General features: G+C 45.3%; 1 protein-coding gene, 1 long non-coding RNA gene and 1 other non-coding gene across 3 annotated transcripts; 1 reads left to right on the top strand and 2 right to left on the bottom strand.

Moving 5' to 3' along the window:
* The first annotated feature begins 282 nt into the window (after positions 1-282).
* Positions 283-19,548, top strand: LOC123651208. The gene is made up of 3 exons (XR_006739757.1): positions 283-293; positions 8,943-8,949; positions 19,386-19,548. It is a non-coding gene; the product is annotated as an uncharacterized LOC123651208 (long non-coding RNA).
* A 1,058-nt stretch (positions 19,549-20,606) lies between these two features.
* On the bottom strand, positions 20,607-20,718 carry LOC118703986. The gene has a single exon (XR_004983225.1). It is a non-coding gene; the product is annotated as a U6 spliceosomal RNA (small nuclear RNA).
* Positions 20,719-41,366: 20,648 nt separating this feature from the next.
* Positions 41,367-42,167, bottom strand: LOC118703081 (enhancer of rudimentary homolog). Its single transcript, XM_036409705.2, has one exon. It carries the CDS (start codon positions 42,067-42,069, stop codon positions 41,755-41,757), a length of 315 nt encoding a protein of 104 aa, XP_036265598.1. The 5' UTR covers positions 42,070-42,167; the 3' UTR covers positions 41,367-41,754.
* Between the last annotated feature and the right edge of the window lie 29,922 nt (positions 42,168-72,089).

Raw genomic sequence — 72,089 nt, forward strand, 5'->3', positions numbered from 1 at the left:
GCGTTTTTACTGACTCCACTCCCCGAGGAGTCTCAGGCACGCTAGGGTTTCAGGGCCACTGGGCTTGTGCAGCCATATGGCCCTCACAGAGCCATATGCCAGTGTTGTCACTTGGCTTCCAATGGGGGTGATCTCTTCTTCCCAGTGCAATTCTAAAGGCAAGGGATACATTTGACATTTATTTTTTATTTCTTGTGGCACCATTAGTGTCTAGTTCACTGCCCTGTTCATTGTGTTTAACAAAATATTTATTGAATGAGGGACCTGACATAATTTCCCTTTGTTTAGAACTTGTTCAAAGAAGTGTTTCTCCCAGAAGATTGGATCAGGAATTTGTCATTTTGATGCTTAATACAGATAGATTTCTGTGTGGACCGCTCTCCTGAACAAATATGTTTATCAAAGCTCCCCTCCTTGGCCAGAGAAGGACAGAAAAAGGACATACTGCTGGGCAAAACTGTCTAACTCAAAAGGTAGAGACTGTCTTTGCTCTTTCCTGAAACCACTGTCTAAAGAGATTCATGAAGATTTCTGAATTTCATCCCTCCTCTGCACAGTGGAGAGTTTTGAAGGAGAGCCAGTACCTCGCCATTACCTGGAGAAGGCAGTTGGTGCTCGGAATAAAAAGGGGCAGGTACAGCTGGGTCTAGGAAGGCCCTACATGAATAGGTGGACATGTGCACGGTGTGGTTGAGAGGGTGCTAGAAGGCCTACCTAACCAGTTGTACCAGGTGGCACCTAACCTGGTGAGGAGGCAGCAGTGGGCGAGATAAGGTCCCCAGGAGGTAGTGCTGGAGAGCACCTAGGGCAAACCTTACCTGTTCCCAAGTCTTGCTCAGAGTTATTTCTAAGGCAAACCCATGGTGAGGCTGCATCACCAATGTGAAGTTGTGAATGGTGGGAATGAGAGGGAGGGAGATGGGGGTTGGAACACAGAACTCTAGACTCTCAGAGCTGGATCTAACCTCACTTAGTTCAACCTGCCATTGGAATTAGGAATTTGATCTACAGCCTCCTGGACATCCTGTGTGAGCCATCCCAGGGAGAAGCTGTTCCTTCCCTGGAAGTCAATGCAGGGATTAGAGGGTATTTTCATGGACGGAGCCACAGTCCGTCTCCTTGAGATTTTCTGCCCTTTACTTATAATCCTTCCTTTTCTAGATGACTCCCTTTTTTAGACTCTATTTCCTGACAGGTATTTATATATAAACATAAATACCTTATGTCCTCCCCCAGTTTTCTATCCTGCAGGCCAAACTTCTGGAGTTACTTCCACTTCTCTCCTAAGACTTGGTTCTCTGCCTCCTGTTTCTTTGGCTCATTGGCTCTCTGATGTCAAACAGCCTCTATTCCCCTCTCTGTTTCTGTAGACCACACCTTCATCTTCTCAGGCACCAGGCTTAAACAATGGAGTCAGCCTGGCCTCCTCCCTCTTTTTGCCCTGAAGCTGTTGGTAGTTAGGGTGGTGGCGCTGCATGCTGCACATTTCCACATCTTGTATCAGTTTTGTTGTTGAGAAGTCCCCGAGGCAGGAGGTGAGAATGTAAGGGCTGGCATAAGCTAGAGGAAGGTGACGCTGAAGGCTTGACTCTCTCAGGGAGAGCCTATGGGCACCAAACTGCCCAGCACAACTGAGGCGAGGTGACCTGGGGCAACAAGTGACTGCTATACAAAACCCTTCACCTGCTCAGAACTTTGCAAGAAATCTCCCCCTTGCTCCTGGGATGAGGTTACATTTATTTTGGCATAAAAGGCCCTTCCTGATTTGTTTCAGTGCATCTCTCCAGCTCATCTTTAGCCCCTCCCTGAAGGACACTTTGTGCTCCAGCCATTCTGAGTAATATCCCAGCTATTTTGAATACTCCATGTTTTTTTGCTAACAGAACCTTTTACATTAAAATGTTATTGGTTTGGCCTATTGGTAAAGGGGGAGAAAGGGTCCATTAGAGCTTCTGGAAGCTGTGAAAATGAGGGTAAGCTTATATTTTAAACTTATATTGAACTAAGTTTATATTTTAAAAAGATCAAACTAGTCTAAGTCTGGAAGATGAATGAGAAGGAAGTGAAGCAATAAGAGAATTTCACTGTGGCTGAACTTGATCCTGAGGACAATGAGGGAGCCATGAGTGTGATTTCAGCAGAATAGTGAAGTAATCACGTTCACATGTTAGATGACTCTGGCTGCAGGATAGAGCATGGATTTGAGGCTGACTCATTTGGTGTGGGAATGTAGGAAGTCAAGAATAATGTCACAGTGTCAAACCTTGATAAATGGGTAGAACATGGTGCCAGGCAGGGCGGGAGATAGTGAACTAAGTTAGTCTGAGTTTGAGATACCTTTGGGACATCCAGATGGAGTTATCTAGAAGTGTGTTCAAGATGGAGAACTGGGTTGGAGATATAGATTTAGGAGTCATTAAAGGATATAATTGGCCTACCCCAGAGAAAGTGTTTATTGAGAGTAAAGAAGACCTTGAGCTGAACTCTAAAGAACACCAGCATTTAAGAGATGAGAAACCCATAGCAAAGGCTGAGAAGGAGAGGCCTGGGAGGTGGGGGATATGAACACAGTGGAGTGTGTCATGAAAATCAAAGGAAGAGGCTGTGTCAAACGCTACTGAAAGTGCAAATGCGATAAAGACAGAGAAGAGTTTGGTGTTAGTAAACAAGCAGATAGTTGGTGATACTGGTAAGAAGGGCATCTGTGGGTGGTGAGGTCAGAAGCTGGTTGCAGTAACTCAAAGAGTAAGTAGGAGTTGAGAAGGTGGGGAGAAAGAGTTCAGGCACATTTTGTTTTTAAAGAAGTTTGGTTGCAAAGGAGAGGAGAGGCCAGTAGATGGTTGAAAAATAGTACTGAGAGACACTAAAACATGCTTAAAGATTAATGTGAAGGTTCCAGTAGAGAGGGAGATATTGAGTGTACTGGAGATGGTGGGAATGATCGATGTAGTGGAAATGTCTGAGAATGGGGGAAAGCGGGGATGAGATGCTAAGTGGCCCTGCCCCAGTAACAGCAGGAGAGAAGGAGATGTGGACCAGTTAGAATGCAGAGAGAAATGATGGTAATTTGGTCATTTATTTTACTTTGATAAAAAGGAAGATCAACTGATGAGGTTTGGGGATGAGGCAGAGATAGCCACACAGATTTGAGGGGAGTATAGAAAGTTAAAATAGCTGTATCAGGGAACAGAGAGCTACTGAGAGAAACCATGGATTCCTGGGCAGTATAGAGACTCAGCTGACTTTTGATGACCTCTCAATATTTTTTTCTATGTCGAAGTGATCTCTGTCCCTCTCACACTCCCATCATGTGTAGAACTATCTGTACCTCTCTCAGTTAGCTTATCACTTTCTAACTCTTTGTATAGTTACATGTGGGCTTCTGAGCTCTCCTGCCGGACAAGCTCCACAAAGGTGGGCTTTGTCATTCTATTACTCACAGGCCTGTGACATTGCGTAGCACAAAGAAGAGGATCAAAAAAACATTTGTAGAATAGATGAGTGAGGCCTGACCCTGTAGCAGACAGCAGGACACTTAACTCTGTGATCTGGCGAATGTACATGTGGAAAGCAGAGCTATACACCTAGTGGGCTCTGACATTAAGACAGGTAGCTGGAAATATAGATATAGGATTCATTCGCCTTATAAATGGCCAAGTTCAGAGAAATTTGACTCTGACACCTTACTCTCATTTAGGTCCTCCAAAGTCTGTGATACCCAATTATTGAATTCTTAGGACCTTGGAGCAGCCTTTTCAACTCTATTAGACACACAGCCCTTTTCATTAAAACTTATCTGATCACTCCCATTTTATACTTTCTTGAGGTGAAATTCATTGATAGCATAACCTATCTTTTACATACAATTAAAAAATTAATATAAGGTACTAATGTAATAAAAAAAGGGAATAAAATAAAAGTCATCCTATATAATAAAAGTGTAGTATGCATATTGCCCCCTCAACTGGGAGGTCATCTGGGAGTTTGACTAGGGGGCAGGGCCAGCCTGGGGAAGGGAGGGAGGCCATGTGGTGGTAGATGGCTGGAGGAAGGGAGAGAGTCCTCAGCCGGCAGCCCGTAGGGACCCTACCGGTGCCAGAATTTTGTGCACTGGGCCTCTAGTTTATAATAAAGGAACAGTATTTTTTTTTTTTCATGCTCTGATTGACCTAATCAAACTTTTATGTTTGAGAAACATCTGGAAGTTTTATTAAAATGTAGATCCAGATTCAATAGATCCAAAGTGGGGCCCAAGATGCTTCTTCTAACAAGAATGCTAGTGGATACAGATGCTGCTGGTCTGTGGACCACCCTTGAGTAGCAAGGAACTAGGGCTCAGAAGGAAGAACTCAGATGCTTTCCTGCCTTATAACAAATGTATTTGGATTTAAGACAAGTAAAACAACACTTAACTGCGTATTGACATTTTCTCTAGAGTGGTATTTTGAAATAAGATATACATACATAATGATTCTGCAATAAAATCTCTATATAAAGCCATTGTAAATGTGCAATTGCCTAGGCGGATTTATACAGGTGTGTCCTATGGATGATTCAAATACCACGATATGATTTTTGGAAACGGCGACCAACTCTGGGAAACATTTTGGCAAAAAACAAAGTCAGTCTTTCCACAATTTTCAGTTTTCTTATTGGATAGTTCAGTGCACATTGAAACTGTACAGGAAGTATTTTGTGTTTATACATAAAACATAGGTAGGCTCCAGTCTCAGAAAACTGTAAGTAGAATTTTCCACTGCACCCATACCTGGAGGGACTCCATAGTCCTGTGGGACATTGGACAGTTCTTTGTTGTGACCATGTGCCTCAGATGTTGCAGAATGTCTACATCTCTGCCCCTGAGGGGGTTTCCCAGTTATTGACACAACCATAAATGTCCCTCAAGCTTCTACACCCCTCTGAGAACCAATGACCGAGGGACTGAGGAAGAAGAGCAACTGTGGGTGGAAGCTTCCAGAAGCACATTGTATCAGAGCCCACTGCCCTGAGCAGAAGGTGTACATCCCTGGGAAGTAGCCACCACTACCAGATTGCATCCATTGAGTGGAGTTTGAGTGACAGTGCTGAGTGGACACAAATGGCAAAGGAGACAGGAGCTGCACGCTTTCCTGAGATAAGACATTTTCAAGATGCTGCCTGAGATATAATCATACATCTTTCTAGGCATAAATTGATGATGTTTCTGCGAAGCCAGTCAAATGAGACAAGGTTGCAGCCTTGCTCTTGCTCCTCCTGGAGGAGAGCGAGGAGTAGATGAGATGGGCCCTGCTCTTCCTGTCTGCCCAAAACTTCCCAGCTTCCTCTGCACAATTCAGTGTTTGAGTGGCTGTTACTGTTATTAGATTCTAAGCAGGTTTCTCTGCACTGTCCGAGATGCGCCTAGAAACACTGGCAAACACACTGCAGCACTCATCAGGTATAGTGAGCACCTGCTACATACACCTTCTGGGCCTGAGAATGTACGATGAACAAAGCCAAGCAGGTGGTGGGAGGTGCTAGCGAGCAAACGGAAGCTGGACCAGGGGTTACAGGAGGATGGAGGTGGGGAATGTGCTATTTCAGCTTGGCTGTCAGGGAGCGGTGACCATGGAGTAGCTATCCGACAAAGTGAGCAAATGCACCACGCAGGTGTTATCAGGACATGTGTGAGGTTGTTAGTTAATTTAATCCTTTCAGTAACCCTGAAGGGCAGGTATTTTTATGAAGAGGAAACAGGAGCACAGGAATGAAGCTGTGTGCTGCGGCTAATACAGGGAGGGCCTAGTTGGGGCCACGTCCTCCCAATGCTACTCTCCATCCCGGTCTTGGCCCTCTTCCTGTCATCCTCAACTGTCATCCTGTCCCCCTCTCCTTGCCATCACGGTCACATGATCCTTTCTTCCACCTTCTCTGTGTTTCCCTTAAGTAATGGATAAAGAGGAGAGGGAGTGAAGAGACCTGGTGATGTGATGTGCACATATTCTCTCTGAGGATGTCAATTTTCAATTCTGAATGCGCCCATTTCTCTTCGTCTCCCTGCCACCTCCCTGACCCAGGTCACCACATCTCTTGTTAGCAGAATCTCCCAAATACTCTCCCTGCTTCCAATTCATTCCCTGAGTAGCAGCCAGGATGCTCTTTAAACATGCAGATTGGATCATGTCATTCTGTGCTTAAAACCCTCCAGTGGCTTTCCACGTGCACTCAGAATAAAATTCAAACTTCTCACCCTGCCTCAGACCTGGCAGGATCCCACCCCTTCCTGCCTCTCCAACCTCATCCTGGCCTGCCTTTCCCCCTCGTGCACTCAGGTCTTAGCTGAGTTCCTGCAACATGTCATGTTCTTCCCTGACTCTGCACCTACCTAACTTTTCTTCATTATTGAGTTTTCCAGTGAACTGTCACTGAGCAGAGGAGCTGCCCCTAGTCACCAGCCTAGATCAGGTCTCGCCTGTTTTCCCTTTCAGCCCCTAGAGCCCGATAGACTAAGAGGACACGGGGATACAGGCTGGCAATGGAGGCCGGCTTTCCTGTGGCCCCAATCATCCCACCTCCCGGTTAACAGGCTCCTGAGTCATTCCCTCCTCTGCAGTGTCATCTGAACTCTGTGGCTTGATTTGAATCGATAGAATACATATGGTGAAGGTGACGGGATGTCACGTCCGCAATTAAGTTACAAAAGACTGGGCCCTTTGCCTTGCTGGCAGACGCTATTGCATTCTTGGCTCACACACGGATGAAGCAAGTTTCCATACTGGAGAGACCCATGCAGCCAGGAACTGGGGGCGGCCTCCAGTCAGCATCCATCCAGGAACTTGGGCCCTCGGTCCTTGCCCTCAGGAAACCAAGTGCAGGAGCCGGGCCTTCCCCCGATGGGCGTTCCAGGGAAACCACAGATTCCTGTGATGCCTGGACTGCAGCCCTGCGCGAGGTTGTGAGGCAGGAGGAGCCCCAGCTGAGCCACACTTGCTTTCCGACCCACAGAAACGGTGCGATCATAAATGTGTGCGGTTTAGGCTGCTAAGTTTTGGGAGAATTTGTTGCACAACAATAGATAACCAGTATGCTGACTGGGCGGTCAGTGAAGGATGATGGCCGTGGCTGTGCCGTGGACAACCTGAGCGGGGCCGAGGAAGGCCGTGTCCGCAGGTACCAGGATCAATCCCTGAACCCCTCCTCTTACACAGGGGTTCTCCTAATCCCCGTGAGCCTTGGCTCTCACAGGGGTTCTCCCCGGGCCGCAACACAAGCTCTGAAGAGGCCGTTGGCTCCCTGAAAAGCAACTTTTAAGCCAATGAACTTAGCTGTGACCTTTGAACTTTCACCCTTCTAAGATCCAGGGGTCTCCTACTAAGATGAATTTCAGGACCCAACATGCATCGTTTCTGACAATGAGAGAGTTCTCCACCTGCACAAACAACCCCACCCTCCCCCTGGTCACCGGGGTGCCACACTCACGGGATAATGAGTACAGGTCATGAATATACAGGATGCCATACACAATGCCATAAATGCTTCCTAATAGAATTAATACACTTTCCAAGCAGTTCAGCTTGAGGCAATTATTGCACTTCCTGGGAGATACAAATTACTTTGCCCTCAGCCTCATGCCAAATAAGCCCCCTAAGACACACACTAATTACCCAGAAATGCACTGCCTGCCATAGCTCATTGACTAATTGACAATCAGTTTAAAACTTCAGCAAAGAATCTTGAAACTTAGGCGTCACATTTAGCCGGGAAGCCCATTTTGTTTATCTCCTCATTTTGGTCTGCCTCCCTGGCAAAGTTGCAGCGGAGTTTGGAAGTAATGACCGAGCAGGCTTATTACAGTGATCCACGGTGAAAGAACCGCATTCCATCATTCTATCCAGCATTCCCATCTCTCATTTCTGTGGTCCTGTTAAGAACAATTACGATATGATACCTGTTAATGGGATACAAAACCAGAATGCAACCTTGTGTGCAATAGTTACTGCTAGTGTGGTCTGTGGAGCTCGGCGGGGGGGGGGGGGGGGGGGAGGTGCGGGGGGGGGGTGTGGGGGGGGGGGGGGGAGCAGAACTCAGCAGCTCCTTTCTCTTCCTTGTCCGAGACGTGGCCTTCCTGTGCTCTGTGCCCCTGACATTCTGACCCAAGCACATGCACCCACTGAGTTCCTGCTCTCCTCATACACGATTCTCCTGCCTCACGAGAAAGTTGTGGGCAAAACCCAAATCCTTGGGGCCTATTCCTCACTATATGCTTTCTAACAGTGATTTAGAAATCACTGTTAGAGACCTCACTTCTTCAGGAAGCTACCTAAGCCCAACTCTGCCTTAATGTAGTTACTAATCACCTCGATTTTTCCAGGAGTAAACATACTACTACAGACTTCCTAAGAAAGTCCAAGCTTATAGGGAAGTGGGTACAAATTTCAAACAACTGATCTGTAATTGAATATTTGGGACAGGAGTCTTTTACGCTGTGGAGATTGCTAGTATGGGCGGGGCAGAACAAATCTGCAGGAATATAGAGTTATAGGAGGGCCAGTGGCTATGAGATTGCGGGCCTGGCATTTCATCTGGCTGCAACCACAGATTATCCACTAGGGAATTACTTCTCTCACAGAACAAGACATTCAAAAGCAAGAAGTCAGGGGCGGGTGCTGTGGCTCAGTGAGGGCCTCTCCCCTTCTGTCCTTTGCCGGCGGCTGGCTGCCTTGTGCCCCCGGGAAGGATGGCTGTGGAAGAAGTGGGGAGGGGTGTGTACCCACTGTGCCTAACATTCCTATCAGGAAAGCACAAGCTCTGTCCCAAACCTCATTGGACTTTGCTCACTAGGCCTCATTAGCTACAACTGTGTGACTCTGGCCACACCTGGCTACTGGGTCGGCCTGGAAACCACTGGGCACGATGTTTTGGTAGCAAGGGGTACAGGGGGTAATGGGCTCCGGAGGGGGAAGTGACTGAGTCTGGCATAGCTGGGGAAGGTCTGAGAGAACAGGGGCTGGAATGTGAGCGCTGGGTAACACTTCTGAGGGAGGCCGGAGAAAAGAAGGGACATGGGAGTAACTTATGGAAACAGTGGCCTGTCTGGGAGGCTGTGAGAACTCCGCTCCAGGAAATTTTTGTTCTGGGAAGTTGGAAAAAAGTCAGCCCACTGATGTGTGTCCAGTTCCCGGAGGAACCTCCCGCCCTCCCTCATCCTCAGCACGTCCCCCGCCCCCTGCTCCCTTCCCAGCGCCTCCCTGGTCTGATTTTAGTGGGCTTTCTGATCAAAGAGAACAAAATCTTAAGGGGATTCTGCTCCTTGCACGTTGATCTTTTCCTCTAAAGCCAGCGATTTCCAACATTGGCTGCACATGGCAAACACTTGGGGGAAGTTTTAAAAATCCCAGGACTCAGGCTGCTTCCCAGACCAATTAAGTCACACCCTGGAGGGGGGGAGGAGAGGATGAGTTGGTGAGCTGGGGAAAGTGCTAAACTGGCTCTTTAGGAAAATAAAAACATGCATGTATGTACAGAAATTTATTCTAAATTTTACCGAAGTAAAGGATGTGTAGCCTACACCTTTCAAAAGATATGATAAAATATATAGTATTCTTTATTACAGGACACTCGCCCATTGATTCTAAATGATGCTTTCCTGTTTTTTGTTTTGACTTTTGCTTTTGTTTTTTTTTGCAGAACTCTGGTGTTTGTAGTTAACATATGGCTGCAATTCAACTGTGATTTCACAAAATCAGACTGTAAATAAATGCTGGTTACTGTCCGGATTCAGTCACTGACTCATGAGTGTAGTTTCACATGAGCGCTGGGCGCTATTTTTGATGACCGATGCTGGAACTTTGCTTGCTCATCAGTGAGGCGAGAGACTGCTTTGCCGGTGGGGTCGCAGGTGTCAAACACTGTAAGAGCATTTCCCTAAACTTTCCGTGCCATTCACATTATAACGGTTTCAGACACGATGCCCTTTTAAGTTTAATTTACATTATTAACATCTTATCCATCATTTTCTTAAGTCTAGATAAGGGGTTGGGTTGGCAATATTTTTTAGTGAAGAGCCAGAGAGTAAATATTTTATACTTTGTGGACCACAAATGGTCTCTTCCTTCCCCTCTTCCTCATTTATTTATTTTTTTAACAGCCCTTTAAAAATGGGAAAACTTGTGGGTTATACAAAAGCAGGCTGCAGGCCAGATCTGGCCTGTGTGTTGTAGTTTGCCGACCCCTGATCTGCACACTCAACACAATAAATCGAGCCCTGACTTATAGCGTTGGCTAATTTCTGTGGTGTAAATAGTCTGCAAGCCGTTAGTGTGACAGCCCTGAACATGGGGCTGGGAAGCCTGGAACAGCAGCACCCCGTGTTTCTCCTCCGAAGGCAACCTCGGGAGCACGGAGAGCAGTAAGATAATTAGAAAGTGACACATGTTGAGTAGTTATTACTTTTATTTTTAATAAGACAATTAATTGTAAGCTTATATAATCTAATTTCAAATAATCCTGCCTTCAACATCTGGCTCTGAAAATTTAAGAACTGGCTTGGGCACACTCCTCCCTAGATGGGACCCAGGCCTCTTCCTATTTTATTCTAATTTTTATTATTTTTAAATAGATGTTTCTTTTAAATTTATTAATTTAGAGAGGGGAAGGAGGAAGGAGAGAGAGAGAGAGAGAGAGAGAGAGAGAGAGAGAGAGAGAGAGAGAGAGAGAGAGAGGGGCATTTGTTGTTCCACTTAATTATGTATTCATTGATTGATTCTTGTATGTGCCCTGATGGGGACTCAAACCTGCAATCTTGTTGTATTGGGATGATGCTCTAAGTCTAACTAAATGAGCTACTCAGCCAGGGCTAAATAGACTATTTTTCAGAGCTGTTTTAGTTTCACAGTAATGATGAGCAGAAGAACAGGGGGGAAAGATTTCTCATTTCCCAGTCCCCACACCTGCACAGCATACCCCAATTATCAACATCCCTCAACAGAATGGTACGTTTGTTCCAACCGATGAACCTTCATTATTATCCACTGGGGTCCATAGTTTACATAAGGTTTCACTCTTGGTGTTGTGCATTCTGTGAGTTTGGATAAATTAACAGAAACATGTGTCTATCATTCTAGTATCATGCAGAGTAGTTTCACTGACTGCCCTAAAAATCCTGTGACCTCCCTATTCACCCCTCCTTCCTTCAACCCCCTGACAACCACTGATTTTATTTTCTCCATAGTTTTGCCTTTTCCAGAATGGGATCATTTTCCAGAATGTCATATACTTTTCAGATTGGATTCCTTCAATAGATAATATGCATTTAAGTTTCCTCCATGTCTTTTCATGGCTTGGTGACTCATTTCTTTTTAGCGCTGAGTAATACTCCACTGTCTGGATGTACCACAGCCTGTATGTTTTTTAAAGCTCCACAGGAGATTCCAACAAATGGCCGCCATTCTCAGTGCATCTGGCCCCTTTAAACTTGGAGTCGAGGGCCAGGGGTGTGGTTTCTCCCAAGCCTCTCAGTGGCAGTGTTCAAAGTCTTCAGTTTGTCCTTGGAGGTTTTTCTCAGAGCCTACCCCAGTAACAAACCCATGCCCTGTCCCCCCCTGAGTTCCTGCTGCCCCGCCCCCTGCCCAGCTCTGTGGTAGCCTGCTGCGTTGAACCACCTGGCTGCTTTTCTGCCTGAGCAAGTCATCAGCCTCAATCTTGAACTTGTATTTGCAACTCTCGGGCCGCTTCTCCCCGCTTTCCTCCCGGCACCAGTGTCGGGCACACAGTCGGTGTGCCGTAGCTATTAGAAGACGGAGCCTTCCTAGGACACCCCGGGTTCCACCAGGGCTCCATGGCAGGAGAGGCCAGATTCTGGGGGGCTTTCATGGACCTGAGCCTGTTTGATCTTAGGCCCATCACCCATCTTCTCCCACTCTGAACCCCGAGACACGGAGCCCCTGCAGGCTTCCATGTCAGCAGGCCCCTTGGTAGTGTGGTCTGTGGAAGCTTGGAGAGCAGTGGAGAAAGCAGCCAGGATATTCTCGCCCTCTCCTCCTGCTTTGGGCTCCAGCCCCTGCCTGGCAGCACTCGCTATGATTGTGGCCCTCCAAGAAGCCTGGCTCCCGGATTCTCCCTCTGTCCCTCCCACCCAGGTATGGCTTCCTGCTGGTGTGCACCTTTGGGCTGCCTTACCATTCCCTCCGCCCTTTCACCCATTCCAGCACCTTCATAACAGCTCTCTTCTAGTACATTCCTTCCCTTGAGCTCTTTTTCTAACAGGGTCAGATTCAGTCTGAAATGCTTTACTGAGGATTCTGAGCTTCATGCTTTATGGCAGTTGTCGGACACAACTAGAGGTTTTTGAGGAGAAGATGCATATGATCAAACGGAAGAAATGGGTGTTTGAGGAAGATTAAGTTAGTAAAGGTGGAGAGAATGAACCGGAGGCTCAGGGGGTCCCTAGAAGATTTGTGGATTGCATTTAGAAGCCTGTTAATACTCCACAACTATATGCAAATTTTTGTGTAAATGTGTGTAGGTGGCTTTCTCTTCCCCTCCCGCCTCCCCCTCCCCCCATCTTCCCAAACCCCCCTGGGGAGAGAGCCCATACCTTTCATTAGATTCTCTATGGGATTCTGAAATATGTTAAAAACTACTGAGCTAGAAGTAGGAAGACCGTTAGGAAGCTAAGCAATTCAATGTGTCAGTCAGGGTCTCAACAGGAAGTAGAATTCATTGAGATGGTTCCAATGGCAACTTTAAAGAAGGCACTACAAACAGAAGAATGGGCAGGGTTAAGTGAACAAACAAGACATGTGCAGGCACCCAGAGATCAGCCACAGTGGGAAGCTGCTGGCCCCTGAGGACTAAGGGGCAAAAGGGAGGAAAATGGAATGACGTGACCCAAGACAGCAGGCACCTGGGCAGGGTTTGGTGGAAAAGAAGTGATGGCGGGATTAGCCTCTTCAGTGATGAGGAGTCGAAGCAGGGAGTGAGGAAGGAAGTCTTACTCCGCCTCTGGCCTCCTACCCTCTGATCAGCCACCAATCATTGTCATGCCTCCCCCGGTCACCTGTTAAGAGAGCCTGGGCAACATGGTCTGCAGGGCTGCAGCAGGGCAGCAAATGTGGGTAAATGAATGGACTGGGACAGCAGTATAAACAGAAAATCACCAACACCCAGAAAACACATTACTTAGACCTTCCAGAATTGTCCAAGAAAGGATTCCATATCAGTCACGTTTGGTAGCTCCGGGCACTTGCTCTCTGCTTTCCGAGTTCCGCTTGTGATCAGACTCTCCCACACTAACGTGGGCCTTCCCAATAAGGCCAGAGAAAGGGAAGCAAAATACAGAGGAGTCTTGTTGTTTTCGTTAACTTTGTTCTTCTACGCTGCTTACAAGTTCTTTGGCCTTGGAAGTCACACATGTCTCTGAGCCTCCCTCATCCATAAAGCCCAGAGGTTGCATTGGATGTTCTTTGGGATGCCTTCTGGCTTGAAAGTCTTGGGATTCTTTAAGGGACGTCTTTGGCTTCTTCCCTATGAAGCCAGTTAGTGTTCTGGCTCCTTCCAAGAGGTGAGCAGCCCACCCTTGCCTGCCATCCCCTGCAGTGGTCTGAAAGCTAGACAAGAGCAAGGGCACAGACCCCTGTACCCCAAGGAGCAGGCTGCAGCCTATTGGCATTGCACCGGCTCTGGCTCTGCTGTTGGTTGTTAGGATTGGCAGTGCTATGATTTCATACACATTTGAGTCGAAGTGTTGCCCAGGATCCCTAATGCTGAAGGCAGGTTTGCACTCTCACCTGTGTTCAAGGGAGAGACCGAGCATGGAGCATGAAGGAAACACACCCGGCTGCCGTGCTTGCTTCCCCCGGGGGAGGGAGTTGGGAGTATTGCCGAAGGAGGAGCTCTCTTTTGTACGCGTTTCAGAGATTTAATTTTATTAGCCGATGCAAATGATCTGTTCCACACATGTAAAACAAAAGGACAAGAAAATGATCCCCGTGTCAACATCAGGATGTCTGGCTTAAAACCCCATTCAAATCGCTCCCTAAAAATGATCCGGCCCTGAATACATTATTTTTTCTGACTTTGACAAAACCAGTCTGCAACAAAGAAGCAGCCCCATGAGGTTTCGGATAAACCAACCGCGTTAAAACTTCGGCGTTTTCATGTCAGTCACAGGTTTTCTTAAGGGCCAAGTCACTGTTTAAGGACTAATGTGTTTGGAGAGGGGGGAAAAAACCGCAGTGTGTTATTAGGCAGAATCCCCTTTATATGCAGGGATTGGTTCAGTTTGACCCTGATTGTGTTGCCTGCTTTATTGTCCTACTTCAAACACGGGGCCCTGGGCATCATCTCAAGGAAGGGCTGATTGAACTGTCGGCCTGACACTTGTCAGCTGTGGATAATACGGGTTTCAGTCCGTCATGCTCACACATAAATGAACCATGACAGAGATAGACTGTTGAATAGAAAAAGCGGTTTTACTGTGGATAACCTTTCCTGAATAAATGCAACAAATAATAAAGTCTGAAAAAGAGGACCATGTACCTCGGAAAGCAGTGACGTTCGGAACCAATTGGTTATTATCTTTCGGGGCCATCAAAAGCAGCCCCTTTATCAAAGCATGCCATTGAGAGAAAAGGGGAGAGGGCTGTGATGACAATAAACACGATGGCAGTGGAGCCCGTGCAGCCTTCAATATAATATCACATAACAAAACCCACCACAGCTCTCCGGGAGGGAAAAAGGAGGCATTGTTTGTGCACCAAATGGAATTCACAATTGTTCTTAGAAAATGGTGGCACACATCTTAATTAAAACAGCAGAAAAAAAAGCATCTGAAACTCTTTATTTCTTGAAAACATTTCTCTCCTTTTATATATATTAAAAAACACACACACACACACACAAAAACCAAAACCAACAACTCCCAGTAGAAATTGTGGAAACTCTACATTTCAATCAGGATAGTCAAAAGAACGATTTGAATTTACAGGCCTGTAATTGGAACAAATTGGAAACAAAAGAAGAGCTCGTTTAAGCCACGTGATGTGGCTGCAGTGCCGCTGTGTACAGTATGCTAGGGGTGGAGGGGGGGGCGAGGGGGGAAATCATGTTTCTTTAAAGCAAAGCTAACTCCACGGCAGGCTTCCCGCGATTTGCATAAATGTCTCCACAATGATTTTTTTAAATTTATGGGCCCTAAGTTTCTAATTAAATACTAATTAATACTATCACCAGAATTGTCTCCCATCCCCAGCTCTTCATAGCTTTGTCACTTTGATTAATGCACAGTCATTTATTAACTTATTTAACAAGCCGGGGTGCCTCATGACAAACTAGATTAAATTATCCTCATAACAGTCTCATTACTGAAAAAAAAAAGGGGGAGTTTTAAACTTAATAAAAATTATCCTCAATAATGTTAAAGCTTTTGCACTGCACCCTTAAAAAGATAGAAATAGGTTTCTTGTTTGATTTATAATATGTGGAGTAGGGTAAAGCATTCATTAATAAAATTTATAAGTTCATTTAAGCTTGCACATTACAGTAGTGCTGTAGCCTTGGGTGCTTATTATTTAACTTTTTGCTGTAGTTATGAAGATAATTAATGTCCTGACCAGACAGGGACTAAAATACCCACTAGAATGAGATAATTAGAGACATAAATAATGTTTAGGTTCTCGTGTGCTGCTTTTTAAATTAATTGTTCTGTTTTCCACCCAAACTTGATAAAGAAGAAAATAAGAGTTTACTAGGGAACTGTCCGATGACAGGTGAGATGTGTGTTTCTGAGGATGGGCAAATGTTATGAAGCCTCCTGGGCTGGAGGAGGTAGTGGGTGTGCCAGGGCTTTCAATGCTTCCAAGGAAAAGTTGGGCCCTCGTTGCTCTCTGGCTCCCTCTAGTGCTAGGTCCTGGAGGCAAGCACACCTTGCAGCAAGGCCTGCTCAATAGCTCACACAGAAAGCAGAAGGGGGCGAGTCAGAAAGGAGACCTGGAGGAAGTCTCTTCTTAAGTGCTGGGGTAAGTTTCTGGTCTTAGTCAGACTCCGAGGAGAAGGAGAGCCCCAGAGGAAGCCGGGTGAGCCTATGGAAGCAAATCTTGCACACCCATGAGGCAGAACACAGGAATATATATATAAATAAAAACGTGTGTAGAGTGCAGACCCTCTGTGGGGCTGTGTGCTACAATAGGTATCCAGCATGTTCTTAGTAGGCGTATTCTCTTCTCGTTTTTTTTTTTTCTTTTTTTTTTCTCCCAGTTTCTTGCTAAAATAGCACCCTCATTAAAGTCCCTAGGCACTCTGGCAAGAGGACAGAGGAAATGCAGCTACTGATGGAAACGTGTTTGCTGGCTAAGCTTCCTTCTGGTCGGTGGTGTCCTGAGTCTTTCGGTAGGGCTGCTAGAAGGAGCAGTTGCTCCTTAGTCACAAATAGGGTAGGAGCTGACACCCTGTATGGGCAACACTTGACCACTAACCAAGCTTTTTGACACACAGCACCCCCAGTCCCTCCAGAACCCAAATGAGCCCAGAGGGGCGATTGTCACTATGGTTTCTAGGAGTCACCTGATGCTGTGGGTTCACAAAACGTCTAGTTGGGTACTTTGCTCCTGGGAAGGGCACCTGGCTCTTTTTCTTTCTGTTTCCAATGTCTTTCTGCATCTCACCTCCATTTCTTATCTCTCATGCCCTCTTTCCCTTTTCTCACCTTTCCCTTTTATCCTTGATTCACAGTAGAGATAGCAACAACTTGACTCATTCACTTACAAAAATAGCTCAGCTGTCAGAGCTGCAGGGGACTGGTGCCACCGAGATCTGTGAGGAGAGGAATGGCTCAGAGAATTTTCTCTAGGTTCAGAGTGCTTCATGGTCATAGTCATCTCCTACTCATTCCCCATCCCCGGGAGTGAAGTAGGTGGCAAACATGTCTACTTTTTATAACCCTGGTTTGGCACTGATTAAGATTTCCATCTTTGCAAGTCTATTAGTGGAAACGCATGGGTAGATGATGGCTTTGGCCAAAACCAGATCAACCTTAGGTCTCTGGAACTTTGATTTCAGCTTATTAAGTCCCCGTTTGCCAGGTATTCTTTTTGGGCAAGTAGGCCACATTAAAGTAAGTGGGGCCTCTAGGAACCCTGTGAGGAGACATCATAGATGAAGGCACAATAGGTTGCAAGGAGGGGGAGGTCAGCACAGGGAGTTAGAAGCCCAGTAGGCCTTACTCTTGCTCTTGTCCCTCCACATGGGTCCCTGCTGGCTTCACTGTGATGCTGAGGAGTGGAGGGGCAGAGGGAGAGGGAGAGGGGGCGGAGGACTAAGGATACATGGAAGAGCAGAAAAGAAGTAACTGGTTTTCAGTGGTTCTCAGATTCTAACAGAGAAAACAATGTTTAAGTGCAGATCCTGGCTCTAGTTCCAGAATTTCTTATTTAATATGCCCGTGGCCCATGAATTTGCATTTTTAAGAAACCTGGGAGGAGTCTGATGTTGGGGGTTAGCCAGGGAGCGCTGGTTATGAAATACTTTACCAGGAAAGAGAGAAAGAGAAGATGAAAGAACTGATAGGAGGCAAGGGAATTGTGCCCAAATCATCTTTTTCCCTGAGAAAGTGCTGTAGCTGCCATGTGTCCTATAGACTCTGCTTACCGTGGGATGCATCTCCAGGTGGTGAGCAGGGGGCAAGGCAGGTGCAGAGCACAAAATATTCCTTCAGCTGTCAAAATATTCCTTCCTGGCCTGAGAAAAAAATTGGGCCATCCTCCTACGTGCTTACCCAGGCAACAGTGCCTAACCCCAGGCTGCTCACTCTCCTGCTTGTCTCTTCCCTCTGGTCACTAAGGATGAAGGCATCTGTGAGGGGTTTTGGAGGTGCCCTGACCTAGGGCTGCTTCCAGTAGTTGGGTAAAGAGTAGATTGTCTGGAGTGGCCCTGTTTCTTGACTCCATAGCAACCCCCTAGAACAGTCAAGGTAGAGAAATGGGAAGAATGGGGGATGAAAAGACTCAGGGTGATTACAAGTCGGGTTTAGTGTATTTATGAGAACAAGGTCTTAGGAGAGGAGGTAGTAGTCAGAGAGAAGGGCGAATATTTCAGGTGAGACAATGCTAGGTGATTCCAAAGTCAAACTTGTGACCGGAGACTGGAGGGGATGGAGGAGAGTGAAGGCCAGTGCACTGGATGTATTGTCCACATGGATATGAAAGTGTGTGAGTTGATGACAAGATCTAGGATAGAAAAGATGGTAAGATACCAAGATGTCAGTGGGAAGTCCTTGGGTGGTGGTGGTAACCAGGTGGCATAGGAAGAGAAAGAGGCACTTACATGAAAGTAGAAGAGTATGGTATCTTTGAAAGGTAAGGAGGACACAGATCTTCTCTCTTCAGACCCTGGGGGTGTGCAGTGAATGGGAAGAATGGGCATTGCCTGGATGAGGCTGCAGAGAGGCTCCAAAGGAAACAGGGAGAGAAGGGACCCCTCCCCACCCCCAGGCTAATGTTGAGGTGAGATTACTCGGTGTTGAACAGAGGCTCCAGAGGGCACCTAAATGGCTCTGGAATGAAAATACAGTGAGAGTGAGCTTCAGAGGAGAAGATGAGAGCAGGCTGCAGGCGGGCATTTGGGAGGAGAGGAAATACGTACAGCCTGTGCTCAAGACTTGCTCTTTTGCACTTGGGCTGTTATCCAACTTGGTATTTGCTGGGTAGTGGAATAAACTTTGTAAGCATAGCTGGAAATCTTTTAAAGGAACATACAGATATTTTTACTCAAAAACACAAAACATGTTATCTGTGGGCCTATGCAGTGACAGCCATAAACCATTGTGCATCTTGTCACTTAACCTTTTCTTTAGTCTTTTTTTCCAAGTGCTTTCTAAGGTTATTGGTGAGAAACACAGCGTTGAGCTTCCTGTAATATAGTTCATTAACAGTGATACTGCACTATTTTAGGAGTTAAAAATGCCACCTCCGCCCTCTTTGCCAGCATCCTCCTCCTCTTCAGGATCTTTGTGACAACTTCTGCCCCGTTTCACCCGGTGGCAGCAGCAATGAAGTAGCCTCCTTTTCTCATTCCTGGTGCCAGTGAGGCCCTTTCCACTCTCACCACAAACCTCAACCAACTTCTGAATGGCTTTGCCTGATATTCTCTGCGGTCAAGGATCCTTCTCACTGTCATTCTTGGCAAGGTCATTGCAGACATTTTGAGTATGTTCAAAAATAATTTCTGTGTCATTTATTTTCACTTTTATTAGTTGAATTTTGTGAGTTCAAAGCTAGAACACACTGAACCCAATCCCAACACTAGAAAGATGCCTTCTTCAAAAGAAATTGGAGCACTGTTGAGTGTATCTTGGACTCCTTTTCATTCTCTCTGCATCAGTTGTCCCACCAGCCTTCTCATGGCTCTTGCAGGTTGTAGAGGGCCAAATGGGAAGACACCTGGACATTCTTTAAATTGTTGTTGACTGGGCCCAGAATATTGACAGAATCATTTCAGTTGCACTCCCGTCCTGGGAAGGCGGAGATGTTCTTAGTTCCTGGCTTGTGTTTGACCAGGAGGAAGGAGTGGGTGGAACCTGGGTTCTCCCAGGCTCCTTTTTTTCCTGTGAAACCCCTTGTTGGATTGGAGTATAAATAGATGTGCTGCGTGGCTCAGGAGGTCGTCAGTCTGTCTCGCCAGCAGAGGAGGTCAGCGGCCCTCCCAGCTCCCAGCTTGACATCTATTTCTATGTCTTCTCTCTTTATTTCTAATATTTCTCAATCCCTGGGCACCTCCACTTAGAACCGGTTCGTTCATCTCTCTTTCTGAGCGGTACACGGAAAAGGGAGATCCCTGCAGCTTCAGGCCCCCGCACAGGTGAATGATTAACCATGTTCATTCAATTCTTCCTCCTCATCCTCACTAATAGCAGCCTTTTCTTAAATAGGTTTGTTCAATTTGTCACTCATAACCTTTTTCTTTCAAGAGCACAGAGTCATCTTTGGTCTCAAGGACTTCTACTTTTGAGGCTAAACATCTTCAAGATTTAGGGTCAGCCCCTCCTCTGCAAACACCTGCAAAAACAGTTAAAAATGAGTCAGTTCCAGGATAGTTTTCCTTTATTATACCAAATTTATTCATAATACATTATGCAGGTGTTTTGATGAGAATCCAGAAACATCTTGAGACACCATATTTCTCTGAAATGTGAGAATTTAAGACCATTGCTGTTCTAGGACAAGTCTTGTGTATAGAGCTTTTTATTGCATTCATTTGCATCATTTCGTTCAATTCTCAGAACTCTGTCAATTAGCCACAGCTTGATCTTGCACATGATATAACAGAATCCAGAGAAAACTCACCCAAAGCTACACTCTTCGAAGATTGCAGAGCCAGAGTTAGACCCAGTATTCTCTCTATCAAGTCATTCTGCATTTCAGAATTAAAGACATATCAGACATTAAGATCATTCCTGATTAGGCACATGGCAGGTTAGAGCTGGAAGGGACTCTCCCCATCCCCTTATCTAATTCAACTCCTACATTCATAGACATTCAGTTGATGTATCTAATTAGAAAAAATGCAAATTATTTGACTGCATACCTATAAATATTTTCCCTGGAAAGAAAAGGAACATTTGGTAAATATACAAAAAAAAAAAAAAATATGGGGAAAATGTGCATGTTATCCCTGTGTAGATGCCATGTTAATTTTCACTGTATTGTTCCAATTTTAGTGCACATGCTGGCAAGAAATCTCAAGAATATTTTTAAATGAATATACTGCAATATAAAATATCAGAGGGTATATCACATACTGTAAAGACAAGTATTGTATTGTGAGACTTTCATGCTAGTTGCATATATGTGTAGACATTGTGGGTCAAGGTATAACATTTCTTTCATGCTATGGATTGTGCTAACAAATGTTGAAAAACCACTGATATAGAGGAAAGAGCATTGGAAAGTGGGCTTAATTACTTGATTCCAGTCATTGCTCTCTCAGCAGCCACTTGGTGAGCTTGGCCAAAAAGCTTACCCCCCTCAGGGCTTTCATTTCCTCATCTTTCAAAGGAGCTAGGTGTTTTGAGATCTCTTCTTTTAAGATTGAATTAATCTGGGGATTCTTTTTGTGGCATCAATGAAACACAAAAGCCTTTCAAGGGAGGAAAATGGGTGGAGAGAGGGAGTAGGAGCAGAAAGACAAACTCGAGGCAGGTGCAGTCACCTGACTTTACCTCACAGCAGCTGCTGCCCTGGTGCTCATCCTTACCTTGTTGCTTCTCATCATGCTGGTAGCCCCTCAAGATGCCGCTACCATGAGGGCATGAATGATGACCATGGTTAAATCCAAGTTGGAGCCTGCGGACAGCAGTGGAGGTGATGTCTGCCAACACACACACACACACACCTGGTACCATACTTGGCACTGCCAGGTGCTTAGAGGCAGTTCTTGATGAAAGCACTATAAGTAGTCCAAGAAAAGGCAATCTAAATAGAACAAGTTGAAATTTAGGAACCATATTCCCTCTACAATCTAAGTGGCCCTGAGGTAATAAAGACCTTCCTTAGGAAAAAAATAAAGGAAGGGGAGCAATTTTAGGAAATATATAATGTGAAATGCTTAATATGACTCCTTTTCTGGTGTAGACTAGTGCTTCATTTTCTGTAAAGAACAGGTACCTTTCCTCTCATTTGACGGATAAGATGCAAAGTTAATTTCATGGTGGAGAATCATCCAAGAGGTTGCTTGCTTTCCATTAATATAGAAGGCATCTTTGACTTGGGGTGGTGAACACAATACAATATAAGATGATGTATTACGGAATTGTACACCTAAAACTTCTACTAGTATAATGTTATTCACCAGTCACTCCAATAAATTCAATAAAAAGGAAAGAAAGACATTTTGACACTAGCACATACGATGTGTAGATGTACATAAACACAAACACAAGAGCTGACAAAGGCTTTAAGTGCATAAATTATTTATTGGTCCTGGGACAGCATACAATATGACAAGAAACGAGATGTGTCTGTGTGATAGGCATGTACATGTAGAAATTGAGAGAGTATTTTTTTTTCTCTAGATACATAATGCCAGAAAACATTCTGCCTTGGAAGAACAAAGGTACAAAGGTGTTCCAACAATTGAAGGTTATAGTTTTGCACTATTGCTTATTATTCATTGCATTTGAAAATAGGGCATGGAGAAGACAATCACCTCTCCCAGTCTGGATCTCTTTAGCATGCTTCAGTTTAACATCACATGCTAGTTAAGATTTAACAAGATGTGTCTATTGGCCAGCAGAAAAACCTGGTTGACATGAGCCTTGTGTGTCAGGAAGTAGATAAAAAAAATGGGCTTGGTTGTTATTGAACACTGTACTTAAAAAAAAAGAAAATGAATAATTTAAGTCATTTTAGTACTTGTGGAGGGCTCTGAACTGACAGCTCTGTGTCCCAGGGTCTGTCTGCTGCCCAGATGCATCATGGGTATAAACATGGAAGCGATCCCACCCATCCGCACAGATGAGCTTCTAGTTACTCCATCCACTGCAGCCGGCCTGAGGAGAAAATGCAGCCCGGTGTGGGCCTCAGTGTGACCATGGCTGTGCACGAGGCATTGCTGGAGAGAGTGGGGATGAGACACACTTGCTAGACTCCCCCTTTGTGTAGGAGACTAGAGAGAATTAAGAGATGAATACTTTTCTAGTCATGATCCCCAAGCTGGAGCTAAATCCATGAGCTTGATGTGGAATGTTGATATAGCGACTTCTTCAGTTACTGTTTACTTCCAAATGACAAAACCAAAACAAAAATAACTCCAAACAAAGTCCCAACAAAGAAAAAAAACAAAACAAAAACAAACCTCTCCAGCCTATACTAACCCAGTTATTTTTGGCTTTGGGTTGGGCTGGGCTGGTGAGATGCTCTTTGGCCAACTATCACTGCGCACAGCGTCTGTCTGGAATTTTTGTGAGTTGGGAAAGGGACGGTTATATTTGGACTCTGGAAGGGAAGTTGCTGAGGTAGAGTGGCAGCTTTAGGTCATAGGGTTTGAGCCCATGCCAGCAGGAGGGGAAGCAACTCACCCATTGTCAGCGAGGAAGCGGGTGGGACGACCCAGCTAAACCCTTTGGCCGGGTCATAGGGGAGGTCTGCAGGGGCACCTGCCACACCACTGCCAAGGCCAGTGAGGCTCACTGCCTCTGGCTGAGCCAGCCAGGAGGACCGGTGTGGGCTCAGCGACATTGCCTGCTTTCCTTCATCTAGCCCACTGCACTCAGTCTGGGCTACCAGGTATTGCATTCCTGAAAGTTTCTAAACGTTGTTTACAGTTATTATTCACATGCCCTGGGTTCACTACTAGATCTTGAGGGCTGCATTTTACCTTTACGATCTACATAGCTTCCACACACCAAGACCTTTTATAAATCAAACACTAGCTTGCCCACCCCCTTTAAGCTCTGGGTGATGTATATATAAAATAAACTATTAAATCTTCAGTTGTGTTATAAAAAGAATGACACTCGAGTCATGATAGAAAAAACCCCCCACAAGATTATTGTTTATGAATGTACCGCTAAAATATGCATTTTGTAAGGCTCATTGATTTATTTCCAATTCGAGGGACCATATAGACATACAAAATGGTTCATTAGATATTCATTATACCTCCTTAGCTGTTTTTATTAGACGTGCCCATGGTGCCAATGGCAAGGTTGATGTTTTCAGGGGTTGAGTCAATGCTTGAATCTCATCAATTTCTTATAGGCAGTTTTGGTTTAAGGTATTTTGATGATTTTATAGAAATGTTTTACACCATTAAAAAGCTATAACTTAAACTGTGGAGCAGGGCAGGCACACATTAGATGATAAATGGCTTTGTGTAAGAGATTTCGAATTTGTCAAATCTGCATTAAAGAACTATATTTGAAATTGGTTAGAAGGTTGGGTGAATTCTCCAGGTGAAAATGACATTTGTTTTATGGATCCCTCTGAAACAATTCCCCCAGAGTTTTCATTTCAATAAATCACATCCAAGTTCAGCACTCCAAAAGCAGCCGTGAAGCAAGCATGGTAGAGTTGCAGTAACTGCTTTTCTGTTTCCTCTTTTTTAGGGAAAAGGGCCCCATTTCATCATCTGTAAAGGAAGTGAGACTAGATGACCTGGAGGTGTGAATCTTTATACCCTCTCATTCATTCGTTCATTCATTCATTCATTTCACACTTAGGTATTGAGTAGGTGTGGGCATGTTCTGGCACTAAAGGAACAGCAATATATAAAACCTAGACCTGGTTCTCATGGCGGTGACACCTTAGAAGGAGATAGATAATTTCATGAACTGATAAGCACCCTAAAGTCAGTAGAGGAAAGTATTGTGACGGTAAGCTATTGGGCAGGTGGCCTCAAGCTTCTTTAAGAAAGGGTCATTTCAGCCTAGGAAAGGCCATTGAGCAAACATCTGGAAGAGGGGCATTCCAGGAAGAGACCAGCCAAGGTCGTGGAGGGCAATGCAATAGTGTGGATGAGGCCGAAGTGTCTTCTTTGTGGGTCTTTTCCCGCCTTTAGAGCTGTAATACTCTGCTGCACAAAAATGGAAGAGGCCAAGGGAATAGTGGGAAGTGGGCAGAAGAAAGGAGAACAAGAGGGCAGGGAATGTGGGTTGGGGTGAGGATAGCCTTGCCAAGATAGGTCGACTAGGCTGCCTGCAGTAATGAACAAGCGACATCTCAGTGACTTACCTAAGCTCATGTTTCTTCCCTGCCTGTGCCATGGTCTGGTGCAGGTCTGGTGGCTCCTCTCTGAGGAGGGAAGCAGATTCTTGCCATCATGTGCTTCCACCAGTTAAAGTCCTTTACTTCCAGCCTCATAAATTGGGAGGGGAGAATGAGTAGATGGCTAGACTGCATGTTTTAGGGGCCAGGGCTGTCCTGGCTGTTTGACCACAATCTTGTTCATGATTATAACTGTGAGGAAGGCTGGGGAACACCATCTTCCTTTGTGCTGAGGGAGGAGTAGCTGAATTAATGAGCATTGAGCCAGTTTTGGCCACAAGAGAGGAAGGAGCGGAAGAGTGAATTCTCCCATTTTCCCTGTATCCTCGAAGACATGTTGCATTTTGGCCAGGAGTGCTGGCAAATGGGCCAGGAGGTAGAGAAACTATCCTCACAATGATGACTTCTTATCATCCCAACACACAATACACAGAGAAGAAATGGAGGAGGGAGCCCCCTCCCCACCTCCCACACACACACTTTAGACTGAAACAAAGTCATTTTACTGCTTATTAGGAGTCTGGAGGAGAATCCAGGTTTGATGCTAGAGGCTCCTACCTCCTATTGGCTGACCTTCAAGGCTCTTTTCTATATGAGTTTACCCCATGTTAAACCAACCTGACTGCACACACATCAAACAGTCTGCTCTAGGCAGGCCTGACTTCTTGAAACTTCCCATCCAACAGAGAACAGACTTCATCTCCTTTGTTCTTCCCATTCTTCTGCAATACCCAGATCCTCCTCTGGTAGACCAAATCCTACCAGTGAGGAACCTTCTTATTTTAACCCAACTAGTGGAGAACTGGCTGGCATGCAGTTGTGAGCTGTGCCATATGGATATTCCTGGATTTCAACAGCAGACTTTCTCTGTTATCTTTGCTGAGCCAGGCCTCTCAATGGCTGACTTCAGACTCCTTAGTCGGGGAGGAGCATGACTGTAGGAAGAATAATGTGACTATAGAGCCAAACGATGATAGTTTCTAATAACTTGTCCTTCTGTTCCCTTTAGTACACGTGGACCTCTGCCAGCCCAACCAGGCCAGTTCTTGGTTCCCCAAACAGAGTCACCATGTGCGTCTTCAATCTAACTTGCATGAAGACTAGTTTTATTAGTCACAATTAGCTGCAGGTGCAAAGACTGAGGGCACAACTAACTGTATCTGGAATCACGTCCTCACATATGAAATTAAACACTTGCACACTCAGAATTAGGTGCAAGTGGCTAATTGCACCCGGAAGTAGGTAATTGCAGGTGCAATTAGCTGCAAGTGCCATTTTTCACCCAAGACTAATTGCTCCCAAAGTAAGGAGATAGGGATTGGAAATTAGGCACCGAGTGGATGTGTGGTTATTACAACCACCTGTGATTTTCATGGTCCTCTCCTCTCCTCTTAGTGTGTGGTGGTCTCCCTTTGGTCTTTATGAACAGTGAGGTTCCTTAACTCCTGCTGTGTATTTGTTCTGTAGCATTATCTTCTCCAGTTCAGTCTTCTTTCCTTGCCAGTCCTCAGGAGTTCTGGAATCCCCAGCTCTTTTAAAAGACATATGTTCCTCCACTGATCATTTACATCTAAAACGCCTCAGAATATAAGAAATGGTCAACATACCAAAACCGGTTTGGTTCAGTGGATAGAGCATCGGTCTGCAGAATGAAAGGTCCCAGGTTTGATTCCGGTCAAGGGCATGTACATTGGTTGCGGGCACATCCCTGGTAGGAGGAGGCAGCTGGTTGATGTTTCTCTCTCATCAACGTTTCTAGCTCTCTATCCCTCTCCCTTCCTCTCTGAGGAAAACCAATAAAATATATTTAAAAAAAGAAAGAAAGAAATGGTCAATAAGTTGGACAGCTCAGTGGGTGGTAACTTCCAATTAGGTCTTGACCAGTTTTTTGATGACCGTCATTCGAATGTGATGGATGAAAAACTCTTCTCCCCACACAGGTGAGGAGGTCATGGACCACTCCATCAAACTTGTCTTCACTGGCAGGTTCACACCTCTTTTCTCCTCTATCAGTATAGGAGTCCAACCAGAAAAACAGAAACCACTGTAGTGTATTTTTAATATTACAAAGTTCAAGCACAGTTGGAAAACATACACTGAATTTAAATTCAATAAAACTAGTCAGGGAAACTAAAACTGCTGATACCACCCCAGAAAGTCTTTGCATCATTTAAACATTTAGGCAAGGCGTTGATCACCATTGTTATTTTAACAGAAATAATTTAATAAAGGAAATTAATTAATCAGGTGTTAACAGACTGAACTGGCAAGGAAGGAACCCTTAGAGACATTCACTGCAGGAAGCAGATACCACCTTAGGAGCCTGGGAAACAGAGGCAAGAGACCCGGGTGATTAGCACATAGAAGCTTGGAGGAGGGGCCTGTGGAGCTGGAAGGCAGTCCTCTGGTGGAGGGCTGCTGCCTGGCTGACTCCGCACTTGGCTTGGCAGTTTGGAGGAGGAGCCCACTCAGCTGAGACCCAGAACTCTAAGGAGGGGGACATGTCCAGCTGCTTCTGGTGCCTCAGGACCTTGAAGGAGTGGCCCTGCAGAGTGGGGCCCACAGTTTGAGCAGGGCTGCTGCCCAGCTGCACTGTGGACAACTGGCTGTTGGCGAGGAGGAAAAGAATGCCTGCAGGGTGTGCCCCGGAGCCCGGGTCTTATGGCCTTGGGTTGGATCACCCCAGGATGGAGCTGCCTTTGCAGAAGCAGGGGAAGTGGCAGCTGCAGAGAAGCTGTGAAGGAGGCATGAAAAAGGCAAACTTGAGCCCTTGCAGAGTGTGTGTGTTCAAGTGCGTCTTTTCTCTGGAGTCCAGCATTTTCCTCCCGTGGCTTTATTCATGTTGTCATGAAGAACGTGTGTGTATGTGTGTGTGTGTGTGTGTGTGTGTGTGTGTGTGTGTGTGTGAGAGAGAGAGAGAGAGAGAGAGAGAAAGAGAAAAGAAAGAGAAGGAGAATCAGAGACAGAGACAGAGAAAAGGAGAGAGGTCTTGACTGTCACAGCGAGTGAAGCCAGGGTGGTCTTCAAGAAGGCAGTCTTGCCACGTGTCCACAGCCTGCCAGGCCTTGTGATCTGTAGCAGATTCCATTCCTCACAGCTCACCTGCGGGTGGGGTGGGTGGGAGTTCACATCCTCTTTTCTTCCTGCTGCAGAGTTCAGGGTCAGCTATTTCACTTCCCTGCTTAGTCATTCTGAGGTGGGACGGGATCCCACTTGCTCAGCTGGTGGCGGCCTCAGCTGAATGCCAATCAGATGGGGTGGTGACTCCTTTGACCTCCCTGTTGAATCTGCTGTTGCTTAGTTCTTACAGTGTGACCACCCCCTGGTGAGGAAGTGGGAGAGACGACGCTGAAGGGAGTGAAAGAGGGGGAGGCCTCTGGCTTGGCTGGGGCACCTGGCCCTGAACGACTCCTGCTGCGAGGCTGAGGGCCCTGAGGTTTGGCGCTGCTCTCGCGGGAAGGTAGCGTTTACTGCCGAAGGGCCAGCTGCCAATGGCTGCTTTGGCCAGCATTGCCCCTTGGCAAAGGGAGCCACCATTCCTTTGCCCTTATCACCACCCTACTTGGTGGCAACTTGGACTTCTTGAGAGGGGACATAAATATTAGAAGTTGGGTCACCTACTGGCGGTTTGGGCTAAGAAAACACTCTTCCTTCCCCACCCCCCTCAGGAAAATGAGTACTAGTAAAACCCCCGAAGAAAAATGCTGTCGATGGAAAAAAGAAAACAGCAGCTTTAAAAAAAATCTGACTAACCTATAACAGTCACTAATGGCATTTGAAGGTACTTTCCCCCACCACTCCCCTATGCAAATTGTTTGCTGGTTCATATATTCCTTCATTCCATAAGTATTACTTGGGTGCCTACTATTGCAGGGATGCTGAACGGGATATGCTAACCAGCCCCTAAGGAAGCTTGTATTCTGAGGGGGGCGGGGGGGGGGGGAAGCTGGTCCAGTATCTTGTCTATACGATTTCTTACCCTGTTTGCACAAGCCCATCTGTCTCATGAGCCCTTCCCTGGCCATTGTGTCGTGTTTGTGCCCGTTATTCTGATGACTGCTCATCTTTCCCACGGACTAGGTCAGAGTTTATGTAACTGTTTCACCACAGTCAGGTATGAAGTCTCTTTTCCGCTTTTCACAGTTTTACATAACTCTGTGATAATTACATTTGCGCAGGCAGATTTTAAAAATCCTCCCCTGAGGATATGTATTCTATTGATTTTAGAGTGGAAGGGGGAGAGAAAAAGAGGGACATCACTGTGAGAGAGAAACATCAATTGGTGCTGCCTGTATGCGCCTTGACCTGGGATCAAACTCGCAACTTCGGTATGTGACCAGGAATCGAACCTGTAACGGGACAATGTGTGTAAACGGGACAATGCTTCAACCAACTGAGCTACTTGGCCTGGGCCAGATTTTTTTTTTTTTTAAGTTATATTTTGGGTAACTTCCTCCCTGGTTGTATGTTTCACGGTATCAGGCAGGACTCTTGGTTACAAACGACAGACCCCAAAACTGGTTAAGCTGAGAAGGAATGTACTGGAAGGCTATCCATCCATCCACTAGCTTACAGGACTGACAGAGGCGGGGCCGAGCTCAGAAAAGCAGCAGGACCTCGGGGTGGGGCAGCAGAAGCACGGCCCAGGCCCACCCCCAGGCGAGGGACTAGAACCCCACGGAGTCCCTTCCTCCTGGCTCCAGTGTCTCATTTCTTGACTCCACAAACATTGTGAGGAATCTTGGTCCTCCTGGAACCTTTGTCTCACACTTCCGATTCCCTTGAGATTCCAAGATTGTGGCCTGGCGGTCGATAACCGTCCTGCGTCTCTGACTCTAGGGAGTGGAGATCCTCACTCACCAGTGGGAGGTGGGTTTTTCCACTGCTCCTATAGACAGGGAGAGTGCTGGATCCTGGATAGGAAAAAGGAAAACACCCAGTACAAACACATCCTTTTACTCATGTGTGAGGAGATGGAAGGTGACCTAGGTAAAAGCACTGTTTGATTTTGCCTGCCTGGGGAGGGCACCAGTATCGTTCGGCAGCGTTGGAACACCACCCAGGGGTGCTGGGCACCTCCACAAGCCCGGGGCCGCTCAGCACTGGGACCTGGAGAATGTGGGTGGAATTCACACCGGTGAGCTGCATCTTATGCACAAGGAAAGGAGGGCTGGGGAGGGGCTGTGACTTATCCCAGGTCACACAGCTGGGAAGCCTGAGCTACACAGAGGTCTTCTGAAAGCAAGGTCACTTGAGCTTGTACTGCTTCCCAGCTTGGGCTGGTGGCTGGTGGCTGGTAGGAGGGGTGCCTGTAGCAATCCAGGCGAAGGTCCTTACCACAAAGGAGCCTTTGAGACAAGCCTTTCTTTGTTTGGCCACCAGACTTCTCCCGGGAGTAATTAAGGCCTGTAGTCCCTTAGATATAAGGCTGGCTGACCCTCCTTGACAGGAATATAGCCATCCGAGTGAAGGTGCCAATGCCATGTTTGAATGCATGAGCCAGGGCAGCCTTGCTCCCGAACACCTGGGCAGGAGCCATGAGATGGGCTCCTAGTGGTGCTCTCCTGGGCAGAGCCAGGCACAAAGGCTGGCATGCAACTCCTCCTGCTGTGGCTGCATCTTCCGGACCCTCGGGTGGATGTCTGGCCGATGCTGCCCCGAGGAGAAAGGGCACAGCCTTTTGAGGTTTTGGGTACCAGGCACTGCACCCCTGCACCCATGTACCAGTGCCCAGGGCCCCCCACTGTGGTGAGTAACTGCTGTCCTGCTTGTATAGAGAGGTACTCTCTCTTCCGTCCCCACAGGGTCTCAGGAGCCAGGTTAAAATCGCTGGTGATGGCAGCCATCCTTTGCAAGTCCATACCTTTCTGTTAAGAGTCTCTCCTAGAGAAGAAAAGACAAACAGAACTAGGAAATTAGCCTTTCATCAGATGGTGCCACTGGGGACCGTGGGGGTCACTGAACAGAAACTCAGTCTCTGCCCTCAACGCACTTTTGATGTCTCTCGGGGCATCTGCCACTTGGAGGGGAGAGAGAGATGCTTTCTTTAAAAGCAGCGCCTGCCCGGTCCTGAGCACACTGCCTGCTCCTCTGCCTGGCCCATCCGGGCGCTTCAGGGTTGAGATGGCAGTGGGAGGTTGGCACTGACGGAGTTAACATTTATGGATTCAAGTATTGGCGTGAGCCCTCGAGGACTGGGGACATGAAGGGATTTTTAATTGTGCTGAGGCACACATTTCCACACATGCGGTGGGTGAGTCACTCCGCTACTGAGAACCGGGCCCCAGTGTTTCAACAGAGCTCTGGGCTCTCAGTTCCTTTTCACCGAAGGCAACCTCTGAGTGCATTTTCGTGCTTCAGTGACAGGGGGGTTTGGGGGAGTGAGGGTTGTCCCTGGTGGAGGCCTCTGGTGTATGCGGTGAAGGCCCTGGTGTCTCAGGCTCCCCCTCAGGCACTTCCCCGGGTGCTCCTGTCCCTGGTGGGGTCCCCAGCCTGGGATCAGGCTTCTTCAGGCTCAGCCGACCTGAAAGCAGGTGCCTCCGGAGGAGCAGTCCTCCGGCTGGTGCACGCTGTGCGGGGCTGCAGGGTCTGCCAAGAATTTAAAACCAATAATAAAATCGACTGTAAGTCAGTCTGCTTTTTTATGATCCCCAGGCTGGCAATTCTAAACAATGTCAGTGATAAAATACTTCTTCCACCAAATCTTTTGTTGGTCCACATTCTAAACCATTGCTGAGGAGACTTTTTCATTTTAATTGCATATGTTCATGTGTGTGTGTGTGTGCGCGCGTGCACTTAAATTAGCATATCTTACTACTTATCCTTTAATAAATATTATATCCCACATGCAAGTTAATTAGGAGAACTCCCAGTAAGAAGAGTGCTAGATGGTTCCATCTGGCTCCCAGCACACGTGGAGCCTCCAGCCCCCTGGTGCCAGGTATTCCTGCATGAAGACAATAGGTAAATGGTGGCAGAAAGGTGATTGCAAAGCCCAGAAACAAAACCTGGGCTCATTCAATTCTTGCTTCTATGTGATGACTTGGCATTTTAATTTCTATTTAAAATTTTGTAAATGCAAGTTTCAGTTCACACGTGAAGTATTTGACTGAATTCAAATAATATTTTCCAAATAGAAATTTATTCTTTTTAAATGACTGTTTTAAAATGAACTAATGAGAATAATAAAAATAATTACCGAGTCTTATATGATTATCACTGAAAATGATTTTGTCACATAGTGGAGGGTGTTAAAAAAAAAAAAAAAAGATCCCCTTTGGGCATCAAATATGCTGGGTCCTTCACTGCCTGTGCTGACTCAGACGACAGGACTCACTCTGCCAGCTGACACAGGAGGGGATTAATCATGGGGCATGCAGTGACCTACAAATACTCAGAAGCAGGCTCTCACCAGAAGCCCCAGAAGGAGTCCAGCTTTCGGAATTACTCCAGCTCTGTGAGACACCCCCGGGCAAGCTGTGCTCCCACCTGCCCCTGCAGAGCTCACTGCCTCTGCCACGATCAGGACCAGCCATGTAAAGACTGGGTGCCTGGCCTCTCATCCCACCCAACTGGGCTTTTAATGCAAGTCTTGCTCCGGGGCACCTGATGAGTGGGAACTAATCTCATCTGGATGCCTACTTACAAGTAGGACGGGAACCTTGATTTTCACATGGTGTCTGCAGTATAGGATTGTCCCCTGGAGAAGCGTAGACGGGAGGCTGAGCAAGCCAGTGGCCAGCATCCTCCACATGTACCCAGCCAGGTCTCTCCATGTCACCTGCATTTGGTCACTGAGGGATGAGGACCTGCCTTTTCTGACTGACAGGTTCTGACCCATGCTGATTTCTGGATTAAATGGTGGGCTCTGGAGTCAGACATTTCCAGCTGACCCATTTTTGTGCTGCGCCCCTTCTCCTCCCTCCACGGGGATCTTCTCTGCCTGGACACTTTGGCGCGGCTCTCCTGGCTGGCACACTGTGAATATTCTCTCCAAATCTCTGCGTCAACTCACGAACATCCTCTGGGTAAGAATGGCTCCCAAACACCCACGGCTCTCCATGATGCCTCCCCTAGACCCCACCCCATTTAACTACATGTGTTTTCAATCACCATTAGAATTCTTTTATGATAACTTCCTTCAAGGATTCTTTTCAATACACATTTACATATTAAATGCAACTCTTGTCCTCAAGGAGTTTTCGCTATCATTTGTATAACATTAAAAATATTCTAATTTGCACCTATACTTTTCCCCGGAAACCTCAGCTCTCCTAATGGGGGCAGTGGATGGTTGTAGGTGATGAGGAGTAGGTCCCATGATGACTGCCTGGAGGGTGACACTGCAGAGAACAGCAGGATGGGGCCTTGAACCCAGCATCCATCCTGTACCCAGAAGGCAGGACCTGCCCGGCAGTCATAGGTGCTGAGTGGTGCTCTGCTCACAAGGCCTGGAGGAAAGAGCCGTGGCATTCTGCAGCCAAAGACGGAATTTCTTTGTTGCTGAATGGTAGTAGCTGTGAGACCACAGACCACACCTCTCAGGGATCTTGCTGATGACGATGGTACTTCTTACTTCTGGGAGGTGGGACTGGAAAGGGGCGTCCCCGAGGGAAACAGGATTTGTGGCATTTGGGATACTTCTTCCTGGACTGCCTCTGGGGGAGAGCTCTGAGAGCACAGACAGTCAGCACGGCAGGCTGATTCTGTGCCCTCTCCCTCCGGCCCCCAGCCTCCCCAGAACACTCAGCAGTGTGTCCACAGTCTTGAGAACATGGAGCGGAGCTGAGGTTTCCTTACCCTAGCCTGTGACTCACACACGTTCACCGGGTCTGCAGATTCCTGGGGGCCTGCACTTCATTTTACTTCCAGTAGTGGGGACAGAAAGCTTGACCCAATACCATTAGCTTCATAAATACAGGAAGTCTCAGTTTCTCATTTCTGATATTTTAAAATAAATATTGTATACATTTAGGTGTACAACATGATTATTTGATATACATACGTACTGAAACAATTATTACAGTCTTTACAGAGCATGTTTTTTATTTTTTTATTTTTCAGAATCTTGTCAAAACATAGTTTCCCAGTGTCCTGAGGACATGCCAATTTTATATAGATGAAATACATATATTTAATTCATGTATATATTTATTTGCATGTATTCACATATTTGCATGTACACACACACACACACACACACACACTTATTATTTATTCCAGGTCTCACTTATGGACCAACTAGGAAGTCTCTCCAGAGGAGGACATGGTCAAGATCAGGCTCTTCTCCAAAGATACAGTGATTTTCAACCAGCACATTAACATTCTCAAGTTAAGAGCACATTGTGAAACGTGAATTGATGTGACACAGTCAAACAAAATGACCTGTGGGCCTCGGAGGTTGGCGCTTGTAGGAAGAGGCCAAAGTGTGCATCTTAATCTTGATTTCCTTTGGGAATTTTTCCTCCATTGTGTTCCCGACTCTGATTATGTTTTTGTGCAATGAAAATAGTCTGGTCTCCTGGGCTGGGCAGTTTTTTGTCTCTCTTTCTTTCTAAATGTTGTTTAATAAACACAAACAAATTGTTATTTTGTTTTATTTTTTGATCAGCTACTGTTTTGTTTTTGAGTTGTAAACTTGCATGTGTGCACAAAATCCCATCCCAATAGGAGAAAAAGGATTGGATTTAAAGTCTGGCTTATTGTGTAGATTATTTAAGGTATGGGGACCTCAAATGTTCGATTAGAAAACCAAAGTTTAGCATTCAGAGTTCGACCTTAAAATGGCACGAACAATCCAATAGGTAAGCACAGAGTTCTTCCTTTATATCCATAATCTCGGGATATTATGAAGCCTTTAGCCTTAAGAAAATTTCAGTCAGGATTTGTGTTTAACATCAAGCTTATCTTTTTCTTGGTTTTAAACATATAGTAAGGACTGGGTAAGCTGGGTAATAACAAAGGTTATGAATTCTAATATAGGGCTTGTCTCTCTATCTCTTTTCCCTATCAACACATGATTTGGAAGCATGTATGCTGCATATTGTCATAGCTGTTTTGGGCGATCTTGGAACAAAGAATAGTGTTTAGGGTATCCATCCATCTCCACATCTGGACTTCATTCAGGCCCTCCCTAAGCTCTTTCAATTTCTTTGGCTATGTACTTCAGTGAACTGCAAACAAACAGATCATTTTCCTGATGGTGATAAGGCAGTAATAGACTTTACTTCATTGCCTAGTGCCCTTCAGATATGCTTCCTACAAACCTCAGCAGAACAAATATAGTTACTGAATTTGGTTACTGGTACACAATGAAATAATAGCTAAATAACATAGTTACTTGGTCATAATATAGTTAAATCATGCAGCAAGTTGCACACAATAGAAAATGCAGTTAGGCAGAGAGAATGAAATTAAGGGTTAGAGGTAAAAGAGAGGATGTATCTTTAGATGTGATTTAAAATGAAAAGCAGACACCCTCCAAGGACATAGAAAGATGTCACCAAATGATGCCTGAGGAAGTGACTTCTCTTATCACTAAAGCAAGACTGGGTAAGGGCAGTGGGAAGGGCATCTTCAATTGGCTACATTTTATGTATGCCTTCCTTTCTACTTCCATGGCAGTCACCCAGATTGAGTCCTTACTACCTCTTTTCTGGTCCTCACAAGTGTTAAATGGGTGATCTGATTGATCTCACAATTGTCAAAAGTATTGTCCTTTCATACCATTCTCTGATTATATCATGGCCTGTCCCACATCCTAGAGCTTCTTCTTATTTGTTGAAGTAGAGTAGGGAGCAGTTTCTTAGATCGGTCTTCAAGGCTTTGACATAGTCTTTGTTCTAGCCCTACAATGCAAAGCATGTACCAACACATCAGCATCACCCGGGATCTTGTAAGAAATGCACCACCTCAGGCTCATTGAATAAGAATCTGCATTTTAACAAGCTTGTTGGGTGATTCACATGCACAGGAAGTTTGAGAAGCACTGCTCTGGCCAAAACAAAACACAAATATACTCTCTATTTTTGGCTTTTGCTTGTAGTTAACTCTCCGTGTACTTCCTCTGCCTACACACAGGACCTTTTTGTCTCAAATGTAACCTCCTCCAGGGAACCTTTCTAGTTGTCCCATTGACTAGGCAGATGGACCTTCAGAATGCCTGTCAAACCCTATATAAATGAACTGACCCTGCTGAAAGAACAGCTTTATTCATATCCCATAACTTGGTCCTCTTGGCCATAGAGAATTGGTCCACGGTTAGGTAATTGGCACTTGAGTAGTCTATCCATGGCTGGCCAGTAACCCAGAATGTGGCCACATGAAATATGAGCAGGAACAATTGAATTCTCTCCTTTTTAGAAATTCAAACAAGGCCATTAGTGATGATTACTAAAACTACACACGAGGAGATAGAGTCAAGATGAGTGGTCATGCGCAAACCACGGTTATGAGGAAAGAGAAACTTTCACTAATAAAAGTCAGTAGAGACAGGAGGATGGAACATAACTGGCAATGTGGTGGGGATGTCATAGAGAGATGGAGTGAATAATGTGTCCCCATACCTGCCCAAGTTCCTGATACTTTCCTATGCCAGGTCCTGGGTTCACATAGTAACCCTTATGATGTAAGTCTCTTGCAACCAAAATAGCCACTTTGGAGCCCCCAAATGGAGCTGTTGGCTTCATCTTTAGACTTCTCTTTGAGACTGTGTTCCTGTTTCCCAGCCTTGCATTATAACACCAGTGATGCTATAAACACCAGCTATTAGCAACTTGTGATAAGATGTGTCCTCGTTTTTTAGCATCTAACAAGGTGCATGCTAAAAGTAGTAATAGATCAACTCAGCTGAATTCCAGGAAAGCAAAAGCATTACAGTGAAGAGATCTGGGAAGGAAGGTGATAGGGTCTATCATTCAAAGGGGCAACTGAACTGAGAATGGCCAGCATTTAGTTGAAGTCTTTGGTATACTGTACCAACCAGGCCAGAGAGCCACAAGCTGTTCAGTGTCATAGCAGCAAAGTTGGTAATTCTATCTCTCAGGAGCCTGATCTCAGCTGATGCTATTTTATCAGTAAAATAATTTCTTGTAGTGGGTTGAATGTACCAAACACATGTTTCCAGCTGGTCAGCAATCTTCCTTCTTAACCTTTAATCAGCTCCAGGCTGTTCCTACAGATCACGGGACAAATGATGTTTGGAGAATGATGAGTCTCTGCAAATAGAAGGAGGCCGCTTCATCGCTTATATTTGGAGTGTTGCCTCCCACTGAGGGTCATTGTAGGTCTGTTATGTGTGTGCACAAAGAGAAATGGCTCTCCTTCTCTCTCTCTCTCTCTCTCTCTCTCTCTCTCTCTCTCTCTCTCTCTCGCTGCTTCTTTTAGTGTGGGAGATCAAGCTGAATCTGAAAAGTGTCATTCTGGCTGTTTGGAAAGAGGGCAGGGAGGGGGTCCTAATTTTACAAGTGGATGAGGATTTCTTTCCCCTCTCAACTCCCTCTTGGAGAATATCACGCTCCAAATCTGGAGGTTTCATCTGTTTTTCAGCTGGAAGCTTCTTCTTTAATGGCTTTGTGACTCACAGGGCCTGGGTGATGGTTGCTTTTTCTGTGGATAGAACTATAATCCTTCTCAATTATCAAAGACATAAATTACTATTATTTCCTTACCAGATCGAACATCTCGCTTAAATATGTGAAAGAAAAATTGTTGGTTGTCTGGTGAATTTTCCTCTTGGAGAAACTGCCTATTCTTAATCTACAAGTTCAATGAAAGTTCAAAAGTTTATCAGTGCAAACTCTATATTCTAATAATTCATCAACCAGCTTCCACATCCACATTAGGAGGCTCTGAGTTGAGATGTTTTTTGTCTTCTCTCCCATGTGAAAGTAATCAAACAGCACATTTCCTGGGCATATCACAGATACCTATTGATCATAATCAGAGCACAGATGGTATAAGAGCTTGGCTGACATGCAGACCCTCATGTCAATCACAGGAACAAATTGATTTTGATGGCCCAGCCACGATTCTCCTACCCCAGCAGAATTCCATTCACTGCTGCTGCTGGGAGAATTTTGAGCAGACAGCATTTCTGAAGGAGTGTCATAGTCCAAAGTTATTGTAGAGGTAAACTTGATTACTGAGAAAATAGTGATTTTAATGTACTTCATACTTACCTTTACCACAGAAGGTCAATATCTTTCTCCAATGTTGAAAGAGCTCTCATCAATTTAAAATTTATCCTGATTTATGTCTGCTAATTAGGGGAAAGGGAAAGCCTAATTTGCATTTTTCTATGACAGTATAAAGTGCCATTAATACTTTTCTCCAACTGGGATTTGTTTTCTTACTCACTTTTTTAATTAATAATTTTCATTCACAAAAAAATTAAAGAGCTTACATTGTGCTATCAATCTTTCCCTTATGATGGGTATAGATATGCATGCTGGAGAATAATAGAGGAAGAGAGGGCTCATACCCCAAAATATTCTTATAAGCATTAACATCCTCTGTGAGAGCTAGATAAGAAAGGACCTTCTTTGATACTACCCATTACTATCTATTATTTTACTGCTTCATACATCAAGTCTGTGAAGACAAGTTCAATAGGAAACTGGTCTGATTACATGAGAGGAGAGTTCAGGATGTAAATAAGGAATGACTTAGACACCAGGCTGTTGTTTTTATTCCAGATCCCAACTCTTGGCTAGCATTTTTTCTATGTGGTCCTTCTTTCTTGTCATTTAGCCATCCTACACCTTTTTCTTGAATTGTTTCCCACTTATGCTCTCTCACTCATGAGGGAGTAATAGGGAGGACTGGGTGACTATGCTTTTGCTTTTTATTAAACATCTAAGCCTATTCTATAGCCATACTTGATTGTACTAAAAATAGATATTTGACTCAAGAGGAACCAATCCATAGACTGATCCTATTCAACCGGATACCTTCTCTCCAAAATTCAAGTTAGATACAGAATCTGTACTCAGATAATGTTGGGTACTTGGAAACAAAGGCATAAAGGCCATGCAGGGATAAAAGGCTGGGCAAGCCTGGGGCAGCCATTTTTGACCATGTGTATTCTGACAAGTCTACAGAGAAAAGCTCATTTCTAAAGACAAGCGAGAGATCAAAGCTGTCACAGAGATGAGTGACTTCAGGCCCCTGTCAGCAACAGAGAGGATAACCCTGGCTTTGGGCTTTGCATGTCAGATTAGTCAAGCTCCCTGTGGCCCAGCTCCCCTATTCTCTTGTCCCAGGATGCTCTTATGCTTTCCTGTTGTGCTTCTGAGTAGAGCCTTGCTTTTCTTAAACTGGCTTGAATGAATTTCTGTTCTTCACAACTGAATATTCATTGACCAGAATGTATCCTGTTAGATTCAGATGGGGGATTCTACCTCATCCAATGCCTAGGAACTCTAGAAAGTCCCAGTGTTCTCTTTTGTCTAGCTGAATGGAGTTCCACAAGAGAGGATATGCCATAAGAAAAAGTATCTATTCTAATAAAAGCTTATGTAGTCCTCACGCCCTCATGCAGTGACGACCTGATGCCGCAAGGAGCCATCAGCAGGAGGTTATGTGAGCAGTGGGCATGCGTGGGTAGGTGGGGTGTGACGCTGTATGTGCAACACAGAGGAAGGGCCCATGGCTTCAGCCTACCTCTTTGGGGTAATCCAAAGAGAAGCCCCGGATGGATGGGTGGGGCCTACCTCTTTGGAGTGATCAATCACAGGACTCCCGCACTGTGAGAAGGCACAGGCAAGGCTGGGGGAAATCCTTCCAAGTGAATGGATTTCATACACCAGGCCTCTAGTTATTCTATAAATGTTAAAACCTTTAACCTCACTTTCAAAGCTTTCTATACTCAACACTGCATCTCACTCTGATGATTGCTCTTGCTTTTAGGCATTTATCATCTACTTAAACCATTCTGCTTTATTCATTGCTCCCTATGGTAGATTAAAGTCATTGAGATTTTTTTTCCATTGAGACATGGCATTTAATTCCCATTCCCTGATTATGGCCTGGTTTTTGTTACCTGCTTTACGAACAGAATGTGGTGGAAGTAATGTCTAGATCTTCCAAAGTCAGGTCATAAGAAGCCTTGAAACTTCAGGCTGTGCTCCTGGAAACACTTTCTTGGCTTGAAGAAATCCTACTACTCTGAGGCTGCCATGCTGAGGAGCCCATGTCAAGGTGAGGAGATGGTAGGGAGAGAGACAGGCAGGCCGAAACTCCAAGCATCAGTTATGAGTGAAGAAGCCATTTTGGAAATGGATCCTCCAGCCTCAGTTGACACTATATATATCAGAGATAAACTATCCAGCTGAGCTTTTCCTGAATTGTGAGCAAAATGAAATATTAGTTTTAAACCACTAAGTTTTTAGGGTAGTTTGTTACACACCAGTGGGTAGTCAGAATATTTTGAGCCATCACAGGGCTCCACCAGCCTCCTTGCCTTTCCTGATGGTACCCCCTGGCCAAAGGACACCCTCTTCCTTTCCCTCCACCCTCTATATTCTTTGGTTATCAGGACAAACTTTTGCTTTTCCCAAAAGGCTTCTCTGATTATTCATCTATTCTGTGGCATGTTTGGCCAAAGCCATTCTTAGAACACTTTGCTTAGTCTTATGTGCGTATGTTTTTTTTTTTTTCTTCTTCACTGTCATGTCCTAACTTTCTAAGGGCAGAGGCTATTCCTTGCTCCTTTTTATTTATTTATTTATTTTATCCCTCTGCCCATCAACAGAGTCCTATATAGAAGGGATTAAATATATATGGAGGCTCTTAAATGTTCTTATCTTGAGACTAAATAGCCCTAATTACCTTAACCAAATTTATACTGGTACTAATTGGAAAATATCTTCAACTATACATTTCTGATTAGGAATTTAAATTTAGAAGGTTTCCCTACTTTCATTTCTCAGATTATGTGTAGACTTTAAACTTTGGGGTGATTGGGAGAAAATTCCAAGGCACACAGAAAGAAATCTCATGCAGCATAAATAATGGGCAGAATCAAGCAACATACTCCGAGTTTGCTTGTCAGCATATGCCTGTAACATTTATGGGAGGTCAGGGCCAAACTCTGTTTATAGTTCTGCCCCTGCCAGGGTGAGTGAGTGTCCTTTAACCGCATCACCTCTTTCTAAAACCTGTTTTGTTTGGACTTCCACCAGCCCACCAAAATGAACTTTCCCATGTTCCCAGGACTTTTTTTATTTTATTTCCATGTACCCTTTTATTTTTCCCTTTTGCATGCACCATTCTTCTTTGCAGTGTTCAGAAAACTCATTAGCAGAGTAAACGTGCATTGCTCCCACTCATCCCTCGCTGGGGTAGATATAGACAGAATTCAAGCAGAATGTTGGCCTACCACCCAAGAATTTGACCACCAAAGTTTGCTTCTCTTCAATCAAATTCAGGTCACATCTTCCTGTAGTTTTCTATTAAAGTAATTAATTAAGCCCTTATCTTCAAATTTCAAAGGATCACTGTTTCCTTTTCTGCAAATATCCATTTCCCCTTTAATTCCTGGTGTGTGCTTGTCTATTCTTGTATGTGTACCATTCACTTGTGGAATCATCTGCTGTTAGACTTTCCCAGTTATTTTATTTTATTTTTATTAAATATAACTAAAAAACATTTATTTGTTTTTCACTAAGACTTTATCTTAGCACATAATTAAATTGTGTCACTACCCCCACCCCAACTTGAAGAAGGGTTAGTACAGTGAATGTTATAAAGCAGATATGAAGGATTGGAGTCAACATTAACTGACAAAGAAAAACTTCCTTCTAGATCATCATAACAATGTTTAAGTAAAAAAAGAGAGAAAGGGGGGGTGTGATGGGAGTTCAGATTGAACAAGATTCTCACATACCATCTAACACATTCAATCCTGGCTAGAGTGTACCAAAATGGAAACAGGATTACTATAATACAAAACTTCACTACAGATTGCTGTACACACCTGTATTCCAAGCCCACCCCTAACCCCCAAATGCTTCCAACACAACTATTTCCCAGCCTGTTGGGCCTGTTGACAAAGGAGCACGTAGATCTTCTCTTTAATCCAATCTTTGTTATAAGGCTGGTATGTCTGGGTATCAGCTCGGTAAACAAGACAGCTGAGGTTCGCCAGATCTTCAATAAAATCAAACAACTGGCTGATATCATATGTGATAGAGGGGCTGTTGGGATTCATTCTCTTCAGATGTTCTTCATAGATTTTACAAACACCTTCCATGCACTCATTCACTAATTCATAATCAGCATAAGTTCTGCCTTCTGGTCTCTTGGTAGGCTGTACCAGCAAAATGGTGTGAGACATCGCGCCAAACTCTTTCACTGCAGCAGCCGCCACTGCCACACAGCCACACACGAGCTGAACCACAACGCCGCCAACCCAGTTTTCTTAATCTAACAATCACAAAATCAGCAACGTGATAGCAGGCGAACCAAATTGAGAGGCCGAGATATTTTTTCGTGCTGCAAAAGAAAAAGAAAGAGCACATTTACAATGTTCTGCTCCTTAAATAATTCTGTTTTAAAGAAAATTGTGAAGTTATTGCCCTTCCCCCTATCAATGGCAACTGCATGAATTCTAACTTTTCCCAGAGCTCAGGCACACGGGATATGAAGGAACATTAGCCACATTCTAGTCATGTGCACAGGTCGTGACTAAGATAAATAGATTTTTTGAGAGACATTGATGTGGGAGTGTTCTGAGTGGGAGGAATTTCATATTCCTGACAAACACCTAGAATACAGAGGCTCTGGGAAGTTTGTGCTCGACTCCCTTTAAAGGAGAATATGACTGAGGTCACCGTGTGGTACATCTCTGACATGACTCAACTGCGAAGGCACAGGGATCTGAACAGAGGAGAGCAAAACAAGCCGAAGTGAAAAGTTCAAATGCATGAGTGGTATTCTTACAAGTAAGAGGCAATTATTGGGAGTTATTAAAGAGTAGTTTTCACAGAGGAGGTGGCTAATCACCCACACTTCAAACAGGAATGTGCCTTGGCTGGCTCCTTCCTATTGTCAGTTATGACACTGGGAACAGTTATAGCAGAGGGAATGCTGCATGGTGATGGAGAAAAACCCTTATTTTAATCACATCGTATAAGAACTGGAAAGACGATATGAAAAGGCTGGTCAAGGAAGCTGTGTGTGAACAAGTGTTTTTGATTAAGGTTTGTGTCAGCCCAGAAGTCCCCTTTAAGTTCTTTTTTATTGAATAATTTCCCTTTGATCCTTGAGTCACTAAAAGAAAACCCAGTACTTGGCATTAACCTGGGACTTAGAGCCCTGTCTGAAATCTCATCTTCTCTCCTTGTTCTCTATCTGTTGGGAATGATGCAAAAAATAATTTTTAAATCATTGAACAATTAAATCATTGAAGAAGATGGAACAAGATGGAACAAAATAAAAAGGAAAAGAGAAAGCCAAATTCTTGAGAGAGAGAGAGAGAGAGAGAGAGAGAGAGAGAGAGAGAGACCCAAGAAAGCAAAGATGATTTAAACAACTCTGAGAGTGTTTTTAAAAACCGTATCAGTACAATTTCCCTGAATTCCCAGTTTGCGTATTTAAATGTCTGATCAGTCATTCAATGCCAATGCAGACGTGATGTTTGAAGGCCACTTTGTAATGGTTTTACCCTGGTTCAGATTATTTGCAATCCAAGGGGGAAAATGTGCATTTTGTACAAAAGCAAATAGAAAACATATCTGAGCACAAATCAAAAGAATGATTACCAGACTCTGTGCTCTGTACCCATTACTGGGTCCCCAAGGCTCTCGTTCTGTTTGTCTTGGCACTTTTTCTTTAGCTGCATTTGGTGGGTCTGGGTGGGAAAAACACCACCACCCCCCACAAAACCCTCAGCAGAGAGTGAGGGCAGGGGAAAGGGATAACCTATAAGGGGGCAACGTCCTTCAAGAGCACGGTGCTCCAAAACTCGACTGTGGGGAAAGCTGTCTGGGGAGGCCTCCCCTGGTTCCCACGGAGGTCTTTGCTGAGTGTGTGTTAGGAAGTGCCTGACCATCTGTGGGAAGGGCAACCCGGTACTCATTTCAATCTCTAGCGAGCTCCAAACTCAGTGGGTAATGAAAAATGGCATTTGCACAAAGTGGCGAGAATAAAGCATTGTTTCTATAACTCATTATGCTTTGCTCTGCTCAGGAGACAACATTTCATATCCTATAAAAAGAATTATCTTTACAGCTTACTGTGCATGGTAGAAATGTTGCAATGTGTCTTTAAAAGAGCTGTCTCCGGAAACAGTCTCTCCCACTCCCCACTGACAGAATAGCCTGTGTTTATAAGCAAATCCACTCAACCCCTTAATGATGACCTAGAATAAACATCTGACATACCCTGGCTTTCAAGCTCTCCTGTGTTTAGGCATGAATTGTTCATTTCTGTGCCTTTTGTATCCAGTCTGAAGGAAAGATAAATGATACAAGGGATGATTTACATTATCAATGGAGGCAGAGGTTATGCCTGTGTTTATCTGATCCTCCTTTATTGTATAACAAATGGCAAGATAACCAGCCTGGTGCACAATGACCATTCAGTGTGAGCCACCCACCCACTTCATTTCCATGTTGACTTTAATTTTAAAATATATTAAAGAGACAGGCCCCTGAATTGCTAGACTCCTTTGGTTCAGGCAAGTATGTGTGGAAAAGGATGGGTTCCTCATTTAGGGTCAGGCTTCCTTTCCATTAAGCTACAAGAGTATCGCTACTAGGCCATTTCTCTCTAACTGCAGTAGAAGAATCGCTACTCAACTTTATAAGACTATGTGGGTGCCCAGCTCAAGTGGACTCTGCATTCTCAGCAGAGCTTTGGAAATTTGTAACAAGTCCACCTAGCATCAGAAAAAACAAACAAACAAACAAACAAACCCCTGGGACCGTGCATGGGCCAGGAGGATAGATAAGCTTGCTTTTCCTTTCAGTAAGTTTAAAAGAAAAATCAAGTCATCTCATGAATTATCAGTGTGGCCTGGAGGAGAACTTCATGAAACCAACCATTAGGCCTCCAGGACAACCTGGGCCACATTTGAACAGAATGCCCTGAGACTGAATTCTCTAAGTATCTTATTTGGAACAAAACTACTAATTCTTATAGCTGAAATGGATCTCTGAGGGGAGAAATATTTCTTAGCTGTCAAAGACTTGCCAGTCATCAAAGTTGCCTCAGCCTCAGCTGCAGATGATGCCTGAGGAATTCACGGAGGTTACACTGGTGGTAAAGCCAGTCGTGATGAAAGACATGCTCACCCAGAAAACATGGCTTTGCTCTATAGTCTTCTTGGTCAAGAGCAACTGGGTTTTGATCCAGTTCCTTCAACAAACCAAATACACAACAATAAAACAGAAGCTATCATTGATTTCTATTTTTTCCCCACCTCTCTATCCAATTCATCAATAAGTATTGCCAGTTCTAGTTTCAAAAGCACATCCAGAATCTGGCCCTGGCCAGGTAGTTCAGTCGGTTAGAGCATCATCCCAATATGCCAAAGTTCAATCAAATCAATGGCTTTCTTTCTTTCTCTCTCTCTTTCTTTCTCTCTCTTTCTTTCTCTCTCTCTCTCTCTCTCTCTCTCTCTCTCTCTCTTTCTCATCAATAAATAAAAACTAAACACACACACACACACACACACACACACACACACTCAGTGTTGCCATTGCAGTCCAGTCCATTGCCATCTTGGACCATAACTTCGGTAGGTAGCTGCCTCTCATCCCATCTTCTTGCTTCCACTATGGGCTCCCCTTCCCCCCACACCCACTACCCCGCTATTGTCTTTTCTCAGCATAGCACAAGAGTTATCCTACTAAAACAGATACCGTGTCACTTCTCACTTAAAATCCCCCCGAATCTTTCCAGGCCTCACTCTGGCCTCCTGGGGCTTCTAGAACTGACCCTTGCCTGCTTCCCAGCCTGGTCTCCCCGACTCTCCTGCCTGTAGTATGTGCCAGCCCCTCTGACCCTCTTGCTCTTCCAGAATATGTCACGCGTACTCTCACATCAGTGCTATCTTCTCTGCCTTGAACTGGCTTCTCCCAGATCTCTGATGGTAACTGCTCAGGTGGTTCACAATTCAACCCTAAAGTCACTTCCTCAGAGAGAACTTCTCCGACCTCTTGTTTTAAATAGCTTCCCCAGACTCCTGCCTCTCTATCCCCTTAACCCGAGTTGTTTTCTCAAGGAACTTAACCACTGTGTGCAAACTTTGTTATAGTTGCGGACTTCTTATTGCAACAGGGAACCCAAACTCCCTACTATGGCTTATAAGACGCTATGTGACCTGGTTCCTGCCTCCCCCTCAGACACCATAATATCTGCTTCCTAAGGCAACCTCTCCTTGCTACCTCACCCTCTGGTTACGCCCCTCTAGTTGCACTGACTTCCCTGTGCTCCTGGAACATACCCCAGGATCTTTGCACTTGCTACACAGTCTCCCTAGAATGCTGTGCCCCAAGAGAGCTTCCTAGCATGCTCTTTGCTCAAATGTCACTTAATCTAAAGTGATCGTTGACGGTTGTATGTGAAATAGCAAGCCCACATCACTTGGTATCCCTTTTACTTGATTTACTTTGATAGCATTTATTACTGCCTGATGTGTGGGTCTATACTTACTTATTTGTTATATATTACCTATCTCCTGTCACTAGGGTGCCAGTCTGGTAAGAGCAGGGACTTTGTTCTCTTCACTATTGTCTCGCCTTGTGAGTCTCCACTTTGCTCAGAACAATGCTGGTTTGAGGATGGCTGGGTGCAGGGAGGCACTGGGAATATCAGGAGCCCTGGGGGAAGAGGGCCGACAGCTTGGCTATTGTTCCTTGTCTGTCTCTCTCTTCTAGGTGTAAGTTCCTATGGGCAGTGACCAAGGGGCAGTGCTCAGGACACAGTGGATGCTGGAAATAGTTGTAGAATAAGTAAATGAATAAATAAATGATAGAGGCCTTTGGGTAATTAGAAAGGATTGTTCAAGTTATGTTTTAGAGAGAGATGAAGGGAGAGGTAGAGAGACAAAGAAAAACTTCAATGTGAGAGCAGAACATTGATCAGCTGCCTCCTGCAGCCCCTCGTGTCACCCCCCCCCCCCCCAAATTAGAGATCTCAAGCCTGAAACCTGGGCCTGTGCCTTGACTGGGAATCGAACCAGCAACCCTTCCATGCACAGGATGACACCCAATCAACTGAGCCACACCAGCCAGGGCAAGGATTTTGCAGTTTTTTTCTTTTAATATATTTTATTGATTTTTTTTTTTTTTTCAGAGAGGAAGAGAGAGAGATAGAGAGCTAGAAACATGGATGAGAGAGAAATATTGATCAGGTGCCTCCTGCACACCCCCTACTGGGGATGTGCCTGCAACCATGGTACATGCCCTTGACTGGAATCTAACCTGGGACCTTTCAGTCCGAAGGCCGACACTCTATCCACTGAGCCAAACCGGTTTTGGCAGATTTTGCAGTTTTTAAGAGAAGCTTTCCAGGCATTAAAGTCCAAATGCAGAGCAGTGGTATGAACTAGGGCTAGGAAGGTAACTGATGTGGAGGATTCTGACAGCTTTACATTTACTCTCCACTGGTGAACAATGGTTTTCTATTGTTCTTATGGTGACCTGTTTTAGCATCTATCCCTCTATCCCTCCTGGGCCCCCTCCTCCTTGCTCTGGGCTTCAGACACATAGTTCTTCCAATTCCTCCCACACAAGTTCCCGCCTCACCCAGGACCTTGGCCTGTGCTTGTCCCTCTGCCTGAACTTCTCTCCCAACCGTCACCCTCCCTAATCCACTCATTTGGGGGCAAGCCTCACTTCCCCAGGACCCACCCCAGGTGGGGCCAGGGCGCTCTCCTGCACACCACCTCTCCCGGAGGAGACGTCATCTGTGTTTGATCGAAAGCTCCTATGAAGGGGGAAAAGCGGGGGCCTTTGCCCCACTGTTATATGTCCTGGAACCTAGCATTGCCTGAAACAGGCTTTTAATAAAGGTTTGTTGAATGAAAATATTAATTCATTCGTTAATTAATGAAACAAAAGTGACTCACTTTTTCTGTAGAGCCCCCATTTCAGGGGCTCCTTGTTGGTCAAAGTGTTAGTCTTCCCGCTTCCCTAACCTTTGCTGGAAGGATTACATCAGTGTTTGCCAGTCCTGCTGCTCAGTGGAATCACCGGGAGATTTTAAAATTGGAAGCCTAGCCCCTGCCTGGGACCAGCCAATCAGAATACCAGCGGCAGGGCCGGTCTCGGTGTTTTTAGAAGCTCCCTAGACGATGCTGAAGGGCAGCCAGGTGGACGGCCACTGTCAGACACGGAGCACAGGAGCTGTGTCCTTCGCTTTCTTTCCTGGAGCTCCTTCCTGCTCTCAGCTGGCCTGCATGGCAACGGTATGTGTTGCAGGCAAACGTGTGGTGGCTGCCAGTGGTCCCGCCTCCTGGTCTTCCTGCTCTGTGTGGCCGCTGTCCCTGGAGTGTGAGCTGCACTGAACTCAGGTCTGGACTTGTCCAGAGGAAACTGGTCAGCACAGTTGGAAGGGTGGGGAAAGGGCAACAAAACCTCGGCATGACCCATAAACTTGGTGACCAACCTGTGCTTATCAATTTGCCACCTTTGCCACCTTAGGGCTCCCTCCTCACGCTCCCCCCTGCCTCTAGCCCAACCTGGTGAGGGTGTCCTATCGGATATCAGTCCCTGGTGCTCCAAGCACCTTTCATAGAACCTTTCTTGTGAGCTTCTGGTTCTGCTTTTCTCCTTCGCATTTCCTCCTTACCTCGCTGCTGTATCTGGGAGCTGGCATCGTGCCTCTCTCTCGGCTGCAGAAAACCCTCCTCTCGAAGTAGAGCCAGTTAGAACAATGCTCTGCAGAGTGCAGCCCGAAGGAGCTGCTTATCTGGATCATTATTGCATCCATTACTGTGGTCTGATGCCGGATGCCCTGGCCCTGGTGGCGGGCTGCTCTGAAAGGGAGATCATCTCTGAAAGGGAGATCAAGCCGAGGCTTCCAGACCATCGGGGCACTTGGCATCTCCTCTGGGAAATTTGGATTGCCAGGCCCATGGCTTCCTGCTGCCTGAAATTTCCCCCCAAGCATCCGAGGAGCTGCTCTGTGGATTCTGCTGCCTGTCCCCAGTTCCCCCGCCCCCAGAGGTGCCAGCAGCCCTTTTGTTGGGTTGGCTCTCCACTTAGATCATTGAAGCGATTTCAGATCCAACTGGGCAACACTCAGCATTTCATTTAAGTCTTGGCAAGGTTACCGTGTTATTACTTAACTGTGCTGCTGCTACTCAATAAGTGGGAACTGATTGAAATAACCACAGGAGTTGCTGGATTCCCCTAATTTTAGCACAGAGTTAAAGCTCACTCCCACGGTTGGAAGTTAAAATAGTCTGCCAGCCCACAGAAATGCCCACCCACCACACCTAATTGTCACATTGCTGATGCCTGTCATGGGGTGCGGGTGGGGGGTGTGGGTGGGGGGAGCCATGGAAGGCTGCAGAACATTCTCAGAAGCAAAGTTCTCCTTGGCAGATGCCTGAGGTCATTTTGGCCTGGCTCAAATTCTGTTCAGGCTGATTTTTTTTTTTTTTTCAGCTTGTGGAAATTTGCATGACTGCTTTAGATACTCTTGTTTTCTTCCTTAATTTGTTTAACAGGCTGTCCAAGTAGAGTGCGCACTAGAGCAACCGAAGAGAACAGAAACTTCTTTTTGGGGGGCGCCTCTTTAAATGACTCATTCTCAGAGTCCAGATGTGAGGAGGGCAAACGACCCTGAGCAATCAAGGTAATTAGGAAAGCAGAAAAACGATATCCAGGCTTATTTGCCTGCTCTTGGTGTTGTAGCAGTCAACTACAACTTGAAGAAAATTTTGAGTAACTCCTCCCAACCCTATTATTTTTGTTTCTTTTTTTTTTCTATTGAAAACTGTATTTTCTAGAATTTTGAAACCATTTTATGAGAAGTTATTTTTAGTAGTGTGCCTGCTGCTTAATATTTCTCATCACTGTGCAATTTTGTGTTATCTTGCTCCTATTTTAAGTCGTAATCTGTCCTTACCATCTTAGCACAGCACAGTTGATCAAGCTGCCAAGGGCAAAGCAAAGGAGCAGGACAGAGGTGACTTTTAGGGGAAGAGAAAAGGCTTTACCCTTGAGACATTTCCCCAGAGGACCAGGAAGCTCCCAGAGTTTGGTTAGTTCTTCCTCTCCCCCTGGTCACTCTCTTTTACTCTCTCCATTGCCAAGGCCACCGTCCTCCCAGGCCTCATGGTCTCAACGCTGGACTGCATGGGAGCCTCCTGACACCTGTGTTGGTTATTTTCTAAAATATCCCTTTTTCCATTCCACTCTCCTGCCTAAAAATGTTCAGAGACTTTCTGTTGCTTGTAGGATCAAGTCCCAATTTCTTGTGCTTTAAATGAACAAACTATTATAGTTCCTGAAGGCTTGCTTAAGTACCAGCGCCCCTTCATGAAAACTCTTTCTAGTCAGACTCACCATTTTCTTAACTCACCTGTTTGAACTAACCTTCTAACCTCTATCAACTTGTGCTTTACAAATGCCATGTCTGTTTTCTTCCAGCCCACATCATTCAGTCCCATCCTACCTGTCCAAGGCTCTTGCTCCTCTCTTAATGATTCCCAACATACAGCCATCTCCCCACGTTTGAATTTTATACAATTATCATGCTACTACTTTTTATTTTCAACAAGCTTTTCCAGAGTCCTAACCATTGAAACTACACTGAGTGGCCAGATTATTATGACCACTCCATCAGTACTTCGTTGGGCTACCTTTTGCCTTCAACACTGCAGCGATTCTTCTTGGCATTGACTCCACGAGATGTTGAGAGGTGATAGGGGAATCTGACACCATGCCTGATGAATAGCATTGTCCAGTCCTGTGAGATTTGATGGTTGTGGAACCAGCTGCCTGGTGGCTCTTTTAACTTCGTCCCACAAATGCTCAATTGGATTGAGATCTGGTGATTGTGGAGGCCACCTAAGCAAGGTAAAGTCTCCCTCATGTTCTTGAAACCACTCCTGCACAATACGAGCACTGTGGCATGGTTCATTGTCTTATTGGAAGAAGCCATCTCCATTGGGATACGTCATCAACATGATAGGATGAACTTGATCAGCAACAATACTTAGGTATGTTGTGCTATTCAGATGTCCCACACAAATTAAAGGGCCCAAATCATGCCAGGAAAACATGCCCCAAGCCATAATCCTTCTCCTATCAGCTTGAAGGGTTGTACTCATGCATGTGGGGTGCATGCTTTCATGCTGTTTCCATGAAATTCTCACTTTGCCATCTGCATGATGCAACTGGAAGCATGATTCATCGGACTACGTGGCTTTTTTCCAATGCTTGACTGTCCAATCCTTGTGCTCCTGTGCGAATTGGAGACGTTTTATCTTGGTAACAACAGACAGCAAAGGTGTTCAAACAGGCCTTCGGCTTCCATATCCCATACAAGGCAGTGTACGGCTAATTTGCCTACAAACGTCAGGTGGTCATAATAATCTGGCCACTAAGTGTGTATGCTAGAATTAGTATTTTGAGCATCCAGAATGGGTAGGAGAATATGGATCCAAGAAAGGACAGGGAGACACAAAGGGATGAACAATTTTGTCTACAACATGAAGCTTTCAGAGTTAGCTGGCTGTGCTCGAAAGTCTATCAAAACACCCACTTTGGAAACTGCCCCATGACAAAGCTCTGCTGCTGCCCTACGGGGACCACCTGCACATGGAGCCACAACTCTTGCCTTTCAGGAACCTATCTCAGTAAGAAAGAGACATGGGCTGGTTCATTTTTTTGAAAGCTGCAAGGAAATCAAGTCCATGACCATGCTTCTTCACACATTTACTGACTCAGGCCAAGCTCAGAACTAAACAATGAAAGCAAAAACGAATCATGGACTGCCAAGGGTCTCACGTGCGGCAGTTTTGATATATATTTTTTTTTAACTATCATAATTGTTTTTCTTACTTTTTCTTTGGTTGAATACACAACTATAAAGTAATGGAGACAGCAGTAATGATGGAAATTAAAAAAAAATCGTGGAAACAGTTGAATATGTACAGAGACAAAATTAGGCAGGAAGGAAACCGAAGCCATTTCAGTATCTCTGTGTGAGGCGTGCACACCTTCCCTTGCCAAGACCCCTGTATCAGGTCGTTGGACAAGGGCACAGATGCTTCCTTGACACACACAGAAAACAAGTCCTGAGCCTCTTGTGTTGTTGAGGGGAGTTCTATCTGACACATGACCACCCGCCCTGCTCTCCTTTCTGTTCTTCCCGGAAGGCATAAAAATGGCCAAGTCACCAAGAAAAGAATCAGACAAGGGATTCTTTTCAGATGAGAAAAGAATGGGATCACAGATCAGTTGGCCCATTGTGCCTTTTCTTGATTCGTGGGGATTTGAAGTAAAAACACTTCTTGATATTATAAAGTAGGGTTATGCCCCCTTTATTGAATTTTTGTGGAAAAAAAAACAAAAACAAACTGTCATGGAAAACCAGCAAACCTAAAGAACATCTTTCACCGTGGGAGAATATCATTCACCTTGGGGGAACCGCATTCATCGTGGGAGGATGTCACCACTTTAATACACAGAAACCTCTTCTTCTCACACTAATTAACAAATAGCATTAAGCATGGCGCAAGAACGATTGAAAACCTTGTCTGGTGCCTTTTATTAGGAATTAAAACTATGTGAGACCCTTGCTTCAGAAAGTTGTGTTTCTGGCGTTTTAATAGCATTGCCTTCGCAAGAGCAGGGAAACATCCGGGAACTTAGAATCACAGACGGTGAATCAGGAATTCATCCTAAATGGAATGCCTGTTTCTGAGTGATGGGGAGGCTTCTATGTCCTATGTAGCTGTTATACTTGACATAAAAGTTCCCATTAAAAAATAAAGCTATACGAAGCTCCTTCTCAATTGTTTTAATCAAGCAGAGTTATCTAAAGTGCTTTTTAGAAAAGGCTATCAGGAAAGGACCGGAAAGCAGTCATTATGACTAATCAGCGCCAGGAGTTGGGGTAACCAATATTGTCAGCGAGGGCCTCCAGAGCCCCAGGGACATTTTAGACGACTCAAGTTCCTTCCATTGTCTGGAAGGGACACAATGAGTTAACGTGCCCCAGAACAGATCGAATGTGCTGCCAGCTGGTAGTTTACTCCTGCACAGGAAGGCTGCTTTCTTACTCACCATTCTTTGTTGTGCTAAAGAGAAATACATAAAAGCCTAAAAGAAAGCCTTCAGTTCTTTATGTCCGGCAAAATCGTCAGCACAATGTGCCTCGAGGATACATCCACCATGCTTGCTCACAGGCTGTGAGAGAATAAGATCACACAACCATAACCAACCCCCACCCTGGACTGTGTACAAAACACATATACATTCTTTCAGTGGAACTTCACAGCACTGGTGGGAGGCAGGAGAGGCAGACATTATCATCTCTAGTCAGGGGTGGCCCAGCTACAGCAACCCATGTCCGGCTTCTGCTTTAAGAAGACTGAGTGTTTGTGTTGTATTTTCAAGTATTTTACATGGCACAAGAATGTTTACTGCAGCAGTGTTTATAACGAGGAAAACCGGAAGCTACCAGAATTCTCGGTAATAAAGGACTGATGACGCTATGGTACTGGCCCCATGGAACACTATGCAGCCATTGGGAATTTTGCCTCAGAGGTCTGAGAGTGTTGATGTATAGATATTGATGAAGAAAATTACTCGTAATACATTTGAGCCAGTAAACAATGCAAGATGACCCCATTGTGATAAGAATGTGACACCGTAAAAGAGTGCTTATTTTGCAGTCTGGGAATGCGTGTGATATTGTTGTGTTGTTGTTTTTTTCTCATTCTCATCTATCACTCCCAACTTGAATGTCAATGAACATTAGCAATGTGCTACTCAACATTTTCAACTAAATCAACTTTTATGATAATAATGAATGAACAGGTATAGCTCTACCTCTGGGCCTCCTGGGTAAAATGATCCCCACTTTGCAGGTGCATCAGCCATGGTCCTGGCAGGGACCTGAATTCAACCAGATGGAGGGAATGCAGAGCACAAATGAAGGCACGGTTTACGGTGGTTAAAACAGGTAAGGGGAGCAAGCAGGGGTGACAAGGCACCCAGACAGGAGGAACAGTGGGAAGCCAGGAGCACCTCTAGGGCAAAGGGCAAGAGGAGGAAATAGTTACAGAGCCCAGGGACAGTGCTGAGGAGGAGGGGCCCCTCGGTAAAAGCTGCAGCAGTGAAGGGTCACAACCCTGTAGGCACCCATCAAGCTGGGAAGAAGTACTCTGACCTTTTCTTCTGCCTTCTTATTTTCTGCTGGTGCCTCCTGTTGACCAAGCCTAAGTGGGAAGCCCGTTGGTAAGGGAGACGAGGTAAACAGTCCATAAAGATTAGCTCCCTGATGCATAGACCAGGTAGAGCAGGGCAGGAAATGGGTCTGATGAGGGGGAATGAGCAGCAAATTCAGGGGGCAGAGCCTGTAGAGAAGGGGTGTCTCTTCGTCAGGAAACTGAAACAGAAAGGAAGGGCCTGCTGGGACAATAGGAGGTGATTGGCTTGATTTTTCTTCCGGGTCTCAGAGCTTCAAAGCATGGGGATGAGATCACAGATCAGTTGGCCCAAAGTGAGCCCAGAAATTCTCTGGGGAATATTGTACAGAGATAGAGTTGTACACTCTTAGATGCCAATATGATCAGCCCCACTGCCTGAGGAAAGGAAAGACCCAAGTCATCCCAAATCTCTTCTTTCCCTATCTCTACTCCCATGTCCTCATCCATGTCAGTCTCCTCATCACCAGTCCAAATAAGAGTGGAACAAGAGTAATAGTGGCAGCTCACACATATTGAGCACTTACCAGGTGGCCAGCACCGCACGTTGTAAGATCTCAACATGATTATCTCATTTAAGGTTCTCAACAACCGTATGAAGGAGGTACCATAGCTGAGTAGCCAAGAGTATGGATCATGGAGCCAGGCCAGGGGTTGAGTGACTCAGTTTTCTCATCTGCAAAATGGGGACAGTAGTAGTATCTACCTCATGTGATCACTTTGAGGAATAAATAGGTAAAGGGCTCTGAACTGGGCTTGGCATGTAGCAAGCAGTCAGTAAATGTTTGTTGCTGTTGTCCCCAGTTCCCACGTAAGGAAACCGAGGCACTGAGATTTCAAGGTAGGCACCTTAAGTCACAGAGCTGATAAACAGCAGAGTTGGGTCTCTAACCAGGAAGCATGGTTCCAGCATTATGCAAACGGCCCCACTCTTTCCCTTCCTGCTACTTTGAAGCAGAGGGGCTGGGATCACCTCCCTTGGTTTGAAGTCAATCCATTCTGCCTGCCTGCCTACCATGCAAAACAAGTCCCTCACATTTTGGATCACCCTCCCCACTGTGCAGGTGACAATCTGCAGACATCCGATCTTCCCTCCAATCTCACTTCCTCCAAGGTCCCTTCCTGCAGGTGTGTAGACCCCAGCAGATAGGGGCAGGCGAGTAGTTGTTTCTCAGACACTTATGTCTTGCTATTAAACAGAAGGAAGAGCGGAGTTGTGGGCCAAGGTCAGCCAGGTGTGTCCTCAGTTTCCAAAACGGGCACCAGGGAAAGCCATGGCGAATGTGTGCTCCATTCAGCTGAGTTGCCCACTCTGGGCAGAAGAGGAAGGGACAGACTCCCTCCTTGTGTGGAGGTTGCCATGACATCACCATCCTCAGTGTATCTACTAACCTGAGTGCTAACCTGAGTACTAACTGAGAAGGGTCAGGCAGTCACCTGAGCAAGGCAATAAGAAAAAGTCAGCAGAAAATGTAAAGGTACCCGACAAAGCGCAGGCTGGAATTCACTTATTCTTTAAGCCTGGGCCACAGCCCGATCCCTCGGGCTCTTTATTTCATTTCTTGGAAACTAGCTTACCTACATCTCCTTCTTGACTTCCTCTTAGACAGCGGCTTTATAACTAGATTTTTCATCAGTCTCATCTTTCATTTTACAGTGAAATGTGATCAATTACCACCTACAACAAAGCGTGTTCAAAGCTGTGCCACCAGCAAGTCAAAAGGCGCCAGTGGAATAGCCGTGGCTTGTTGAAAACACAACAATGAAATAGCCATTCAATAATCTTTTTTCTTTTCTTTTTTTTTTTTTTTGGGGGGGGGGAGTGGCGGGAAGGAAGCCTCATGTTTCATGTACATTAAAAATTAATTCAACAGTGTGTCCTCACTTTTATAGGCACCTAGTAACTAAAGTCAAAAGATTGCCTCTAGGGTCCATAAAATACAGAAACTCCTCCAAAAACATGCACAATTAAAAAGTATGTAATTTAAGTTTGCACAGTGTTGTTTGGTGCCTTATTTCTCACTTTATGTATCTTCATAAAGTTGCTTTCAGGAAAGAAAAGGGGTCATTTGGTCTTTACTTGACACTGAGCTGGTCACAGAAGCTGCTTAGCAAGCATCCCTGGCTGGAGCCCGGCACCTGGCCTGGCGAGAGCAGCAGGCGATGGAGAAGTGGTTCTGGACTCAGTTTCCTCATCTGTCAAGTGGGTGGGCTGGCCTAAGCTTAGATGCTTTCTAAAGTTCCTTCCAACTTCAAATCTGTTTTTCTCACTAGTTCTGGACCTGAGAACTTTAAAATATGTGCTTAGCTGTGTACTGAGATTTTATTTAATCAAGAAAGTGCTTCTTAGTTTTGAACCAAATGTGGGGGCATCAGGAGCTGAATGGCAGAGGTGGGAGTGTGGATAGGAGCCGAAGCTTTGCTGGCCCCTAAGATGACTTCCTGGAGATGACAAAATGCACCTCTTTGGGCAGGAATGCCTTCTAGGCACAGGGCTCAGGGAGCCAACATTCCCTCTTGGGGATTGGGAAGAAGCACCCCTTCCTCTGGGCAGATGTGGTCTGTGCCAGGTGCTCAGCTTGGTGAACAAAGACTCTACCTACTCCTCAGCCAAGTCCTTCGTGCAGGGCCTCACCGGTAGAACTTGCCAGAAGACCAGTGTGATGTGCATCACGTCCATGCCTAGAATCTGCAATACCTAAGCTGGAACCTGACAGTTTGTGTTCTCCAAATTACTGTTTACTTAAAAACAAGCGAGCAAACAAACAGAAAACACATTTTGTGCCAATGTGAGTAGAGACTGCTTGAATGACAACACGTGGACTTCTCACTTGACAGAAAAAGCATGTTTTGTGACTAGGTCTCTGATAGTGTCCCAGCCTGGATTCTCTCAGAAAGCAGAGCCTGAGATGAGGCAGGTGGTTTATTTTAGGAAACGCAGACACTAGGAATAGGAAATGAAGATGTCAAACAAAAGGAGGAGGGAAAGCAAATGAAGGTGATTTATTGAGCTGGTCCCTACAGTGGTCAAATGGGGCTCCATCTTGCGTGGACCTTTGGGGACCAACCTTTTAAGGAACTGAAGAGAGGATCATTTCCTGGCTCTAGGCATCGATTGGTTCAGGGTTGATTTGGAATGTTAACCCCTCAAGCATCCAGGTGTGCTCATATATCAGAATGCTAAGCCCATGGTGGTGCTGGCAGAGGCACTGGGTCAAGGAAGGTAAACCCATATCTGATTCTGGTAAAGGCTGAACTCTCCCTTAGGGTTAGAGGGTATCTGATGGAAAAAACCCATTACCAAGTGACCAGCTGGTCTCCTTCAGGGATGCATGCAATAGGGAGCATTCAGTGTCAGTCTCTCTGGTGACAGGCAGACATTTAGTATAGGAGTTGCTAGCCTGGTCTTAGTGAGAAGGCACTCATGCTGTTGGGGCCACACAGACCTTCTGTCCCTGTACCATGTCCCCTCCATCACGCAAGCCCTGGAGCAGCTAGGGAGAGGACTGGCTGGCATCCTCAGGACATCCATTCCACCTAGTGGTTCAGCTGGCTGTGAGACAAATCCATGTGCTCTGTGTCCAGTACCTTTGGTCAAGCTACATATTTTCTCCACACTTTATCTCTCTCTCTCTCTCTTTCTCCAAACCTTAAGCTTACTCTTTTGAGGCGTCTGTCCCAACTAGTGAGCCATTTGCTACTGCTTGTGGGTCCACATGTATCCTTAACTCAGACTGTTTCTCCCTCCCTACAGAGTGAATGAGCAAATGTATTGTCCATAGCTCTGCTCACTGGGAGGAGCGACCTTCCCTATCCTTCAGGGCACACTGGACAAGGTTGTAGTTTGGTGGTGGTTCAGTTTTGTCAAGGCAACCCATCTATGAACTGGGTCCAAGTCTCTGGTTGGTTGGGAACTAGAACTTACTTGTGCCCTCTAGTTCCCTTCTGGACCAATTCCAAATGAATCATTTTCACTGTATGACATGTTACTGCTGTGCCTCCCTAACTCTGTCTGTCTAATCGCACCAGCTCATAATGAGCAGTTCTGGAAGCATGGTCACCAGAGGTCCCATGGTCAGAGACCCATCACTATCAGGGCTCAGGAGACATTCTTCAAATGGTTAATAGTTTTCAGCTGCAGAAAGAAGGTCTAGCTCTAGAACTCTAGAATCTGTTCTGCAGCTCTCTTTATTGGGCTCAATAGAGACCACACACACACACACACACACACACTCACACACACACACACACACACACACACACACACACACACAAACACACACAGCATCTTCATTCAAAATAAAATAGCACCATTAGACCTACTGGTCATATGGTGTGAGTGACAAGGCCACTTGTCCTGTAGTAGGATCTGCTACAGATTTTGCTCTGACACTCAAACTGGCAGCCTTCTAAGTCACCCAATAAATGGGTCAAGAGCAGTGTTCCCAAGAGTGGTATATGCTGCCTTCAGTTTCTAAAACTTTTTAGTGATTTTAAAACACCTCAGAATTCTTTGACACTCCTGCCATCAAGAGATGGGGTCCATGTCCCCTCTTCTGGAATCTGGCTAGGGTTTTTACTGTTTCAACTAACAGAAGATGGTGGCAGATATATGATGTGACTTCTGAGGCTGGGTCTTAAAAGGCCATATAGCTTCTCCCTTGTTCATTGGGACACTTATTCTTCCAACTACCCTCAAGCTGCCATACTGTGAAGAAATCCAAGCTACTAGTACATGGCAAGGCCACATGTTAGTATCTTAATTGATAGTCCTCGCTGAGCCTAGCCATCAAGTCATCCAGCCTAAGCACTAGAAATGCAGGTGAAGATTGTGCCATAGGATTCCAGTCCAACTTGAGTCATCCCCACCTAAGGCTCCAGCCAGTTTTTCTGAGCTAAGGTTCCTAATCTGAGTCACACACGACAGAAAATGGCTTGAGAGACTATTTTCTCAGTTCTCTCAAGTATGGTACAAGACAAGACCAGTCTAGATACACTGGAGAGAAATTGGTTTATTACATACAAATGGATGCCTTAGGATTTTCTGGCTTTATTCTATCATGGAACCCAATTTAGAAAAGCTGGTAGAAATTAAAGACATTCCAGGTGCATCCTGTTCAAATCCCTGGCCCACAGAATCCATGAGCACAATAACATGGTTGTTCTTTTACTTCAGTAAGTTTTGGGGTGGGTTTGCTATACAGCAATAGAAAATGGGAATAAGGTACAGGATTTAACATCTTGGACTTTACCTAAAAGGTGTTGTGCCAGCACCTTCCAGGTTGTAGAACTCCTAAAACTGTCACTGTTGAAGCAGGAAGGGGAATCTTTGTGGGGTTTCATTTCTCTGACACGCAACTTGCTATTTCTATTTGCACGGTGTCATCCATATAACGCTCTAGGATGCCTATGGAATATCAAGGCAATTGAGATGTCTGCAGACTATTTCATGATGTTACACAAGAGGCTTCCCATAGCCTTAGGCAAGACTATGAATGTGTACTAGTGTCCTTTCCACTTAAATGAGACCTGCTTTTGATCCTATTTATTGACAAGGGGTTTGAAAGAACATATTCACCAGATCAATAGCAACATACAGAGTGCCAGAGGCTATGCTTACCGTATTTTCCGGCATATAAGACGACCCCCTAATTTTTATAGTTAAAACAGGTTTAGGCTGTATAAGACTACCCCCCACTTCCGAGGCAACACCAGTTCTTTTTTTAATAGGCCGCCTCTCTGACTCTGGACAATCTGAGCAGGTTTTTTTAGTTTCAAAAGTCGTCTTATACGCCGGAAAATACTGTATCTGTTTTATAGCGATATCTAGCTCAGCAACCGAGATTGGGGGTACCACTTGGTTAAGTTTATGGTAGCCCACCATCATCCTCTATGATCTGTCAGTTAATTTTTTCAAGGGCCATACAGATGAATTGTATAAGAATATAATGGAGAACATCATCCCCATATACTTTGTCCTTGATGGTGGCACCAATTCTCTCTCAGTGTTGACTTGAGTTTATAGTCTTGACTGGTGGGGGTGAGGTTGGATAGTTATAGAAGCTTTCACTTGGCCCCTCCTAATGAAATGGCTTTTACTATGTATGTCAGGGAACCAGTAGGAGGTTTCTGCCAGATACTTTGTCTGTCTATCTAAATTATGCACTTGGGGAATGGGGAAAATAACCACAAGGTGAGTTTGTAGACCTACTGAATATACTTTGAGATGTACTTGTGCTAGCTCTCAATATTTTTCTCCATTTCTACAAGCAAGTGCCACCCTAGTTAGCTGTTACTCCATCTCATCAGTAGGAACACTCTTGCCTTTTAGCCACTGGCACCGAACCCTGAGGGCCAAAGTATCTTTTAGCCTTGGTGCCCTTATAGTAACCACATATACCATTCACTCCCACTTGGCCTTTGACATTCCGGTATCCTATTATTTTGATTGGTACTAAGGAGCCCAGACCCATAGCAGCATCTCCTTCTGTCAATCTCATTTTATGGGGGGCAGGCACAATTGGAATTTCTCAAAAGATACCAGGGTTTTCTTCATCAATGAATTTCTTATTGCTTTAGTCATTTTTTAGCATTATTTAGCATTATTGCTTTAGACATTCCCAGGGGACATTCCTAGAGTTTCTGGGGAATATAGTCAGATGAAGAGTTTTCTGCTCTCACTAATAAATCCATTTGAACACTTCTATCCTCCCAACCTTTCCATGATAATCTGCCAAGGTCATTCTAGCAACTCTACCTTGATGACACTAATCCATTGTTGTCGCCAAGTTCAAACAATCATGTCAACAGTGTACTGTGACTGCATCCTAGTTTTTACAGGATGTTAAATCCTGAGTCAAGGAGGAATGCTCCCATATCAGTGAATTTTTCACCCATCTTCATTGTTAGGCCTCTTTTGTCCAGACCTCTCAAGATGCATGTCAATGTATGTTTTGATGGTTCCTGCTAGTACCTATTTGTCAGGTCTTGCAAGTCTTTTAATATCCAAAGAGCAGGCATTGTATTTCCTGTATCTGGCTATACTGAGACCTAACTCCAGTTATTGTAATGAGAGGAGGGCAAGGTTAGATCGTGAGGAGGACAAGTATCATCTTGTGAAGCACCTGCCTCAGATGAGGCCTTCGTGTTGTTTCCACACAAGGGGAGGCTGTTTTACTTTGGAATGGGGGATCCAGTTTTAACTTTGAGTCTAGAGTGGATGATAAGATTTATTTTTTCCTATTTATTATTTTTACTCTCTTTTTCTGCCTTCTTTTAAGTTGATTATTTTTTTATGATTGTGTTTGATCTCCTTTGCTGTTTTAGCTGAAACTGTTTTGTCATACTGTACTTCACAAATAGTTTAAGAACTTTAGAATACTTCTATATCTCTCTTCTAAGGCTTAGTGTTATTTTTGTTATACATTTCCTTTATATACTTTATAAACCTTACTTTACATTTTTTGTTTAAAGTTATCATTTAGAGAGATATAACTTACAATTTTTAAAAGGCATATACTTAACAGCCATTTTCTGTGCTCTTCATTCCTTTGTGCAAATTCAGATTTTCATCTGGTATCACTTTTCCTTTTGCCTGAAGAACTTTTTTTTTTTTTTAATTTTCTTTTTTTAGCATGAGTCTGCTGGTGACCAATTTTTTCTTCTTTTGTATGTCTAAAAATTCTTTATCTTGTCTTCATTTCTGAAAGTTATTATCACTGGGTATAAAATTCCAGGTTGACATTTTCCATCTTTAAAGATATTGCTCATTGGCATCTCACTTGTGTTGTTACTGATGAGAAACTATCGCCATTATTGTGCTGTTGCTCCTCTATACATAATTTGTATTTTTGCTATGACTGCGTTAAGAGTTTCTCTTTATCATTGGTTTGAGCAATTCATTTATGATGTTTGTTTGTTTGCTTTTCTTATGTTTCTAATTATTTTTCCATATTCCCATCTATTCTCCTTGAAAATCCCAATTTCTTGAATTCTGGACTACTTGAAGTTATTTCAAGTGAGGTTTTCTTTTTGTTTCATTTTATGTGTTTAATTGGGCATAGTATCTACTGCTATTTCTCAAAGTCCCTTAAAGTTTTTTTTTCCCTCTGCAATATCTAATCTGTCATTAAGTCCATCCCATGAAATTTTTATTTCAGAAATTGTATCTTTCTTCACTAGAAGTTCATTTTGGGTCTTTTAAATATCGTTCATGTTTGTACTTCACTAGTTGACCATCTGCAATAGAGATTTAACAATAGTTTGAATGTTCTTGTCTGTTCATTCTAACATCTGTGCCACTTCTGGGTTGGTTTTGGATTCACTATTATTTCTACTCATTATTGGACATATTTTTCCTGCCTCCTTGCATACCTGGTAATTTTTTACTGGATGCCATACTTTGTGAATACTTTGGATTCCTATAAATATTCTCAATCTTTCTTCTGGGATATAGTAAATTGCTTGTAAACAGTTTGCTCCTTTTGGTTCTTGTTTTTAAGATTTGTTAGGTGGAACCAGAACTATGTTTAGTCTAGGGTGAATTATTTTTCATTCCCCAGAAAAGACTTTCTGAGTACTTTATTCAATGCCCCATAAAAAAATAAAAATAAAAATGAGTCTTTTCAGTCTGGCTGGTGGGAACATGATCTTACTCCCTCTAATTTTGGGGGGTGGTACCCTCCTCATTGGCAGCTTCCTCACATGCATTCCTTCGTCAGCACTCTGCTGAATATCCAAGGGGATCCTCTGTAGATGTCTGGTGTTCTGACTCTGTGTAGTTCTCTCATCTTCAATGGTCGGTCCTGCAAACTCTAGTTGACTTGCTCCCTGGATTCAGTTCCATCTTTTCTCAGGGTGTCCATTGGACTCATGTGCCTGATTCCACTTCCCTGCATGGGAACCTGAAAACTCTCTCAAAATAGAAAGCTTTTGTAGGGCTTACTATGTAGGGGCAATTGTTTGTTTCCCATCTCTTGGAAATCACTATTGTTGTCGTTTTTGTTGCCTGGTAGCTATAGTGTCTTAAAAACTGCTGGTGGATGTATTTTCTTCATTGTTTTGGTTGTTCCAGGAAGGAGTGTAAGTTTGGTCTCTATTACTCCAACTTTGCCAGTTGTGAGGAACCTCTGTCTTTAAAATATCCACCACTGCACTCGACCTTCCATTTGTAGAATGTTTGTGGAGATCTTGAGTGCAGAAACCAAGCTGAATTAATCTCTGTAACCCTAGATGACTGGCAAAGAACTTTGCATACAGTAGGTGCTTGGTTAATAGTTGGTAAATTAAATTGGAGCAGGATAATCAAGTGAAACTTTCCTAAGGGATATTTTTTACCTTATGCAAGAAAGAAATATCTAAGAGTTCAGTAATGAAAATTTGTAAAAAAAAAAAAAAAAAAAAAAGTAGCAATCTTGCTGTTATGGGAAGTGTTTACGCAGAGGGAGGGCATTCATTTGCTGGGAATCAACATTTCTGTATTGTTCAGAGAAAGGCTCAGTCTGATGCCAGTTTTCCGTTGACACCTCTCAATCATATTCTTTGCCAAATGTGAAATATTTTAAAAATAATTATAAGGACCCTCTCTAGATTAATTATTAATTAGCTGTGAATGACTCTCTCTCTAGATTAATTATAAAAAGGATATTCCCTCTAAACTTTTCTATAGCTGTACTCTCTATTACTACAAAACATCAGAAAATGAGGAAATTGGATACTATTATCCCCAATGGGCTGATTGTGAATTGGAAATAGATAGGGTTTAGGGGACCTGTGTTAAGTTACACAGTCAACTACAGAACTAAGCCAAGAACACAGGTCCCTACATGTAAGACAGTGTTCTTTCTTTTCGGCCATGCTGCCTCAGAATACCAAAGGAGGATTATAAAGTTCAATTCCTTTTTCTTTTTCTTTTTTTAATGTAAGTTTTAAAAAGTCTGCAAGAACAAAGTGGAATAATGGTAGAATTCAGGCAATGTGTGTGGCATGTGTTTCCACCATAGAAAGTAGGACTGAAATCGGAGTTGTTCCCCAGCAGAGGTCAAACAATATGAAAATGGAATGGGGATCCCCAAGGCCATGATGATCTGAAGAATCTGGGTAAGCACTGAATTAAACCAGACAGGTGGGGGTTCAGGTGAGCCAGGCAGTTTTCAAGGTAAATAAAACGTAGCCAGTAACACAACCTCATTTCAGATAAGAGTTTCTGGATAAGGGCGTTTTAGATAATCAGGGCTTGGAGCATAAACAAACACAAGGGACATGGAGCCAGGAACAAGTTGATATGATTCAAGTAACAAGGAAGTTGGTATCTATAACCACTCTCTGGCTTCGGATGGTTAAATTTCCAGAAATCACCTGGATAGAAATGTCGGATAATTAAACAATGTATCTAGCCTACACCATTGACTGACAAAGCAGTATTGCAATTTCTGAACCCCTTAGGAAGGCAGAGCAGAGTAAAAGATATAGGATAAGATGGGGGCCTCCTACTTGTCATGGAGGAGGAGCAGAGCGACAAGGAAGCGGGATGAAGGGAGGAAGGGGCTGAAGAGCTTACTCAGGTGTCAGAATTAACATGTAGGCTCAGTTATACTCCCATTGCACAATGGGAACGGGAAGGAGAACTAAACAGACCTGGATTGTTGAGCAGGAATAGCCAACCTAATTAAGAACAGTGTGCTCTACCACCACCTCCACCACCTCCATCACCTCCACCACCACCTCCACAACCACCTCCACCACCTCCACAACCACCTCCACCACCACTTCCACAACCACCTCCACCACCTCCACCACCTCCACCACTTCTACCACCTCTACCACCTCCACCACCTCCACCACCACTTCCACAACCACCTCCACCACCACCTCCACAACCATCTCCACCACCTCCACCACCTCCACCACCACTTCCACAACCACCTCCACCACCTCCACCACCACCCCACAATCACCTCCACCACCTCCACCACCTCTACCACCTCTACTACCTCCACCACCTCCACCACTTCCACCACCTCCACAACCACCTCCACCACCTTTACCACCTCCACCACCTCTACCACCTCCACAACCACCTCCACAACCACTTCCACCACCTCCACAACCACTTCCACCACCTCCACCACCTCCACCACCTCCACCACCTCTACCACCTCTACTACCTCCACCACCTCCACCACTTCCACCACCTCCACAACCACCTCCACCACCTTTACCACCTCCACCACCTCTACCACCTCCACAACCACCTCCACAACCACTTCCACCACTCCACCACCTCCACCACCTCCACCACATCCACCACATCCACCACCTCCACCACCTCTACCACCTCCACAACCACCTCCACAACCACTTCCACCACTCCACCACCTCCACCACCTCCAGCACCTCCACCACCTCCACCACCTCCACCACATCCACCACCTCCAGCACCTCCACCACCTCCACCACCTCCACCACATCCACCACCTCCACCACCTCCACCACCTCCAGCACCTCCACCACCTCCACCACCTCCACCACCTCCACCACCTCCACCACCTCCACCACCTCCACCACTACTTCCAGTGCCACCTCCACTTTTCTGCCGCCACCTCTCTGCCTCCACCACACTCTCTTTCTGTCTCTAAGATCCAAAGCCCCCTCAACATTCAGCTGGGACACCCATGACTTGAGACCTAGTAGAGCAGAGGCAGGGCCCTGAAAATGGGAAGCAAAGGGGAATAAGGATCAATGAGCCCTGGAGAAGAAGATGAAGTAGGGATGGTCTGTTCAAGAGGAAAAAGGAGTGGGGCCTTGGTTAAACTGAAAGGGGAAGGATAATGGATGGGGTCAGAGGCTCCATTTCTGCTTTTTTAAACAACCTCTGTGGTATTTCTCCCATGGGCTGAAAGTAGTAGGAACATGAAAAAAAAATCTGTGAGAAAAGTATTATTTTGTTTTTTACTGTCTTCCCATATTCTGAATAAATCTAGAGAGAAAGTCACCGTTTGAAGCCAGTTTTCCTTTACCACTTCTCCAGAATGGCCAAATCTCCTCTACCCCCTTTCCTTAATAAAATGTGAACAGGCCTCAGCTAAGAGCCCCAATAGGCAGCTTTCGTTAGCTGAAATTCAGTCACAGTGCTTTGTTTCCATAGTATTTATGTCTATAGATGTAGCGATCTGCTTTTTAAATTTATGGTAGCTCAAGTTATTTTTTTTTAAATGAAATTCGTAAAAATAATTTACTGTATTAAAATTCAAGCTGAGTTATTTGAAACTAATTATCAAAAAAATTCATCATTGACCTAAATGTAAAGAAAATGACAGGATGCTATGGTGGAACTAAACCGTGGTCTGGGAATCAGAACTCTGCTGGGATTCCAAGTGTGATTTTGGATCAGTGATTTCATTTTTATTTTTATCAATTAAAGACATATACCTGTTAGCCAGAACTTACTAGTAGCATGAGATGTTTAAAGGTTTAATGTATTACTTTACTAAAGTCCTAGTCAAAGGTAAAGAAATAAGGTGTTCAGGACATGCCAACTTAACACATATATAAACTCAGAAATGGTGAATGGCCATGTGGCAGCACCCACCCGTCAAAGAGCTCTTGGATGCCAACAACATGCTTTTTCTAAGGGATGTTCTGGCTCTAAAATGCTGTGCCAAGTATCCAGTCCAAGGGCTGGCACAAGCAATGATCTGATAAGGAAGAATAATGATAGATTATCACATTAAAATCTCATTTTCTCTATCTCTACGTTCCCTATCAAGTAGGAACCTGGAATGAATCTGCTTGAAACAGAGGTCAGATGCCAAGCATTTCCCTTGTCACCTAAATACCTCTGTCTAAAAAAATTTTCTCATCAAATCTTTTACAACCTTTTTTTTTTTTTTTTTTTTTTTTTTTTTTTTTTTTGGAAGGTCAAAGGAATTGAGGGCCTTACTAGATGGCACCTCTGTGAAGCTTTTCCCAGTTGGCCTGCCCAAAGGATTTCCTATCTGTGGGGTCCCCCTGACATCATCACTTTGCATTCAAGGGCAAACAGAGGTTAGGATCAGTGCTTTAGAGATAACAGCCCGGGTTCAAATTTCAACTCCCCTAGGGAGCCTCCATTTTATTTAAATTTTCACATTTATACAACATAATAACTCAGTGAGGTAGGTTCAATTTCAGGGCAGTTGCTTTTATTACAAAAGCTTTGTATGAATTAGAAAAGCATATGCCCCTTTCTTTATTTCTCTTCTTCCCCCCTCTCCCCCTCACACACACACACATGCTCTGGTCCCATGAACCACAAACAGGCACCCTGTCCTCCAGGCCAATGCAGTTTCTGGTCTCCAGTCCAGGCTCGGCCGGCAGAGCAAGGAGATTTACTACCCACCTGCCCCTCCACTGGAAATTTTCATGAAGGGCTCAACCTACCAAACCTTACCCAGTGGCCTGACAGTGATCACCATTTTACAGCCAGGAAAGGTTGCGTTTTTAAAAGATCACCCTGGCTATTTCATAGAAAATGGATTGGAGAAGGGTGGGTTGGGGGCAGGGAGTTGTTAGGACCGGGACACAGCTCCGTGAGTGGGGGATGGTGCAGGTCATGGTAAGGAGCAGTAGGCTGGTGAGAAGCAGGCAGATTCCCAGGTGTTCGGAGACAGAGCCAACAGGTCTGCAGGCTGCTGCGAGGATTCAAAAGATGATTATATGAATAATACTATTTACTGAGGCTTGTTTGTACCAGGCACAAAGTTATTTACGTAAGTTCTGTGATCCAGGAAAACTGACTACATTTCATTCCTAAATGGTTGCCATGAGAATCAAAGATAACACAAAGTGCCCATTCTATAGTACATCTTTCGTAAATGGCAAACATTAGTTTAATTACTGCTGAGTGTCCAGTATTTGAAATTCCTCTGTTGGTTAAGAAGCCTCAGTTTGTGGGCATGGGCAGTGAGTGGCAGGGAAGGTAGGCAGTGGAGCAAAATTAAGACAGTGGCTTCATCACTTACTGAGCATCAGATTAGATTCCTTGTGTAACTTTTAAAAGCAACAGATGCTCAACTCTATCTCCATTCACTTGGTCTAGGGGTCTTGGTATCGATGTTTTAAAAGCTGCAGATAGCCAGGGTTGAGAACCATGGAGTTTTAAAAAAATGGGGGGGGGGTGTCCTTTTGAATCAGACCCATCAAGGTGAAACCCTGGCTCTGCTCTTCTTGCTGTAGTTCCCTTGCCTACGCCTCGGATTTCCCGTTTGTAGAAGAAAGCTGTCTATGCAGCCTCTCCCAGGTTTGTGAGGATTAAATGAGGGGTGGTAGGTACTCCTTGGGTAATCTCTGTCCATGCCTCGCTTGGCATGGTGCCTGGCCCCTCATGTGGCCTCAAAAGATGTGACAGCCATGACTGTGGGGTCAAGAAGCAGAGGGCCCTCTGGGAGACAGGGTCCAGCCTGAGGCTGAGAGCTCTGCATCCATCACTTTGTGAAATCCTGGTCCAAAGTGCAGCCATCACTTTCGCTGATGCAGAAACCCAAGGGCGCCAAGTGGGAGAACCTGGATGGGTGTCCCATTCAGAGCCTGTCACATGAGAGCTTAGTGGTGGGCCAGGAGGGGAGTGTGGGGAGAGGAGAAAAGCAGGAGGCCAGGAGCAGAGGTGCTGCTGACCTCAGGGCGAGTAGAGAAGCACATAGCTATTGTCCGGCCAGGGCGGTGAGATGGCACACAGCACAATGGCTGCTAGACAGTAGGTACTAGTGAATGTTATTTTACCTTTTTCCTCATTCAGAACTGCCCTCTCCCCAGCTGCGTCTATCCTCTTTGGTGGGCCACATCTGTTGGCAGGAATGTCCATCCTTCCTTTTTGTACATGTTCTGCTTCCCATCTCCATGTTTATGGGGACAGCCATGATCATGTAATGTCCCCTGTGGTCTTTGGGGGAGATTCAGAAGGGGTATTTATTAGAGAAAAACAGCCACTCTGGCCCGGGAGATGTTGACTTTCTCTTTTCCGTGTGTGTTTGCTTTTAGCAAAGCAGGTAATCTGCGACTGGCCAGATTCAGCTGCATTTGGATACTGTACTGGGGCTCAAGGAGGTCCCAAACCACTGCCTGGGAATGGCAAGTTCTCATGACAAATTAGAAAGCCACGCCAGCAGCTTCCCAGCTAAGTAAAAATAAATGAATAAATAAATAAATAAATAAATAAATTGCACAATTCCTCCTGCGCTACTGCATTAGGCAGATTCCCCCCCGCCCCCCCGCCCCCTTTCCTGAATGTACAGTAAATCCCAAGTGGTTGAAGCCATGGTGCCTCTCTTTAAACACAGTGTGAAATCACTACCAAATTTAAATAAAAAATAAATTCCACGTTGTGCTCAGAGATTTTCTCCTGCCAAAAACACTCACACAATTAACACACTAGCAGAATGTGTTGCTAATTTCATGCCACTGGAGCCTTTTCTACTTCAGAATATAGAAACAGAATCGGGTCAGAGCTCCAATAATAACAGGATTTTGCGAAAATACACAGCCCCATGCTGCAGATATGTTGTAGGTGCGGGCGGACAGGAGAGTCACCGTGGTGCATGAAATAGCTTCCTCCTGCAAAGCACCGGAGACCAGGCCTCCAGCTTCCCTGCACCAGGAGAGAGGGAGGCAGAGTTCAGATCTGCCGGGTTCAGTGGGGGGAAAGCATCACTGTCCATCCACAGTGATGACGAGGGAGGCAAATGCCAGGCAGAGAAACTCAGGGCCGACGCCCCAGCCAGCCAAACCTAAAGTTCTGACCCCCTCCTGGCTCTCAGACTCCCTCTCTCCAGCCTCAGCCTCCTTACACAGGGCCTGGTCTTTTTCCATAACAAAAACAGCGATAATGAAAATATTTTGGCAGCGTGCGGGGCCTTTCACATGGTGACCCTGACCTTTGGAATCAATTTTCTTTATTCTTCACCTGACCTTGGCTTCCAGGCTCCCTGGCGTTCGATATTAGTTACAAAATCCTGAACTCCCTGAGACCTTCCCTCCTCCCCCAGATGAGCAAGGCAGGCCACCCTGGTGGAGCTCCAGAGAGGAGAGAGAGAGGGAGAGGGAGAGGGAGAGGGAGAGGGAGGGAGGGAGGGAGGGAGGGAGGGAGGGAGGGAGGGAGAGAGAGAGAGAGAGAGAGAGAGAGAGAGAGAGAGAGAGAGAGAGAGAGAGAGAGAGAGAGAGGCTTCCTGACAAAGAAAAATAAGGAGCTCGCCCAGCCCGACGTGTTGCACGGGAGTCTCATTTGCACCGAATGCCATTAGCCCCATTATTTACTCAGGCAACAGCGGGGGCAGCCTGCTCCCCTGCTCGCATCACGCTCGCTCGCTCGGATGACACCGTGCACAGCGCTCCGCTCACACAGTGAAATGCAAGGTGGAGCCCGTTCATTCAATCCGTCACCCCTGGGTTCGCCGAGTGCGGAGACGGGAGAAATTTCTCCTTCGCCGCCTGGTGCACCGGGAAGAGAAAGGGCCGGTTTCAGCACACACGTGCAAGAGAGAAGCCAAGGATGAAAGGAAAAGAAAGCATCTCCCAGCCTGGGACGGGGGCGGAGGGGAGGGGAAAGGAGGATGGAACGACTTTTAAAGGAGAGGACTGGACTGCTTTTCAGAACTCTCGGGCATCTTCTATGAGAACGAGGTGCCCACGGAGACAAGCGTTTGGGGGCCACCCTACATTCTGGAGGAGGAGGCGTTCGCTAACAGGGGCTATTTTCCTGCAAATTATTTTCCTCTCAAGGGTAACGGTGGGGGAGGAGCGGAGGGAAATGGATTGGCGCCGCTGCACAATCGCGCTTTGTGTGGCGAGGGGGAGACCTCTGAACTGATGCTCCTGGAGGACCCGCCCCCTCTCCTGCGGGCCGGCCGGAGAGGCCGCGGTCCCGCAGGGGCGGCGCTGGGCAGCCCCGCGGCCCCGCAGACAATGGCCCGCGGAGAGCGGCTCCCTCGGCGGGAAGGCAGGGCCCGCGGCCACTGCCGCCCAGTGCCAGGCTGGCCGGGGGCCGCGGGGGCCGGGCTGGGCAGTGGGAAGAGGCAGCTTCTGAAGTTCGCGCTGGTCACAAAGGAGTGGGTGAGGGGGAGGCAGGAGAACACAAACACGCAGCCGGACAGGACTGGACAGAGCAGCTCCTTGGCGGGGTGCAGGGCGGGGGAGGGGGCCGGTGCATGTTTATCAGATGAATTAGCTTCATGGAAAAGTGTGCCGCCTTGTTTTCAGGTCCAGGTTCTGGGTGGAATGCTCCATCGTGGTGTCCCTTCCCAAGTTCACGTTGGCACCTAAAAACGCAGCATCACTGATACCAGCCCCCCCCCCCCCCCACGCCCCAAGTCCCTCTAATGCAGAGGAGCTAAAAGTCAAGGTCAAAGTTCAGGAACCCTCAAGGTGGAGGCCACAAGTGTCCTCCACAGGGAGAGACTTGCATTTGTTTAGCTTTTAAAAAGTACTTAAGAATGACCTATGGTGCCTACTTTGAAATATTTAACATTAGAGATAACGTTTCAAACGTCTTTACCTCCTCGTTTCTAAGATACTAGCTCAGTCTGGATCATAAAACCAGAAAGAGAACAGCCACCTAGTTGATGCATACTTTGAGTGTGAGAGCCCACCTTTCAGATTCCCAAAGCTTAATATGTGGATCAGGGAAAAAAAAAAGAAAAAGAAATCTGTGTCATAAAATCAAAGAAATAGAAGAACAGTGATCAAGGAAAACGGAACCTTGAGGAAGTGCCCACCAGTTTAATCTGTGGCTCCACAGACACACTGGGCAGACTCCAGTTTGCAAAGCTATTGTAAAGTGATGAAAAATAGCACCCCCCCCCCCCCCCGCCCACCAGGGCTGTAACCGCCTGGTAATAAAAAGCTGTGCCCCGTTCTCTCCGGTGCTGTCAGGGTGCAGTGTGGCATCAGGCACATAGCCGGTGCTCAATAATAGTTGCTGAATTGAGAGCTGT

Source organism: Pipistrellus kuhlii, unplaced genomic scaffold (assembly GCF_014108245.1).
Source record: "Pipistrellus kuhlii isolate mPipKuh1 unplaced genomic scaffold, mPipKuh1.p scaffold_m20_p_4, whole genome shotgun sequence".
NCBI classification, from domain to species: Eukaryota; Metazoa; Chordata; class Mammalia; order Chiroptera; family Vespertilionidae; genus Pipistrellus; species Pipistrellus kuhlii.

Bases quoted from the DNA above. Each gene is read 5' to 3' on its own strand.
- LOC118703081 (XM_036409705.2), bottom strand. From the start codon at position 42,069: ATGTCTCACACCATTTTGCTGGTACAGCCTACCAAGAGACCAGAAGGC.